This window comes from Petromyzon marinus, chromosome 49 (genome assembly GCF_048934315.1).
Source record: "Petromyzon marinus isolate PM22_M1 ecotype Great Lakes invasive population chromosome 49, UKy_Petmar_22M1.pri1.0, whole genome shotgun sequence".
Lineage (NCBI taxonomy): Eukaryota > Metazoa > Chordata > Hyperoartia > Petromyzontiformes > Petromyzontidae > Petromyzon > Petromyzon marinus.
In genome coordinates this window covers 1,410,695-1,482,783 of record NC_133715.1, presented here as the reverse complement: position 1 = coordinate 1,482,783, position 72,089 = coordinate 1,410,695, and the positions used below count along the sequence as shown (strand labels likewise).

The 72,089-nt window shown below is 45.7% G+C and overlaps 1 protein-coding gene across 2 annotated transcripts; it reads left to right on the top strand.

Annotated features, from left to right (window-relative positions):
• The first annotated feature begins 30,612 nt into the window (after positions 1–30,612).
• LOC116952965 (uncharacterized) lies at positions 30,613–65,944 on the top strand. Of its 2 annotated transcripts, none has more exons than XM_032972731.2 (4): positions 30,613–30,807; positions 58,203–58,339; positions 59,553–59,646; positions 64,113–65,944. In XM_032972731.2, the coding sequence occupies exons 2-4, from the start codon at positions 58,225–58,227 to the stop codon at positions 64,645–64,647; spliced, it is 744 nt and encodes a 247-aa protein (XP_032828622.2). In that variant the 5' UTR covers positions 30,613–30,807; positions 58,203–58,224; the 3' UTR covers positions 64,648–65,944. The 2 variants fall into 2 exon arrangements, with proteins under 2 accessions (XP_032828622.2, XP_032828621.2); XM_032972730.2 differs by having other exon boundaries at positions 30,613–31,115.
• Positions 65,945–72,089: the final 6,145 nt, after the last annotated feature.

Here is a 72,089-nt window from a genome sequence, read left to right as displayed (position 1 = left end):
ATTGTCGTCATGGTCGTCATTGTCATCATGGTCATCATGGTCATCATTGTCGTCATTGTCGTCATGGTCATCATGGTCGTCATGGTCATTGTCATCATGGTCATCATGGTCATCATTGTCGTCATTGTCATTATTGTCGTCATTGTCATCATTGTCATCATGGTCATCATGGTCATCATTGTCGTCATTGTCATTATTGTCGTCATTGTCATCATTGTCATCATGGTCATCATGGTCATCATTGTCATCATGGTCATCATTGTCATCATGGTCGTCATGGTCATCATTGTCATCATTGTCATCATTGTCATCATGGTCATCATGGTCATCATTGTCGTCATTGTCATCATGTTCGTCATGGTCATCATTGTCATCATTGTCATCATGGTCATCATGGTCATCATTGTCATCATGGTTATCATGGTCATCATTGTCGTCATGGTCGTCATTGTCATCATGGTCATCATTGTCGTCATTGTCATCATTGTCATCATTGTCATCATGGTCATCATGGTCATCATTGTCGTCATGGTCATCATTGTCATCATTGTCATCATGGTCATCATTGTCGTCATTGTCATCATGGTCATCATTGTCATCATGGTCATCATTGTCGTCATTGTCATCATGGTCATCATGGTCATCATTGTCATCATGGTCATCATGGTCATCATTGTCATCATGGTCATCATGGTCATCATTGTCGTCATGGTCATTGTCATCATTGTCATCATTGTCATCATTGTCGTCATTGTCGTCATGGTCATCATTGTCATCATGGTCATCATGGTCATCATTGTCGTCATTGTCGTCATGGTCATTGTCATCATTGTCATCATTGTCATCATTGTCGTCACTGTCATCATTGTCATCATGGTCATCATGGTCATCATTGTCGTCATTGTCGTCATGGTCATCATGGTCGTCATGGTCATCGTCATCATGGTTATCATGGCCATCATTGTCGTCATGGTCGTCATTGTCATCATGGTCATCATGGTCATCATTGTCGTCATTGTCGTCATGGTCATCATGGTCGTCATGGTCATCATTGTCGTCATTGTCATCATTGTCGTCATTGTCATTATTGTCATTATTGTCATCATGGTCATCATTGTCATCATGGTCGTCATGGTCATCATGGTCATCATTGTCGTCATGGTCATCATGGTCATCATGGTCATCATGGTCATCATTGTCAATATTGTCATCATTGTCATCATTGTCATCATGGTCATCATTGTCATCATTATCATCATGGTCATCATTGTCATCATGGTCATCATTGTCATCATGGTCATCATTGTCATCATTGTTGTCATTGTCGTCATGGTCATCATTGTCATCATGGTCATCATGGTCATCATTGTCGTCATGGTCATCATGGTCATCATTGTCGTCATGGTCATCATGGTCATCATTGTCATCATGGTCATCATGGTCATCATTGTCATCATTGTCGTCATGGTCATCATGGTCATCATTGTCATTATTGTCATCATTGTCATCATGGTCATCATTGTCGTCATTGTCATCATAGTCATCATTGTCATCATGGTCATCATTGTCGTCATTGTCATCATGGTCATCATGGTCATCATTGTCATCATTGTCATCATGGTCATCATTGTCGTCATTGTCATCATTGTCATCATGGTCATCATGGTCATCATTGTCGTCATGGTCGTCATTGTCATCATGGTCATCATGGTCATCATTGTCCTCACTGTCGTCATGGTCATCATTGTCATTATTGTCATCATTGTCATCATGGTCGTCATTGTCGTCATTGTCATCATAGTCATCATTGTCATCATGGTCATCATTGCGTCATTGTCATCATGGTCATCATGGTCATCATTGTCATCATTGTCATCATGGTCATCATTGTCGTCATTGTCATCATTGTCATCATGGTCATCATGGTCATCATTGTCCTCACTGTCGTCATGGTCATCATTGTCATTATTGTCATCATTGTCATCATGGTCGTCATTGTCGTCATTGTCATCATAGTCATCATTGTCATCATGGTCATCATTGCGTCATTGTCATCATGGTCATCATGGTCATCATTGTCATCATGGTCATCATGGTCATCATTGTCCTCATTGTCGTCATGGTCATCATGGTCGTCATGGTCATTGTCATCATGGTCATCATGGTCATCATTGTCGTCATTGTCATTATTGTCGTCATTGTCATCATTGTCATCATGGTCATCATGGTCACCATTGTCATCATTGTCGTCATGGTCATCATGGTCATCATTGTCATCATTGTTATCATTGTCATCATGGTCATCATTGTCGTCATTGTCATCATAGTCATCATTGTCATCACGGTCATCATTGTCGTCATTGTCATCATGGTCATCATGGTCATCATTGTCATCATTGTCATCATGGTCATCATTGTCGTCATTGTCATCATTGTCATCATGGTCATCATGGTCATCATTGTCGTCATGGTCGTCATTGTCATCATGGTCATCATGGTCATCATTGTCGTCATTGTCTTCATGGTCATCATGGTCATCATTGTCATCATGGTCATCATTGTCGTCATTGTCATCATTGACATCATTGTCATCATTGTCGTCATGGTCATCATGGTCATCATTGTCGTCATTGTCATCATGGTCATCATTGTCGTCATGGTCATCATGGTCATCATGGTCATCATGGTCATCATTGTCATCATGGTCATCATTGTCATCATGGTCATCATTGTCATCATTGTCAATATTGTCATCATTGTCATCATTGTCATCATGGTCATCATTGTCATCATTGTCATCATGGTCATCATTGTCATCATGGTCACAATTGTCATCATGGTCATCATTGTCGTCATTGTCATCATTGACATCATGGTCATCATTGTCATCATGGTCATCATTGTCATCATGGTCATCATGGTCATCATTGTCATCATGGTCATCATGGTCATCATTGTCATCATTGTCATCAGGGTTATCATGGTCATCATGGTCATCATTGTCATCATTGTCATTATGGTCATCATTGTCATCATTGTCATCATGGTCATCATTGTCGTCATGGTCATCATTGTCATCATTGTCATCATGGTCATCATTGTCGTCATTGTCATCATGGTCATCATTGTCGTCATTGTCATCATAGTTATCATGGTCATCATTGTCATCATGGTCATCATGGTCATCATTGTCGTCATGGTCATTGTCATCATTGTCATCATTGTCATCATTGTCGTCATGGTCGTCATTGTCATCATGGTCGTCATGGTCATCGTCATCATGGTTATCATGGCCATCATTGTCGTCATGGTCGTCATGGTCATCATGTTCGTCATGGTCATCATGGTCATCATTGTCGTCATTGTCGTCATGGTCATCATGTTCGTCATGGTCATCATTGTCGTCATTGTCATCATTGTCGTCATTGTCATCATTGTCATCATTGTCATCATGGTCATCATGGTCATCATTGTCGTCATCGTCATTGTCATCATTGTCATCATTGTCATCATTGTCATCATTGTCGTCATGGTCGTCATTGTCATCATGGTCGTCATGGTCATCGTCATCATGGTTATCATGGCCATCATTGTCGTCATGGTCGCCATTGTCATCATGGTCATCATGGTCATCATTGTCGTCATTGTCGTCATGGTCATCATGGTCGTCATGGTCATCATTGTCGTCATTGTCATCATTGTCGTCATTGTCATCATTGTCATCATGGTCATTATTGTCATCATGGTCATCATTGTCATCATGGTCGTCATGGTCATCATTGTCGTCATGGTCGTCATTGTCATCATGGTCATCATGGTCATCATTGTCGTCATTGTCATCATTGTCATCATTGTCATCATTGTCATCATGGTCATCATTGTCGTCATGGTCATTGTCATCATTGTCATCATTGTCGTCATGGTCGTCATTGTCGTCATGGTCGTCATTGTCATCATGGTCGTCATGGTCATCGTCATCATGGTTATCATGGCCATCATTGTCGTCATGGTCGTCATTGCCATCATGGTCATCATGGTCATCATTGTCGTCATTGTCATTATTGTCGTCATTGTCATCATTGTCATCATGGTCATCATGGTCACCATTGTTATCATTGTCGTCATTGTCATCATGGTCGTCATGGTCATCATTGTCATCATTGTCATCATTGTCATCATGGTTATCATGGTCATCATGGTCATCATTGTCATCATTGTCATTATTGTCATCATTGTCATCATTGTCATCATGGTCATCATTGTCGTCATGGTCATCATTGTCATCATGGTCATCATTGTCGTCATTGTCATCATGGTCATCATTGTCGTCATTGTCATCATAGTCATCATGGTCATCATTGTCATCATGGTCATCATGGTCATCATTGTCGTCATGGTCATTGTCATCATTGTCATCATTGTCATCATTGTCGTCATGGTCGTCATTGTCATCATGGTCGTCATGGTCATCGTCATCATGGTTATCATGGCCATCATTGTCGTCATGGTCGTCATTGTCATCATGGTCATCATGGTCATCATTGTCGTCATTGTCGTCATGGTCATCATGTTCGTCATGGTCATCATTGTCGTCATTGTCATCATTGTCGTCATTGTCATCATTGTCATCATTGTCATCATGGTCATTATTGTCATCATGGTCATCATTGTCATCATGGTCGTCATGGTCATCATGGTCATCATTGTCGTCATGGTCATCATGGTCATCATGGTCATCATGGTCATCATTGTCAATATTGTCATCATTGTCATCATGGTCATCATTGTCATCATGGTCATCATTGTCGTCATTGTCATCATGGTCATCATTGTCGTCATTGTCATCATAGTCATCATGGTCATCATTGTCATCATGGTCATCATGGTCATCATTGTCGTCATCGTCATTGTCATCATTGTCATCATTGTCATCATTGTCATCATTGTCGTCATGGTCGTCATTGTCATCATGGTCGTCATGGTCATCGTCATCATGGTTATCATGGCCATCATTGTCGTCATGGTCGTCATTGTCATCATGGTCATCATAGTCATCATTGTCGTCATTGTCGTCATGGTCATCATGGTCGTCATGGTCATCATTGTCGTCATTGTCATCATTGTCGTCATTGTCATCATTGTCATCATGGTCATTATTGTCATCATGGTCATCATTGTCATCATGGTCGTCATGGTCATCATTGTCGTCATGGTCGTCATTGTCATCATGGTCATCATGGTCATCATTGTCGTCATTGTCATCATTGTCATCATTGTCATCATTGTCATCATGGTCATCATTGTCGTCATGGTCATTGTCATCATTGTCATCATTGTCGTCATGGTCGTCATTGTCGTCATGGTCGTCATTGTCATCATGGTCGTCATGGTCATCGTCATCATGGTTATCATGGCCATCATTGTCGTCATGGTCGTCATTGCCATCATGGTCATCATGGTCATCATTGTCGTCATTGTCGTCATGGTCATCATGTTCGTCATGGTCATCATTGTCGTCATTGTCATCATTGTCGTCATTGTCATCATTGTCATCATTGTCATCATGGTCATTATTGTCATCATGGTCATCATTGTCATCATGGTCGTCATGGTCATCATGGTCATCATTGTCGTCATGGTCATCATGGTCATCATGGTCATCATTGTCAATATTGTCATCATGGTCATCATTGTCATCATGGTCATCATGGTCATCATTGTCATCATTGTCATCATTGTCGTCATGGTCATCATGGTCATCATTGTCATTATTGTCATCATTGTCATCATGGTCGTCATTGTCGTCATTGTCATCATAGTCATCATTGTCATCATGGTCATCATTGCGTCATTGTCATCATGGTCATCATGGTCATCATTGTCATCATTGTCATCATGGTCATCATTGTCGTCATTGTCATCATTGTCATCATGGTCATCATGGTCATCATTGTCGTCATGGTCGTCATTGTCATCATGGTCATCATGGTCATCATTGTCCTCATTGTCGTCATGGTCATCATGGTCGTCATGGTCATTGTCATCATGGTCATCATGGTCATCATTGTCGTCATTGTCATTATTGTCGTCATTGTCATCATTGTCATCATGGTCATCATGGTCACCATTGTCATCATTGTCGTCATGGTCATCATGGTCATCATTGTCATCATTGTTATCATTGTCATCATGGTCATCATTGTCGTCATTGTCATCATAGTCATCATTGTCATCACGGTCATCATTGTCGTCATTGTCATCATGGTCATCATGGTCATCATTGTCATCATTGTCATCATGGTCATCATTGTCGTCATTGTCATCATTGTCATCATGGTCATCATGGTCATCATTGTCGTCATGGTCGTCATTGTCATCATGGTCATCATGGTCATCATTGTCGTCATTGTCGTCATGGTCATCATGGTCGTCATGGTCATTGTCATCATGGTCATCATGGTCATCATTGTCGTCATTGTCATTATTGTCGTCATTGTCATCATTGTCATCATGGTCATCATGGTCATCATTGTCGTCATTGTCATTATTGTCGTCATTGTCATCATTGTCATCATGGTCATCATGGTCACCATTGTTATCATTGTCGTCATTGTCATCATGGTCGTCATGGTCATCATTGTCATCATTGTCATCATGGTTATCATGGTCATCATTGTCGTCATGGTCGTCATTGTCATCATGGTCATCATGGTCATCATTGTCGTCATTGTCATCATTGTCATCATTGTCATCATGGTCATCATGGTCATCATTGTCGTCATGGTCATCATGGTCATCATTTTCATCATTGTCATCATTGTCATCATGGTCATCATTGTCGTCATTGTCATCATGGTCATCATTGTCATCATGGTCATCATTGTCGTCACTGTCATCATGGTCATCATGGTCATCATTGTCATCATGGTCATCATGGTCATCATGGTTATCATGGTCATCATTGTCATCATAGTCATCATGGTCATCATTGTCGTCATGGTCATCATGGTCATCATTGTCGTCATTGTCATCATGGTCATCATTGTCGTCATGGTCATCATGGTCATCATGGTCATCATGGTCATCATTGTCATCATGGTCATCATTGTCATCATGGTCATCATTGTCATCATTGTCAATATTGTCATCATTGTCATCATTGTCATCATGGTCATCATTGTCATCATTGTCATCATGGTCATCATTGTCATCATGGTCATCATTGTCATCATGGTCATCATTGTCGTCATTGTCATCATTGACATCATGGTCATCATTGTCATCATGGTCATCATTGTCATCATGGTCATCATTGTCATCATGGTCATCATGGTCATCATTGTCATCATTGTCATCAGGGTTATCATGGTCATCATGGTCATCATTGTCATCATTGTCATTATTGTCATCATTGTCATCATTGTCATCATGGTCATCATTGTCGTCATGGTCATCATTGTCATCATGGTCATCATTGTCGGCATTGTCATCATAGTCATCATGGTCATCATTGTCATCATGGTCATCATGGTCATCATTGTCGTCATGGTCATTGTCATCATTGTCATCATTGTCATCATTGTCGTCATGGTCGTCATTGTCATCATGGTCGTCATGGTCATCGTCATCATGGTTATCATGGCCATCATTGTCGTCATGGTCGTCATTGTCATCATGGTCATCATGGTCATCATTGTCGTCATTGTCGTCATGGTCATCATGTTCGTCATGGTCATCATTGTCGTCATTGTCATCATTGTCGTCATTGTCATCATTGTCATCATTGTCATCATGGTCATTATTGTCATCATGGTCATCATTGTCATCATGGTCGTCATGGTCATCATGGTCATCATTGTCGTCATGGTCATCATGGTCATCATGGTCATCATGGTCATCATTGTCAATATTGTCATCATTGTCATCATGGTCATCATTGTCATCATGGTCATCATTGTCGTCATTGTCATCATGGTCATCATTGTCGTCATTGTCATCATAGTCATCATGGTCATCATTGTCATCATGGTCATCATGGTCATCATTGTCGTCATCGTCATTGTCATCATTGTCATCATTGTCATCATTGTCATCATTGTCGTCATGGTCGTCATTGTCATCATGGTCGTTATGGTCATCGTCATCATGGTTATCATGGCCATCATTGTCGTCATGGTCGTCATTGTCATCATGGTCATCATGGTCATCATTGTCGTCATTGTCGTCATGGTCATCATGGTCGTCATGGTCATCATTGTCGTCATTGTCATCATTGTCGTCATTGTCATCATTGTCATCATGGTCATTATTGTCATCATGGTCATCATTGTCATCATGGTCGTCATGGTCATCATTGTCGTCATGGTCATCATGGTCATCATGGTCATCATGGTCATCATTGTCAATATTGTCATCATTGTCATCATTGTCATCATGGTCATCATTGTCATCATTATCATCATGGTCATCATTGTCATCATGGTCATCATTGTCATCATGGTCATCATTGTCATCATTGTTGTCATTGTCGTCATGGTCATCATTGTCGTCATGGTCATCATGGTCATCATTGTCGTCATGGTCATCATGGTCATCATTGTCGTCATGGTCATCATGGTCATCATTGTCATCATGGTCATCATGGTCATCATTGTCATCATTGTCGTCATGGTCATCATGGTCATCATTGTCATTATTGTCATCATTGTCATCATGGTCATCATTGTCGTCATTGTCATCATAGTCATCATTGTCATCATGGTCATCATTGTCATCATTGTCATCATGGTCATCATGGTCATCATTGTCATCATTGTCATCATGGTCATCATTGTCGTCATTGTCGTCATTGTCATCATTGTCATCATGGTCATCATGGTCATCATTGTCGTCATGGTCGTCATTGTCATCATGGTCATCATGGTCATCATTGTCCTCATTGTCGTCATGGTCATCATGGTCGTCATGGTCATTGTCATCATGGTCATCATGGTCATCATTGTCGTCATTGTCATTATTGTCGTCATTGTCATCATTGTCATCATGGTCATCATGGTCACCATTGTCATCATTGTCGTCATGGTCATCATGGTCATCATTGTCATCATTGTTATCATTGTCATCATGGTCATCATTGTCGTCATTGTCATCATAGTCATCATTGTCATCATGGTCATCATTGTCGTCATTGTCATCATGGTCATCATGGTCATCATTGTCATCATGGTCATCATTGTCGTCATTGTCATCATTGTCATCATGGTCATCATGGTCATCATTGTCGTCATGGTCGTCATTGTCATCATGGTCATCATGGTCATCATTGTCGTCATTGTCGTCATGGTCATCATGGTCGTCATGGTCATTGTCACCATGGTCATCATGGTCATCATTGTCGTCATTGTCATTATTGTCGTCATTGTCATCATTGTCATCATGGTCATCATGGTCATCATTGTCATTATTGTCGTCATTGTCATCATTGTCATCATGGTCATCATGGTCACCATTGTCATCATTGTCGTCATTGTCATCATGGTCGTCATGGTCATCATTGTCATCATTGTCATCATTGTCATCATGGTTATCATGGTCATCATTGTCGTCATGGTCGTCATTGTCATCATGGTCATCATGGTCATCATTGTCGTCATTGTCATCATTGTCATCATTGTCATCATTGTCATTATGGTCATCATGGTCATCATGGTCATCATTGTCGTCATGGTCATTGTCATCATTGTCATCATTGTCGTCATGGTCGTCATTGTCATCATGGTCGTCATGGTCATCGTCATCATGGTTATCATGGCCATCATTGTCGTCATGGTCGTTATTGTCATCATGGTCATCATGGTCATCATTGTCGTCATTGTCGTCATGGTCATCATGTTCGTCATGGTCATCATTGTCGTCATTGTCATCATTGTCGTCATTGTCATCATTGTCATCATTGTCATCATGGTCATTATTGTCATCATGGTCATCATTGTCATCATGGTCGTCATGGTCATCATGGTCATCATTGTCGTCATGGTCATCATGGTCATCATGGTCATCATGGTCATCATTGTCAATATTGTCATCATTGTCATCATTGTCATCATGGTCATCATTGTCATCATTGTCATCATGGTCATCATTGTCGTCATTGTCATCATGGTCATCATTGTCGTCATTGTCATTATTGTCGTCATTGTCATCATTGTCATCATGGTCATCATGGTCATCATTGTCGTCATTGTCATTATTGTCGTCATTGTCATCATTGTCATCATGGTCATCATGGTCACCATTGTCATCATTGTCGTCATTGTCATCATGGTCGTCATGGTCATCATTGTCATCATTGTCATCATGGTTATCATTGTCATCATTGTCGTCATGGTCGTCATTGTCATCATGGTCATCATGGTCATCATTGTCGTCATTGTCATCATTGTCATCATTGTCATCATTGTCATCATGGTCATCATGGTCATCATGGTCATCATTGTCGTCATGGTCATTGTCATCATTGTCATCATTGTCGTCATGGTCGTCATTGTCATCATGGTCGTCATGGTCATCGTCATCATGGTTATCATGGCCATCATTGTCGTCATGGTCGTCATTGTCATCATGGTCATCATGGTCATCATTGTCGTCATTGTCGTCATGGTCATCATGTTCGTCATGGTCATCATTGTCGTCATTGTCATCATTGTCGTCATTGTCATCATTGTCATCATTGTCATCATGGTCATTATTGTCATCATGGTCATCATTGTCATCATTGTCATCATGGTTATCATGGTCATCATTGTCGTCATGGTCGTCATTGTCATCATGGTCATCATGGTCATCATTGTCGTCATTGTCATCATTGTCATCATTGTCATCATTGTCATCATGGTCATCATTGTCGTCATGGTCATTGTCATCATTGTCATCATTGTCGTCATGGTCGTCATTGTCGTCATGGTCGTCATTGTCATCATGGTCGTCATGGTCATCGTCATCATGGTTATCATGGCCATCATTGTCGTCATGGTCGTCATTGCCATCATGGTCATCATGGTCATCATTGTCGTCATTGTCGTCATGGTCATCATGTTCGTCATGGTCATCATTGTCGTCATTGTCATCATTGTCGTCATTGTCATCATTGTCATCATTGTCATCATGGTCATTATTGTCATCATGGTCATCATTGTCATCATGGTCGTCATGGTCATCATGGTCATCATTGTCGTCATGGTCATCATGGTCATCATGGTCATCATTGTCAATATTGTCATCATGGTCATCATTGTCATCATGGTCATCATGGTCATCATTGTCATCATTGTCATCATTGTCGTCATGGTCATCATGGTCATCATTGTCATTATTGTCATCATTGTCATCATGGTCGTCATTGTCGTCATTGTCATCATAGTCATCATTGTCATCATGGTCATCATTGCGTCATTGTCATCATGGTCATCATGGTCATCATTGTCATCATGGTCATCATTGTCGTCATTGTCATCATTGTCATCATGGTCACCATTGTCATCATTGTCGTCATTGTCATCATGGTCGTCATGGTCATCATTGTCATCATTGTCATCATGGTTATCATGGTCATCATTGTCGTCATGGTCGTCATTGTCATCATGGTCATCATGGTCATCATTGTCATCATTGTCATCATTGTCATCATTGTCATCATTGTCATCATGGTCATCATGGTCATCATGGTCATCATTGTCGTCATGGTCATTGTCATCATTGTCATCATTGTCGTCATGGTCGTCATTGTCATCATGGTCGTCATGGTCATCGTCATCATGGTTATCATGGCCATCATTGTCGTCATGGTCGTCATTGTCATCATGGTCATCATGGTCATCATTGTCGTCATTGTCGTCATGGTCATCATGTTCGTCATGGTCATCATTGTCGTCATTGTCATCATTGTCGTCATTGTCATCATTGTCATCATTGTCATCATGGTCATTATTGTCATCATGGTCATCATTGTCATCATTGTCATCATGGTTATCATGGTCATCATTGTCGTCATGGTCGTCATTGTCATCATGGTCATCATGGTCATCATTGTCGTCATTGTCATCATTGTCATCATTGTCATCATTGTCATCATGGTCATCATTGTCGTCATGGTCATTGTCATCATTGTCATCATTGTCGTCATGGTCGTCATTGTCGTCATGGTCGTCATTGTCATCATGGTCGTCATGGTCATCGTCATCATGGTTATCATGGCCATCATTGTCGTCATGGTCGTCATTGCCATCATGGTCATCATGGTCATCATTGTCGTCATTGTCGTCATGGTCATCATCTTCGTCATGGTCATCATTGTCGTCATTGTCATCATTGTCGTCATTGTCATCATTGTCATCATTGTCATCATGGTCATTATTGTCATCATGGTCATCATTGTCATCATGGTCGTCATGGTCATCATGGTCATCATTGTCGTCATGGTCATCATGGTCATCATGGTCATCATTGTCAATATTGTCATCATGGTCATCATTGTCATCATGGTCATCATGGTCATCATTGTCATCATTGTCATCATTGTCGTCATGGTCATCATGGTCATCATTGTCATTATTGTCATCATTGTCATCATGGTCGTCATTGTCGTCATTGTCATCATAGTCATCATTGTCATCATGGTCATCATTGCGTCATTGTCATCATGGTCATCATGGTCATCATTGTCATCATTGTCATCATGGTCATCATTGTCGTCATTGTCATCATTGTCATCATGGTCATCATGGTCATCATTGTCGTCATGGTCGTCATTGTCATCATGGTCATCATGGTCATCATTGTCCTCATTGTCGTCATGGTCATCATGGTCGTCATGGTCATTGTCATCATGGTCATCATGGTCATCATTGTCGTCATTGTCATTATTGTCGTCATTGTCATCATTGTCATCATGGTCATCATGGTCACCATTGTCATCATTGTCGTCATGGTCATCATGGTCATCATTGTCATCATTGTTATCATTGTCATCATGGTCATCATTGTCGTCATTGTCATCATAGTCATCATTGTCATCACGGTCATCATTGTCGTCATTGTCATCATGGTCATCATGGTCATCATTGTCATCATTGTCATCATGGTCATCATTGTCGTCATTGTCATCATTGTCATCATGGTCATCATGGTCATCATTGTCGTCATGGTCGTCATTGTCATCATGGTCATCATGGTCATCATTGTCGTCATTGTCGTCATGGTCATCATGGTCGTCATGGTCATTGTCATCATGGTCATCATGGTCATCATTGTCGTCATTGTCATTATTGTCGTCATTGTCATCATTGTCATCATGGTCATCATGGTCATCATTGTCGTCATTGTCATTATTTTCGTCATTGTCATCATTGTCATCATGGTCATCATGGTCACCATTGTCATCATTGTCGTCATTGTCATCATGGTCGTCATGGTCATCATTGTCATCATTGTCATCATGGTTATCATGGTCATCATTGTCGTCATGGTCGTCATTGTCATCATGGTCATCATGGTCATCATTGTCGTCATTGTCATCATTGTCATCATTGTCATCATGGTCATCATGGTCATCATTGTCGTCATGGTCATCATGGTCATCATTGTCATCATTGTCATCATTGTCATCATGGTCATCATTGTCGTCATTGTCATCATGGTCATCATTGTCATCATGGTCATCATTGTCGTCATTGTCATCATTGTCATCATGGTCATCATTGTCATCATGGTCATCATGGTCATCATTGTCGTCATGGTTGTCATTGTCATTATGGTCATCATGGTCATCATTGTCATCATGGTCATCATTGTCATCATGGTCATCATTGTCGTCATTGTCATCATTGACATCATTGTCATCATTGTCATGATGGTCGTCATGGTCATCATGGTCATCATGGTCATCATTGTCGTCATTGTCATCATGGTCATCATTGTCGTCATGGTCATCATTGTCATCATGGTCATCATGGTCATCATTGTCATCATGGTCATCATTGTCATCATGGTCATCATTGTCATCATTGTCAATATTGTCATCATTGTCATCATTGCCATCATGGTCATCATTGTCATCATGGTCATCATTGTCATCATGGTCATCATTGTCGTCATTGTCATCATTGACATCATGGTCATCATTGTCATCATGGTCATCATTGTCATCATGGTCATCATGGTCATCATTGTCATCATGGTCATCATGGTCATCATTGTCATCATTGTCATCAGGGTTATCATGGTCATCATGGTCATCATTGTCATCATTGTCATTATGGTCATCATTGTCATCATGGTCATCATTGTCGTCATGGTCATCATTGTCATCATTGTCATCATAGTCATCATTGTCGTCATTGTCATCATGGTCATCATGGTCATCATGGTCATCATGGTTATCATGGTCATCATGGTCATCATTGTCATCATGGTCGTCATGGTCATCATTGTCATCATGGTCATCATGGTCATCATGGTCATCATTGTCATCATGGTCATCATGGTCATCATTGTCATCATGGTCATCATCGTCATCATGGTCATCATTGTCATCATGGCAATCATGGTCGTCATTGTCATCATTGTCGTCATGGTCATCATTGTCATCATGGTCATCATTGTCATCATTGTCATCATTGTCGTCATAGTCATCATGGTCATCATTGTCATCATTGTAATCTTGGTCATCATGGTCATGATTGTCATCATTGTCATCATGGTCATCATGATCATCATTGTCATCATTATCGTCATGGTCATCATTGTCATCATTGTCATCATGGTCATCATGGTCATCATTGTTGTCATGGTCATCATTGTCATCATTGTCATCATGGTCATCATTGTCATCATTGTCATCATAGTCATCATTGTCATCATGGTCATCATTGTCATCATGGTCATCATGGTCATCATTGTCATCATTGTCGTCATGGTCATCATTGTCGTCATGGTCGTCATTGTCATCATTGTCGTCATGGTCGTCATTGTCGTCATGGTCATCATTGTCATCTTGGTGATCATTGTGGTCATGGTCATCATGGTCATCATTGTCGTCATGGTCATCATTGTCATCATTGTCATCATTGTCGTCATGGTGATCATGGTCATCATTGTCGTCATTGTAATCTTGGTCATCATGGTCATGATTGTCATCATTGTCATCATTGTCATCATTGTCGTCATGGTCATCATGGTCATCATTGTCGTCATCGTCATCATGGTCATCATTGAAATCATTGTCGTCATTGTCATCATGGTCATCACGGTCATCATGGTCATCATTGTCGTCATTGTCATCATTGTCGTCATGGTCATCATTGTCATCATGGTCATCATGGTCATCATTGTCATCATGGTCATCATTGTCGTCATGGTCATCATTGTCATCATGGTCATCATGGTCATTATTGTCGTCATGGTCGTCATTGTCATCATGGTCATCATTGTCGTCATTGTCGTCATGGTCATCATGGTCGTCATGGTCATTATGGTCGTCATGGTCATCATTGTCGTCATTGTCATCATTGTCGTCATTGTCATCATTGTCATCATTGTCATCATGGTCATCATTGTCATCATTGTCATCATGGTCATCATTGTCATCATGGTCGTCATGGTCATCATGGTCATCTTTGTCGTCATGGTCATCATGGTCATCATGGTCATCATGGTCATCATTGTCAATAATGCCATCATTGTCATCATTGTCATCATGGTCATCATTGTCATCATTGTCATCATGGTCATCATTGTCATCATTGTCGTCATTGTCGTCATGGTCATCATTGTCGTCATGGTCATCATGGTCATCATTGTCGTCATGGTCATCATGGTCATCATTGTCATCATTGTCATCATGGTCTTCATTGTCGTCATTGTCATCATGGTCATCATTGTCATCATGGTCATCATTGTCGTCATTGTCATCATGGTTATCATGGTCATCATTGTCATCATAGTCATCATGGTCATCATTGTCGTCATGGTCATCATGGTCATCATTGTCATCATGGTCATCATTGTCGTCATTGTCATCATGGTCATCATGGTCATCATTGTCATCAAGGTCATCATTGTCGTCATTGTCATCATGGTCATCATTGTCATCATGCTCATCATTGTCATCATGGTCATCATGGTCATCATTGTCATCATGGTCATCATTGTCATCATGGTCATCATTGTCATCATGGTCATCATTGTCGTCATTGTCATCATTGACATCATTCTCATCATTGTCATCATGGTCGTCATGGTCATCATGGTCATCATATTCGTCATTGTCATCATGGTCATCATTGTCGTCATTGTCATGATTGTCATGATTGTCATCATGGTCATCATTGTCGTCATTGTCATCATGGTCATCATTGTCATCATGGTAATCATTGTCACCATTGTCGGCATGGTCATCATTGTCATCATTGTCATCATTGTCATCATGGTCATCATTGTCATCATGGTCATTATTGTCATCATTGTCATCATGGTCATCATCGTCATCATTGTCATCATTGTCATCATTGTCATCATTGTCGTCATGGTCATCATTGTCATCATGGTCATCATGGTCATCATTGTCGTCATGGTCATCATTGTCATCATTGTCATCATGGTCATCATTGTCATCATTGTCATCATGGTCATCATGGTCATCATGGTCATCATTGTCATCATGGTCATCATTGTCATCATTGTCGTCATGGTCATAATGGTCATCATTGTCATCATGGTCATCATGGTCATCATTGTCATCATTGTCATCATGGTTATCATGGTCATCATGGTCATCATTGTCATCATTGTCATTATGGTCATCATTGTCATCATGGCCATCATTGTCGTCATTGTCATCATGGTCATCATGGTCATCATTGTCATCATGGTCATCATGGTCATCATGGTCATCATTGTCGTCATGGTCATTATTGTCATCATGGCCATCATTGTCATCATGGTCATCATTGTCATCATGGTCATCATGGTTATCATGGTCATCATTGTCGTCATTGTCATCATTGTCATCATTGTCATCATTGTCGTCATGGTCATCATTGTCGTCATTGTCATCATGGTCATCATTGTCATCATGGTCATCATGGTCATCATGGTCATCATTGTCGTCATGGTAATCTTGGTCATCATGGTCATGATTGTCACCATTGTCATCATTGACATCATTGTCATCATTGTAATCATGGTCGTCATGGTCATCATGGTCATTATGGTCATCATTGTCGTCATTGTAATATTGGTCATCATGGTCATGATTGTCATGATTGTCATGATTGTCATCATTGTCGTCATGGTCATCATGGTCATCATTGTGGTCATTGTCATCATGGTCATCATGGTCATCATTGTCATCATTGTCATCATATTCATCATTGTCATCATGGTCATCATTGTCGTCATTGTCATCATGGTCATCATGGTCATCATTGTCATCATGGTCATCATTGTCGTCATTGTCATCATTGTCATCATTGTCATCATGCTCATCATTGTCATCATTGTCATCATGGTCATCATGGTCATCATGGTCATCATTGTCGTCATTGTCATCATTATCATCATTGTCATCATTGTCGTTATGGACATCATTGTCGTCATTGTAATCTTGGTCATCATGGTCATGATTGTCATGATTGTCATCATTGTCATCATGCTCATCATTGTCATCATTGTCATCATGGTCATCATGGTCATCATGGTCATCATGGTCATCATGGTCATCATTGTCGTCATGGTGATCATGGTCATCATTGTCGTCATTGTAATCTTGGTCATCATGGTCATGATTGTCATGATTGTCATCATTGTCATCATTGTCGTCATGGTCATCATGGTCATCATTGTCGTCATGGTCATCATGGTCATCATTGTCATCATTGTCATCATGGTCATCACGGTCATCATGGTCATCATTGTCGTCATTGTCATCATTGTCGTCATGGTCATCATTGTCATCATGGTCATCATGGTCATCATTGTCATCATGGTCATCATTGTCGTCATGGTCATCATTGTCATCATGGTCATCATGGTCATTACTGTCGTCATGGTCGTCATTGTCATCATGGTCATCATGGTCATCATTGTCGTCATTGTCGTCATGGTCATCATGGTCGTCATGGTCATTATGGTCGTCATGGTCATCATTGTCGTCATTGTCATCATTGTCGTCATTGTCATCATGGTCATCATTGTCATCATTGTCATCATGGTCATCATTGTCATCATGGTCGTCATGGTCATCATGGTCATCATTGTCGTCATGGTCATCATGGTCATCATGGTCAATAATGCCATCATTGTCATCATTGTCATCATGGTCATCATTGTCATCATTGTCATCATGGTCATCATTGTCATCATTATCGTCATTGTCGTCATGGTCATCATTGTCGTCATGGTCATCATGGTCATCATGGTCATCATTGTCGTCATGGTCATCATGGTCATCATCGTCATCATTGTCATCATGGTCATCATTGTCGTCATTGTCATCATGGTCATCATTGTCATCATGGTCAACATTGTCGTCATTGTCATCATGGTCATCATGGTCATCATTGTCATCATAGTCATCATGGTCATCATTGTCGTCATGGTCATCATGGTCATCATTGTCATCATGGTCATCATTGTCGTCATTGTCATCATGGTCATCATGGTCATCATTGTCATCATGGTCATCATTGTCATCATGGTCATCATTGTCGTCATTGTCATCATGGTCATCATGGTCATCATTGTCATCAAGGTCATCATTGTCGTCATTGTCATCATGGTCATCATTGTCATCATGCTCATCATTGTCATCATGGTCATCATGGTCATCATGGTCATCATTGTCGTCATTGTCATCATTGTCATCATTGTCGTCATGGTCATCATTGTCGTCATTGTCGTCATGGTCATCATTGTCATCATGGTCATCATGGTCATCATGGTCATCATGGTCATCATTGTCATCATGGTCATCATTGTCATCATGGTCATCATTGTCGTCATTGTCATCATTGACATCATTCTCATCATTGTCATCATGGTCGTCATGATCATCATGGTCATCATATTCGTCATTGTCATCATGGTCATCATTGTCGTCATTGTCATCATTGTCATTATGGTCATCATTGTCATCATGGTCATCATTGTCGTCATTGTCATCATGGTCATCATGGTCATCATTGTCATCATGGTCATCATGGTCATCATTGTCGTCATGGTCATTATTGTCATCATGGTCATCATTGTCATCATTGTCATCATGGTCATCATGGTCATCATGGTCATCATTGTCGTCATTGTCATCATTGTCATCATTGTCGTCATGGTCATCATTGTCGTCATTGTCGTCATGGTCATCATTGTCATCATGGTCATCATGGTCATCATGGTCATCATTGTCGTCATTGTAATCTTGGTCATCATGGTCATGATTGTCATCATTGTCATCATTGACATCATTGTCATCATTGTCATCATGGTCGTCATGGTCATCATGGTCATTATGGTCATCATTGTCGTCATTGTAATATTGGTCATCACGGTCATGATTGTTATGATTGTCATGATTGTCATCATTGTCGTCATGGTCATCATGGTCATCATTGTCGTCATTGTCATCATGGTCATCATGGTCATCATTGTCATCATGGTCATCATTGTCATCATGGTCATCATTGTCATCATGGTCATCATGGTCATCATTGTCGTCATGGTCGTCATTGTCATTATGGTCATCATGGTCATCATTGTCATCATGGTCATCATTGTCATCATGGTCATCATTGTCGTCATTGTCATCATTGACATCATTGTCATCATTGTCATGATGGTCGTCATGGTCATCATGGTCATCATGGTCATCATTGTCGTCATTGTCATCATGGTCATCATTGTCGTCATGGTCATCATTGTCATCATGGTCATCATGGTCATCATTGTCATCATGGTCATCATTGTCATCATGGTCATCATTGTCATCATTGTCAATATTGTCATCATTGTCATCATTGCCATCATGGTCATCATTGTCATCATTGTCATCATGGTCATCATTGTCATCATGGTCATCATTGTCTTCATGGTCATCATTGTCGTCATTGTCATCATTGACATCATGGTCATCATTGTCATCATGGTCATCATTGTCATCATGGTCATCATGGTCATCATTGTCATCATGGTCATCATGGTCATCATTGTCATCATTGTCATCAGGGTTATCATGGTCATCATGGTCATCATTGTCATCATTGTCATTATGGTCATCATTGTCATCATTGTCATCATGGTCATCATTGTCGTCATGGTCATCATTGTCATCATTGTCATCATGGTCATCATTGTCGTCATTGTCATCATGGTCATCATGGTCATCATGGTCATCATGGTCATCATGGTCATCATGGTCATCATTGTCATCATGGTCGTCATGGTCATCATTGTCATCATGGTCATCATGGTCATCATGGTCATCATTGTCATCATGGTCATCATGGTCATCATTGTCATCATGGTCATCATCGTCATCATGGTCATCATTGTCATCATTGTCATCATGGTCATCATTGTCATCATGGCAATCATGGTCGTCATTGTCATCATTGTCGTCATGGTCATCATTGTCATCATGGTCATCATTGTCATCATTGTCGTCATAGTCATCATGGTCATCATTGTCATCATTGTAATCTTGGTCATCATGGTCATGATTGTCATCATTGTCATCATGGTCATCATGATCATCATTGTCATCATTATCGTCATGGTCATCATTGTCATCATTGTCATCATGGTCATCATGGTCATCATTGTTGTCATGGTCATCATTGTCATCATTGTCATCATGGTCATCATTGTCATCATTGTCATCATAGTCATCATTGTCATCATGGTCATCATTGTCATCATGGTCATCATGGTCATCATTGTCATCATTGTCGTCATGGTCATCATTGTCGTCATGGTCGTCATTGTCATCATTGTCGTCATGGTCGTCATTGTCGTCATGGTCATCATTGTCATCTTGGTGATCATTATGGTCATGGTCATCATGGTCATCATTGTCGTCATGGTCATCATTGTCATCATTGTCATCATTGTCGTCATGGTGATCATGGTCATCATTGTCGTCATTGTAATCTTGGTCATCATGGTCATGATTGTCATCATTGTCATCATTGTCATCATTGTCGTCATGGTCATCATAGTCATCATTGTCGTCATCGTCATCATGGTCATCATTGAAATCATTGTCGTCATTGTCATCATGGTCATCACGGTCATCATGGTCATCATTGTCGTCATTGTCATCATTGTCGTCATGGTCATCATTGTCATCATGGTCATCATGGTCATCATTGTCATCATGGTCATCATTGTCGTCATGGTCATCATTGTCATCATGGTCATCATGGTCATTATTGTCGTCATGGTCGTCATTGTCATCATGGTCATCATTGTCGTCATTGTCGTCATGGTCATCATGGTCGTCATGGTCATTATGGTCGTCATGGTCATCATTGTCGTCATTGTCATCATTGTCGTCATTGTCATCATTGTCATCATTGTCATCATGGTCATCATTGTCATCATTGTCATCATGGTCATCATTGTCATCATGGTCGTCATGGTCATCATGGTCATCATTGTCGTCATGGTCATCATGGTCATCATGGTCATCATGGTCATCATTGTCAATAATGCCATCATTGTCATCATTGTCATCATGGTCATCATTGTCATCATTGTCATCATGGTCATCATTGTCATCATTGTCGTCATTGTCGTCATGGTCATCATTGTCGTCATGGTCATCATGGTCATCATGGTCATCATTGTCGTCATGGTCATCATGGTCATCATTGTCATCATTGTCATCATGGTCTTCATTGTCGTCATTGTCATCATGGTCATCATTGTCATCATGGTCATCATTGTCGTCATTGTCATCATGGTTATCATGGTCATCATTGTCATCATAGTCATCATGGTCATCATTGTCGTCATGGTCATCATGGTCATCACTGTCATCATGGTCATCATTGTCGTCATTGTCATCATGGTCATCATGGTCATCATTGTCATCATGGTCATCATTGTCGTCATTGTCATCATGGTCATCATTGTCATCATGCTCATCATTGTCATCATGGTCATCATGGTCATCATTGTCATCATGGTCATCATTGTCATCATGGTCATCATTGTCATCATGGTCATCATTGTCGTCATTGTCATCATTGACATCATTCTCATCATTGTCATCATGGTCGTCATGGTCATCATGGTCATCATATTCGTCATTGTCATCATGGTCATCATTGTCGTCATTGTCATGATTGTCATGATTGTCATGATTGTCATCATGGTCATCATTGTCGTCATTGTCATCATGGTCATCATTGTCATCATGGTAATCATTGTCACCATTGTCGGCATGGTCATCATTGTCATCATTGTCATCATTGTCATCATGGTCATCATTGTCATCATGGTCATCATTGTCATCATTGTCATCATTGTCATAATTGTCGTCATGGTCATCATTGTCATCATGGTCATCATGGTCATCATTGTCGTCATGGTCATCATTGTCATCATTGTCATCATGGTCATCATTGTCATCATTGTCATCATGGTCATCATGGTCATCATGGTCATCATTGTCATCATGGTCATCATTGTCATCATTGTCGTCATGGTCATAATGGTCATCATTGTCATCATGGTCATCATGGTCATCATTGTCATCATTGTCATCATGGTTATCATGGTCATCATGGTCATCATTGTCATCATTGTCATTATGGTCATCATTGTCATCATGGCCATCATTGTCGTCATTGTCATCATGGTCATCATGGTCATCATTGTCATCATGGTCATCATGGTCATCATGGTCATCATTGTCGTCATGGTCATTATTCTCATCATGGCCATCATTGTCATCATGGTCATCATTGTCATCATGGTCATCATGGTTATCATGGTCATCATTGTCGTCATTGTCATCATTGTCATCATTGTCATCATTGTCGTCATGGTCATCATTGTCGTCATTGTCATCATGGTCATCATTGTCATCATGGTCATCATGGTCATCATGGTCATCATGGTCATCATTGTCGTCATGGTAATCTTGGTCATCATGGTCATGATTGTCACCATTGTCATCATTGACATCATTGTCATCATTGTAATCATGGTCGTCATGGTCATCATGGTCATTATGGCCATCATTGTCGTCATTGTAATATTGGTCATCATGGTCATGATTGTCATGATTGTCATGATTGTCATCATTGTCGTCATGGTCATCATGGTCATCATTGTGGTCATTGTCATCATGGTCATCATGGTCATCATTGTCATCATATTCATCATTGTCATCATGGTCATCATTGTCGTCATTGTCATCATGGTCATCATGGTCATCATTGTCATCATGGTCATCATTGTCGTCATTGTCATCATTGTCATCATGCTCATCATTGTCATCATTGTCATCATGGTCATCATGGTCATCATGGTCATCATTGTCGTCATTGTCATCATTATCATCATTGTCATCATTGTCGTTATGGACATCATTGTCGTCATTGTCGTCATGGTCATCATTGTCATCATGGTCATCATGGTCATCATGGTCATCATTGTCGTCATGGTGATCATGGTCATCATTGTCATCATTGTAATCTTGGTCATCATGGTCATGATTGTCATGATTGTCATCATTGTCATCATTGTCGTCATGGTCATCATGGTCATCATTGTCGTCATGGTCATCATGGTCATCATTGTCATCATTGTCATCATTGTCATCATGGTCATCACGGTGATCATGGTCATCATTGTCGTCATTGTCATCATTGTCGTCATGGTCATCATTGTCATCATGGTCATCATGGTCATCATTGTCATCATGGTCATCATTGTCGTCATGGTCATCATTGTCATCATGGTCATCATGGTCATTACTGTCGTCATGGTCGTCATTGTCATCATGGTCATCATGGTCATCATTGTCGTCATTGTCATCATGGTCATCATGGTCGTCATGGTCATTATGGTCGTCATGGTCATCATTGTCGTCATTGTCATCATTGTCGTCATTGTCATCATGGTCATCATTGTCATCATTGTCATCATGGTCATCATTGTCATCATGGTCGTCATGGTCATCATGGTCATCATTGTCGTCATGGTCATCATGGTCATCATGGTCATCATGGTCATCATTGTCAATAATGCCATCATTGTCATCATTGTCATCATGGTCATCATTGTCATCATTGTCATCATGGTCATCATTGTCATCATTATCGTCATTGTCGTCATGGTCATCATTGTCGTCATGGTCATCATGGTCATCATGGTCATCATTGTCGTCATGGTCATCATGGTCATCATCGTCATCATTGTCATCATGGTCATCATTGTCGTCATTGTCATCATGGTCATCATTGTCATCATGGTCAACATTGTCGTCATTGTCATCATGGTCATCATGGTCATCATTGTCATCATAGTCATCATGGTCATCATTGTCGTCATGGTCATCATGGTCATCATTGTCATCATGGTCATCATTGTCGTCATTGTCATCATGGTCATCATGGTCATCATTGTCATCATGGTCATCATTGTCATCATGGTCATCATTGTCGTCATTGTCATCATGGTCATCATGGTCATCATTGTCATCAAGGTCATCATTGTCGTCATTGTCATCATGGTCATCATTGTCATCATGCTCATCATTGTCATCATGGTCATCATTGTCGTCATTGTCATCATTGTCATCATGGTCATCATGGTCATCATGGTCATCATTGTCGTCATGGTGATCATGGTCATCATTGTCGTCATTGTAATCTTGGTCATCATGGTCATGATTGTCATGATTGTCATCATTGTCATCATTGTCGTCATGGTCATCATGGTCATCATTGTCGTCATGGTCATCATGGTCATCATTGTCATCATTGTCATCATTGTCATCATGGTCATCACGGTCATCATGGTCATCATTGTCGTCATTGTCATCATTGTCGTCATGGTCATCATTGTCATCATGGTCATCATGGTCATCATTGTCATCATGGTCATCATTGTCGTCATGGTCATCATTGTCATCATGGTCATCATGGTCATTACTGTCGTCATGGTCGTCATTGTCATCATGGTCATCATGGTCATCATTGTCGTCATTGTCATCATGGTCATCATGGTCGTCATGGTCATTATGGTCGTCATGGTCATCATTGTCGTCATTGTCATCATTGTCGTCATTGTCATCATGGTCATCATTGTCATCATTGTCATCATGGTCATCATTGTCATCATGGTCGTCATGGTCATCATGGTCATCATTGTCGTCATGGTCATCATGGTCATCATGGTCATCATGGTCAATAATGCCATCATTGTCATCATTGTCATCATGGTCATCATTGTCATCATTGTCATCATGGTCATCATTGTCATCATTATCGTCATTGTCGTCATGGTCATGATTGTCGTCATGGTCATCATGGTCATCATGGTCATCATTGTCGTCATGGTCATCATGGTCATCATCGTCATCATTGTCATCATGGTCATCATTGTCGTCATTGTCATCATGGTCATCATTGTCATCATGGTCAACATTGTCGTCATTGTCATCATGGTCATCATGGTCATCATTGTCATCATAGTCATCATGGTCATCATTGTCGTCATGGTCATCATGGTCATCATTGTCATCATGGTCATCATTGTCGTCATTGTCATCATGGTCATCATGGTCATCATTGTCATCATGGTCATCATTGTCATCATGGTCATCATTGTCGTCATTGTCATCATGGTCATCATTGTCATCAAGGTCATCATTGTCGTCATTGTCATCATGGTCATCATTGTCATCATGCTCATCATTGTCATCATGGTCATCATGGTCATCATGGTCATCATTGTCGTCATTGTCATCATTGTCATCATTGTCGTCATGGTCATCATTGTCGTCATTGTCGTCATGGTCATCATTGTCATCATGGTCATCATGGTCATCATGGTCATCATGGTCATCATTGTCATCATGGTCATCATTGTCATCATGGTCATCATTGTCGTCATTGTCATCATTGACATCATTCTCATCATTGTCATCATGGTCGTCATGATCATCATGGTCATCATATTCGTCATTGTCATCATGGTCATTATTGTTGTCATTGTCATCATGGTCATCATTGTCGTCATTGTCATGATTGTCATGATTGTCATCATTGTCATCATTGTCTTCATGGTCATCATGGTCATCATGGTCATCATTGTCATCATGGTCATCATTGTCGTCATTGTCATCATGGTCATCATTGTCATCATGGTAATCATTGTCACCATTGTCGTCATGGTCATCATTGTCATCATTGTCATCATGGTCATCATGGTCATCATTGTCATCATTGTCATCATTGTCATCATTGTCGTCATGGTCATCATTGTCATCATGGTCATCATGGTCTTCATTGTCGTCATGGTCATCATTGTCATCATTGTCATCATGGTCATCATGGTCATCATGGTCATCATTGTCATCATGGTCATCATTGTCATCATTGTCGTCATGGTCATAATGGTCATCATTGTCATCATGGTCATCATCGTCATCATTGTCATCATTGTCATCATGGTTATCATGGTCATCATGGTCATCATTGTCATCATTGTCATTATGGTCATCATTGTCATCATGGTCATCATTGTCGTCATTGTCATCATGGTCATCATGGTCATCATTGTCATCATGGTCATCATGGTCATCATGGTCATCATTGTCGTCATGGTCATTATTGTCATCATGGTCATCATTGTCATCATTGTCATCATGGTCATCATGGTCATCATGGTCATCATTGTCGTCATTGTCATCATTGTCATCATTGTCATCATTGTCGTCATGGTCATCATTGTCGTCATTGTCGTCATGGTCATCATTGTCATCATGGTCATCATGGTCATCATTGTCGTCATTGTAATCTTGGTCATCATGGTCATGATTGTCATCATTGTCATCATTGACATCATTGTCATCATTGTCATCATGGTCGTCATGGTCATCATGGTCATTATGGTCATCATTGTCGTCATTGTAATATTGGTCATCACGGTCATGATTGTCATGATTGTCATGATTGTCATCATTGTCGTCATGGTCATCATGGTCATCATTGTCGTCATTGTCATCATGGTCATCATGGTCATCATTGTCATCATTGTCATCATATTCATCATTGTCATCATGGTCATCATTGTCGTCATTGTCATCATGGTCATCATGGTCATCATTGTCATCATGGTCATCATTGTCGTCATTGTCATCATTGTCATCATTGCCGTCATGCTCATCATTGTCATCATGGTCATCATGGTCATCATGGTCATCATTGTCGTCATTGTCATCATTGTCATCATTGTCATCATTGTCGTTATGGTCATCATTGTCGTCATTGTCGTCATGGTCATCATTGTCATCATGGTCATCATGGTCATCATTGTCGTCATGGTCATCATTGTCATCATTGTCATCATGGTCATCATGGTCATCATTGTCATCATGGTCATCATTGTCATCATGGACATCATGGCCATCATTGTCATCATTGTCGTCATGGTCATCATTGTCGTCATGGTCGTCATTGTCATCATTGTCGTCATGGTCGTCATTGTCGTCATGGTCATCATTGTCATCTTGGTGATCATTGTGGTCATGGTCATCATGGTCATCATTGTCGCCATGGTCATCATTGTCGTCATGGTGATCATGGTCATCATTGTCGTCATTGTAATCTTGGTCATCATGGTCATGATTGTCATGATTGTCATCGTTGTCATCATTGTCGTCATGGTCATCATGGTCATCATTGTCGTCATGGTCATCATGGTCATCATTGTCATCATTGTCGTCATTGTCATCATGGTCATCACGGTCATCATGGTCAGAATTGTCGTCATTGTCATCATTGTCATCATGGTCATCATGGTCGTCATGGTCATCATTGTCATCATGGTCATCATGGTCATTATTGTCGTCATGGTCGTCATTGTCATCATGGTCATCATGGTCATCATTGTCGTCATTGTCGTCATGGTCATCATGGTCGTCATGGTCATTATGGTCGTCATGGTCATCATTGTCGTCATTGTCATCATTGTCGTCATTGTCATCATTGTCATCATTGTCATCATGGTCATCATTGTCATCATTGTCATCATGGTCATCATTGTCATCATGGTCGTCATGGTCATCATGGTCATCATTGTCGTCATGGTCATCATGGTCATCATGGTCATCATTGTCAATAATGCCATCATTGTCATCATTGTCATCATTGTCATCATTGTCATCATGGTCATCATTGTCATCATTGTCGTCATTGTCGTCATGGTCATCATTGTCGTCATGGTCATCATGGTCATCATTGTCGTCATGGTCATCATGGTCATCATTGTCATCATTGTCATCATGGTCATCATTGTCGTCATTGTCATCATGGTCATCATGGTCATCATTGTCATCATTGTCATCATGGTCATCATTGTCATCATGGTCATCTTTGTCGTCATTGTCATCATGGTCATCATGGTCATCATTGTCATCAAGGTCATCATGGTCATCATTGTCATCATGGTCATCTTTGTCATCATTGTCATCATGGTCATCATGGTCATCATGGGGTCATCATTGTCGTCATTGTCATCATTGTCATCATTGTCGTCATTGTCGTCATGGTCATCATTGTCATCATGGTCATTATGGTCATCATGGTCATCATGGTCATCATTGTCATCATGGTCATCATGGTCATCATTGTCATCATGGTCATCATTGTCATCATGGTCATCATTGTCGTCATTGTCATCATTGACATCATTCTCATCATTGTCATCATGGTCGTCATGGTCATCATGGTCATCATGGTCGTCATGGTCATCATGGTCATCATTGTCATCATGGTCATCATTGTCGTCATTGTCATCATGGTTATCATTGTCATCATGGTCATTATTGTCATCATTGTCATCATGGTCATCATGGTCATCATGGTCATCATTGTCATCATTGTCATCATTGTCGTCATGGTCATCATTGTCATCATGGTCATCATGGTCATCATTGTCGTCATGGTCATCATTGTCATCATTGTCATCATGGTCATCATTGTCATCATTGTCATCATGGTCATCGTGGTCATCATGGTCATCATTGTCATCATGGTCATCATGGTCATCATTGTCATCATGGTCATCATGGTCGTCATTGTCGTCATTGTCGTCATGGTCATCATTGTCATCATGGTCATCATTGTCATCATTGTCATCATGGTCATCGTGGTCATCACTGTCATCATTGTCATCATGGTCATCATGGTCATCATTGTCGTCATTGTCATCATGGCCGTCATGGTCATCATTGTCATCATGGTCATCATTGTCGTCATGGTCGTCATGGTCATCATTGTCATCATGGTCATCATTGTCATCATGGTCATCATTGTCATCATGGCCGTCATGGTCATCATTGTCGTCATTGTCATCATGGTCGTCATGGTCATCATGGTCATGATGTTCATCATGGTCATCATGGTCATCATTGTCGTCATTGTCATCATTGTCATCATTGTCGTCATGGTCATCATTGTCGTCATTGTCATCATTGTCATCATTGTCGTCATGGTCATCATTGTCATCATGGTCATCATGGTCATCATTGTCATCATGGTCGTCATGGTACTTACGGAACCTTAACCACGCGAGCCAGCCTGATCCTCACCAGCGTGTGGTGAGGGATGGGGTGAGTGGTGAGGGGCGGGGTGAGTGGTGAGGGGCGGGGTGAGTGGTGAGGGGCGGGGTGAGTGGTGAGGAGCGGGGTTAGTTATGAGGGGCGGGGTTAGTGGTGAAGGGCGAGGTTAGTGGTGAGGGGCGGGGTTAGTGGTGAGGGGCGGGGTTAGTTATGAGGGGCGGGGTTAGTGGTGAGGGGCGGGGATAGTGGTGAGGGGCGGGGTTAGTGGTGAGGGGCGGGGTTAGTGTTGAGGGGCGGGGTTAGTGGTGAGGGGCGGGGTTAGTGTTGAGGGGCGGGGTTAGTGGTGAGGGGCGGGGTTAGTTATGAGGGGCGGGGTTAGTGGTGAGGGGCGGGGTTAGTGTTGAGGGGCGGGGTGAGTGGTGAGGGGCGGGGTTAGTGGTGAGGGGCGGAGTTAGTGGTGAGGGGCGAGGTTAGTTGTGAGGGGCAGGGTTAGTGGTGAGGGGCGGAGTTAGTGGTGAGGGGCGGGGTTAGTGGTGAGGGGCGGGGTTAGTGGTGAGGGGCGGGGATAGTGGTGAGGGGCGGGGATAGTGGTGAGGGGCGGGGATAGTGGTGAGGGGCGGGGATAGTGGTGAGGGGCGGGGATAGTGGTGAGGGGCGGGGATAGTGGTGAGGGGCGGGGTTAGTGGTGAGGGGCGGGGTGAGTGGTTAGGGGCGTGGTGAGGGGCGTGGGGAGGGGCGGGGTTAGTGGTGAGTGGCTAAGGGGTTAGTGGTGAGGGGCGTGGTGAGGGGCGGGGTTCCCTGCCCGTGTTGTGCTGCAGCTGCTGATGCGACGCTGCAGGGTACAGTGCAGTATTTATAAACTCTCTCTCTCGGGGACTATTACACGGCGAGGCGTCCCGGCCACAGTAACGAGGAGTGGGGACCACCGCGGAGAAAGGGCGGCGTGCTCAGCCCGGTGCCAGGTGAGGGTGGATGTGACGAGAGGCTGAGAGCGCGCGAACTTGACTCACCGCAGGGCATCACAGTCGCACAGCGCCTCTCCATAGCTCAGTGGAGGAGTCGTTGGCACGTTGAACTTCTTGCGCGCCGTACGTAGCCAGCCGTGCTCATCCGAGGCATAGTTTAGCCACCATTTGTCTGCGCGCCTTCAACGGAGGGCGAGGAACAGGAAAACCACTCAGGCTCCTAACTCCACGGCGTGGCGAGCAACCTCCACATTGGCATCGAGGAATGGAAGGGCGCTGATGCCTTCAGCCGTGCTGAGGGATCGGTCAGTCAGACACCGCCTCGTCACACACACACTCACACACTCACCTACACTCACCTACACTCACACACACTCACACACACTCACACACACACACTCACCTACACTCACCTACACTCACACACTCACCTACACTCACACACACTCACCTACACTCACCTACACTCACCTACACTCACACACACTCACACACACTCACCTACACTCACCTACACTCACCTACACTCACACACACTCACCTACACTCACACACACTCACACACTCACCTACACTCACACACACTCACACACTCACCTACACTCACACACACTCACCTACACTCACACACACTCACCTACACTCACACACTCACCTACACTCACACACTCACCTACACTCACACACACTCACACACTCACCTACACTCACACACACTCACACACTCACCTACACTCACACACACTCACCCACACTCACACACACTCACCTACACTCACACACACTCACCTACACACACACACTCACCTACACTCACACACACTCACCTACACTCACACACTCACCTACACTCACACACACTCACCCACACTCACACACTCACCTACACTCACACACTCACCTACACTCACACACACTCACCTACACTCACACACACTCACACACTCACCTACACTCACACACACTCACCTACACTCACACACACTCACCTACACTCACACACTCACCTACACTCACACACACTCACCTACACTCACACACACTCACCTACACTCACACACTCACCTACACTCACACACACTCACCCACACTCACACACTCACCTACACTCACACACTCACCTACACTCACACACACTCACCTACACTCACACACACTCACCTACACTCACACACACTCACACACTCACCTACACTCACACACACTCACCTACACTCACACACACTCACCTACACTCACACACTCACCTACACTCACACACACTCACACACTCACTCACCTACACACACTCACCTACACTCACACACACTCACCTACACACACACACTCACCTACACTCACACACACTCACCTACACTCACACACTCACCTACACTCACACACACTCACCCACACTCACCTACACTCACACACTCACCTACACTCACACACTCACCCACACTCACACACACTCACCTACACTCACCCACACTCACCTACACTCACACACACTCACACACACTCACCCACACTCACACACACTCACCTACACTCACACACACTCACCTACACTCACCTACACTCACACACTCACCCACACTCACACACACTCACCCACACTCACCTCCACTCACACACACTCACCTACACTCACACACACTCACCTACACTCACACACACTCACCTACACTCACACACACTCACCCACACTCACACACACTCACCTACACTCACACACACTCTCACACACTCACCTACACTCACACACACTCACCCACACTCACCTCCACTCACACACACTCACCTACACTCACACACACTCACCTACACTCACACATACTCATCTACATTCACACACACTAACCTACACTCACACACACTCACCTACACTCACACACACTCACACACACTCAACCACTCACCTACACTCACACACACTCACCCACACTCACCTACACTCACACACACTCACCCACACTCACCTATACTCACACACACTCAACCACTCACCTATACTCCAACACACTCAACCACTCACCTACACTCACACACACTCACCCACACTCGCACACACTCACCCACACTCACACACACTCACCCACACTCACCTACACTCACACACACTCACCCACACTCACCTACACTCACACTCAACCACTCACTCAATCACTCACCCAGACACTTAACCACTCAAACACATACCCACACAGTCAACCACACTCTCACCCACACACTCATCCATACACTCACACACCCACTCACACACCCATCCACACACTCACCCACACACTCTGCGTTCAACCACCACCACCACACTGCAGTTCACAGCGACAAACCCGCACACTCACACACACTCACACACTCGCCCACACACACACACTCACACACACTCGACCACACACACACTCACACACACTCGACCACACTCTCACACTCGACCACACACTCACACACTCACACACACTCGACCACACACTCACACACTCACACACACACTCACACACACTCGACCACACTCTCACACACTCTTACACTCGACCACACACACACACACTCACACACACTCACACTCGACCACACACACACTCACACACACTCTCACACACTCGCCCACACACTCACACACACACACTCGACCACACTCACACACTCGCCCACACACTCGACCACACACTCTCACACTCGCCCACACACTCGACCACACACTCGACCACACACTCACACACACTCGACCACACACTCGACCACACACTCACACACTCGACCACACACTCGCCCACACACTCGCCCACTCGACCACACACTCGCCCACACACTCGACCACACACTCACACACACTCTTACACTCGCCCACACACTCGACCAGACACTCACACACACTCGCCCACACACTCACACACACTCGCCCACACACTCACACACACTCGACCACACACTCACACACACTCGACCACTCTCAACCAGCCATTCACCACCACACTCCACTATTCTCATTCTGCGGCTTCCCTTCCACTGCTCCACTTTGGAATTCATTGCCTGCGCCGGTCGTCTCTTAAACGAACCTTTGATAATAATTATTATTATAAAATAAACTGTTATAGTGTCTTTTAAAAGCTGAGAGAGCACTCGGGGTCGAGGCGCTGAGCCTTCACTCGAGTGCGTGAAGGGAGGGTAGGCAGTGTGTACGTGTGTGTACGTGTGTGTGTACGTGTACCACACTCAACTATTCTCATTCTGTGGCTTCCCTTCCACTGCTCCACTTTGGAATTCATTGCCTGCGCCGGCAAAACAACCCCCTAACGCCTCGCGGTGCTGGACGGGCAACTCTGTCGTGGACAGTGCTGTGGGGGGAAGTCCAATTTAGATTGGCTCCTCCCCTCATGGCATCTGTGTCCACCACAGGGGCTAAACGGGGGCTCTGGACGGGTGCGAGGGGCTGATATCCCCTCTACCTTCAAAAAATTACCACTGAACCGCGAATTAAGTATGTAACTAATAAGCTTGTGCCGGAGGCCCCGGGGGGCCAGGCGTCTATGACGTCTCCTGTCCAAACCCCAATTGGCGGAGCCAGGAGATTGAATATCTACCCTCGGGGCTCCTCCAGAAACAACGAAAAACCACTACGGGTGGCCACGTGGAATGTTCGAACGCTCACTGCGGAGGAGAGGCTGCCACTCCTCTGTCGGGAGCTGGACCGGTACCGCCTGGATCTATGTGGCTTTCAGGAGGTCCGGTGGACCGGTTCTGGCTCCTGCCACCATGAGGGGTGGACAGTCCTCTACTCGGGGCAGCAGACTGCCAAACAACAGGGTGTGGGTCTTCTTTTGAACAAAAGAATGAAGGGGGCGTGGGAGCGTGGCGGTGAGGTGTGGGAAGCTGTAAGCCCCAGGCTACTTTGGGCTCGCCTTCCCATCAACCGGAGGCGAGGAATGGTGGTCGTGGTTACTTATGCCTCCACCGAAGATGAACATCCATGGAGGGATGCAGGCAAAGCCGATGAGTCAGATGCCTTCTATGACCTGTCACAGGTGCTGGCTAAAGTGGCCCCTCGGGATAGAGTCATCATGTTGGGTGACTTCAATGCCCGAGTTGGTCATGATGCTGGCACCTGGTCTGGAGTGATTGGAGGCCATGGGCCAGATCAGCTCAATAACAACAGTAGGAGGCTGCTAGATTTTTGTGCAGCCCATGGGCTTGTAATTACCAACACGCTGTTCCGGCATCAGCGCATCCACACAACATCATGGATGCATGCCGGGTCTAAGCAAGAACATCTGCTGGACTACATTTTGACGGACCAGCGGATGCGAGCCCATGTCCTTGACACCAGGACCTACCGGGAAGCTGATCTGCCCTCTGACCATCGACTAGTCATCTGTAAGATGCGCCTGCCATTCTTCCACTCCGGTGGTGGGTGTACACCCAGGACCCCATTCCAACCTAAAGTGGCCTGGTCTCAGTTATCTGATGAAAGTTGCAAGCGAGAATTTCATCATCGCTTGCGGATGGGATTGGCATCGTCCCCGACTCCTCCTGATGTCGAGGGTAAATGGGCGAGGTTTTGGACTGTGACTCATGCAGCTGCAATGGCTGCTTTGGGTACGCGATCCAGACCTCCCCAGAGACCCTGGCTGACAGAGGAGGTGTTCAGGATGGTTGAGAAAAAGCGACAGGCCCACTGTCATCGGCTACAGAATCCCACGTCAGAGAATGAGGAGGCTTACCGCAGCCTTCGCTCGGAGGTTCGGAGAGCCGTGAGGCGCTGCAAGGATGGGTGGTGGTCGCGGGTTGTTGAGGAGATGGAGTCTGCCTCAGTGGCCCGTGATCACAAATCTCTATTCAACTCCATCAAAAAAGTAACCTGCAGCGCCACACCTATTACCATCATTAAGGAACAGGTTTGCAGATTTGCTGAGCATTTCTGTGAGGTCCTGAGGGAGGGAAAATCCCTCAGCCAGGAAAACATCGTGGCACAAAGTGAGGATGACCCTGCTGAGGCTGCGGTGCCTCAAATATTGGAAGAAGTCACCCCCTGTGAGTGGCTGGCTGAGGTGCCATCTGTTGAGGAAGTACTGAAGGCGATCCGGAGTCTGAGACCAGGAAAGGCAGCGGGCAGAGATGATCTCCCAAGCGAAATGCTGAGGGAGGGTGGCGTTTGTGCACAGACTGCCCTATGTGATATCATAACAACAGTCTGGACCACTGGACGGGTTCCGCAGGATTGGAAGGATGCCCTGGTGGCCCCCCTTTTTAAGAAGGGGGACCGCACAGACTGTAACAACTACAGGGGCATCTCACTCCTCAGTGTGCCGGGAAAGGTCCTGGCAAGGATTATTCAACATCGCCTTGCCAGGCACGCTGAGGAGAGGCTTGCGGAGCCCCAATGCGGTTTCAGGAAAGGGCGGTCTTGCACAGATGCCATATTTTCTGTCCGTCTGCTACAGCAGAGGTGTAGGGAATTCCAACAAGACCTACATCTCTGCTTTATTGACCTGGTCAAGGCCTATGATACCATCAGTAGGCCTGGGCTCTGGGTTGTTCTTCATGCTTTTGGAGTACCTGACCCTCTGCTCACGATCATTAAGGATCTTCATGATGGTGAGCGGGCCCGGGTAAAACTACGTGGCCGGGAGTCAGAGCCATTCCCTGTACACCTTGGTGTGCGACAGGGATGTCCTCTGGCTCCCACATTATTTAACATCTATTTTGACCACGTAGTTCGTGAAGCCTTCAATAGCTGTACCGGGGGAATCTCCATTTGGTACAGATATAATGGGAGGCTGATCGATGCCCGGTTGTGGTCAAGGGATGGCTCCCGATTGCTCAACCATGGTATGTATGCCGATGATTTGGTAATAGCTGCTCATTCAGAGGAGGAGTTGGAGACGATGCTGCTGAGACTGGAGCGTGCCACTAAGAGATGAGGCCTTACCATCAGCCCCACCAAAACTAAGCACCTGCCTGGGTATTGTGTACCATCGGACACTCCACTCCCACAACTCCCAATCGGTGATGGGGCAGTTGTGGAGAGAGTGGAGAGTTTCCCATACCTGGGCAGTGTGCTTATGACTGGCTCCAGTTTAACAGCAGAGGTCTCACTCCGAATCAGTCGAGCGGCAATATCTTTTCATCGGTTGCGTAACGCTGTGTGGAAGCTACCTGGTCTGTCGCTCCGCACTAAGCTTCAGGTCTTCTCGGCCACGGTCATTCCCTCCCTTCTCTACGCTTGCGAAACGTGGACCCCCCCTAATGGAACATCTTCGCCGGTTAGAAACATTTAGGCTAGCCTGCCTACGATCCATCCTGGGTTTAACCAGGCTGGATTGTGTGAGGAGCTCACAAATCTTTAAAAGATCTGGGCAAGGTCCCATCGGTGAGCTCCTCCGGCAGGCAAGGCTGCGTTGGCTGGGTCATGTAGCCCGCATGCCCAGCCACCGCATGCCGAAACAGCTTTTGTTCGGCCGGATCGAGGGGGTTAAACGGGCGCGTCATGGGCTAGAGAAGAGATGGAGTGATGTGGTACAGGAGGACGTGGAGCTGAGTGGACTTGCCGATGACTGGTACCAGCGGTGTCAAGATCGGCCTCTGTGGAGGAGGCTCGTGAAGGACGCTACTGGGCAGTTGGAGGCAGTCGCCCTCCAACAACAACGGAGGGCGGAGAAGCGACGCTCACGACAACGAGCGGAGCGCCGGGTGGCTAAAACACAGCAGGTTGGCACAGTAGGGGGCACAGGTGGTGCATCAGCCAGTCATCTCAGTCATCTCAGTCAGTCGACCCGTGGCACCAGGGTCTGCCCCGTGACCTCCTGCCCGCGGGCGTTCGACACTTCACGTGGCCTCAAGGTGCACATGGCCTGGCACAAGCGTCGTGGTGACGTCTCCGCCACTTAGTGGCGAATGGCGGTTGTTGTACAATGTGTATACGTTGTGTATACGTTGAACTTCGTTCGCACCGTACGTAGCCAGCCGTGATAATGGAAGGTCGCGTGGATTGCACCGAGACATGCGGACGAGGAGGAGGATGACTCCTCGCCCAAGAGGACACGCAGCCCCCACTCACAGTCACTGCAGGGACTTCAGAAATGCGAAGGGGCCTTCAGCGGGGTGCGTCAGGGCCAGATGGGGACGATAGCCGGATGGGCAAGGGTTATGTAAACTATTAAAATCTTTGTTTTTATTTTACCAACTAAGGCACCACTGAGCTATATGGGTCTTTTTTCAGAATGATAGCTCAACGAAGTGGCTTATCATCACGTGTTCATTTATAAGCAGCAGCCAAAGACTCTAAACGCGTGATGTTGATTCTAAATGTGGAGGGGAAAACCGGAGGATGCGGAGAAAAATCCACGCACACAGAGAGAGACACGCAAACTCCAAATATACAGTGAGGGAAAAAAAGTATTTGATCCCCTGCTGATTTTGTACATTTGCCAACTGACAAAGAAATGATCAGTCTATAATTTTAATGGTAGGTTTATTTGAACAGTGAGAGAGAATAACAACTACAAAATCCAGAAAAACGCATGTCAAAAATGTTATAAATTGATTTGCATTTTAATGAGGGAAACAAGCATTTGACCCCCTCTCAATCAGAAAGATTTCTGGCTCCCAGGTAGCTTTTATACAGGTAATGAGCTGAGATTAGGAGCACACTCTTAAAGGGAGTGCTCCTAATCTCAGCTTGTTACCTGTATAAAAGACACCTGTCCACAGAAGCAATAAATCAATCAGATTCTAAACTCTCCACCATGGCCAAGACCAAAGAGCCCTCCCAGGATGTCAGGGACAAGATTGTAGACCTACACAAGGCTGGAATGGGCTACAAGACCATTGACAAGCAGCTTGGTGAGGTGACAACAGTTGGTGCGATTATTCGCAAATGAAAGAAACACAAAATAACTGTCAATCTCCCTCGGCCTGGGGCTCCATGCAAGATCTCACCTCGTGAAGTTGCAATGATCATGAGAACGGTGAGGAATCAGCCCAGAACTACACGGGAGGATCTTGTCAATGATCTCAAGGCAGCTGGGACCATAGTCACCAAGAAAACAATTGGTAACACACTACACCGTGAAGGACTGAAATCCTGCAGCGCCCGCAAGGTCTCCCTGTTCAAGAAAGCACATATACATGCCCGTCTGAAGTTTGCCAATGAACATCTGAATGATTCAGAGGACAACTGGGTGAAAGTGTTGTGGTCAGATCAGACCAAAATGGAGCTGTTTGGCATCAACTCAACTCGCCGTGTTTGGAGGAGGAGGAATGCTGCCTATGACCCCAAGAACACCATCCCCACCGTCAAACATGGAGGTGGAAACATTATGCTTTGGGGGTGTTTTTCTGCAAAGGGGACTGGACAACTTCACCGCATCAAAGAGACGATGGACGGGGCCATGTACTGTCAAATCTTGGGTGAGAACCTCCTTCCCTCAGCCAGGGCATTGAAAATGGGTTGTGGATGGGTATTCCAGCATGACAATGACCCAAAACACACGACCAAGGCAACAAAGGAGTGGCTCAAGAAGAAGCACATTAAGGTCCTGGAGTGGCCTAGCCAGTCTCCAGACCTTAATCCCATAGAAAATCTGTGGAGGGAGCTGAAGGTTCGAGTTGCCAAATGTCAGCCTCGAAACCTTAATGACTTGGAGAAGATCTGCAAAGAGGAGTGGGACAAAATCCCTCCTGAGATGTGTGCAAACCTGGTGGCCAACTACACGAAACGTCTGACCTCTGTGATTGGCAACAAGGGTTTTGCCACCAAGTACTAAATCATGTTTTGCAAAGGGGTCAAATGCTTGTTTCCCTCATTAAAATGCAAATCAATTTATAACATTTTTGACATGCGTTTTTCTGGATTTTGTTGTTGTTATTCTGTCTCTCACTGTTCAAATAAACCTACCATTAAAATTATAGACTGAACATTTATTTGTCAGTGGGCAAACGTACAAAATCAGCAGGGGATCAAATACTTTTTCCCTCACTGTACAGCAGCAGGCGTCAGGGTCGGGATCGATGCCACGACCTGGGACTGTTTTTGCTGTTTTTTTACTGCCTTCCCGAAGCTTGGGAATTGATGATTTATTGAGAAAAGGGCTGCCACGGTGGTGAGATGTTAACTACCTCGCCTGGTATGCAGGAGGTCGGGGGTTCGATCCTGACCCTGACGCCTGCTGCTGTATATTTGGAGTTTGCGTGTCTCTCTATCCCCGTGGTCGCGTGGATTTTTTCTCCGGTCCTCCGGTTTTCCCCTCCACATTTAGCAATATGCATTAGAGATTAATTAGATTATTTGGTGCTATAAATGTCCAAACGATGGGCTACTTTGTTGAATTTTCATTTGTGGCCAGGTCGCTTCTGAGAAATAAGTTAATACCTCAGTGGCCTTGGCCTGGTAGCATGGGGATCGTTTCGTGGTATGTGATTGGGTGATTTTTTTACCTTTATGGTACTTTGCACGACTATCATGTTTTTGTAACGTTCTTACCCCATGACCCTACTGGACATCTATGAAAAATAACTTCATAGCTCATTGGATTTTTCCAGGATGATTCTGACCTCCCGCAAACCAGGCGAGGTAGTTTACATCCGGCCACAACGGCACCCCTGCAGCAGCCCGGGATTTGAACTAACCCCAATGGCCAGAGCTCTGAGAGATGGCGATGGCGTTGGGAGCCATTCAACCAGCAGTGGATAGATCATGGCCGATTGAGCGCGAGTTTGACGGCTTAATCATAGAGTGAATGTGGAAACTGACAATCATTCACATTTGATAAAAGTCATTAAATGGACCTATTGATAATGTAAGGACTAGGACCTACATCGTCCTTTCGTTATAACCAACCATCTGTTTAACACGTAGGCTTTCGCGACCAATATCATCCATAATAGAGGTTTTTGTGTTAGATTGTGTAAATATATAAATGTGTCGTGAAAACCCGCCACCACCCGGTACAGCCAACTAGTAAGGTTTGTCACGTAAACAGAACATGACAATTCGTCAGGAGTACAGCACTAACCGGTGTGATGGAGAGCCAAGCCACAACATTTACAAACTGAGTACGAAGTTTTGTCACTAATTGCAACTAGCTTCATCAGGCGACAACCATCTGTCAGTTCACCAGCCTGACTGCTGATGAGACACTGAATATTCAACCGGGCCCAAATATGCTATTGTGTGAACCAATGCTGCTGGAATTATGCACACCCAGAAGGCCGTGTGGCTGATGGGATGTGTAAAAAAATGTGTTTTTGTATGAAGGAGCCTTGTCTGCGTATTTATGTTGAAGGGCATAAAGAAGATGTTTCAAGTGGTCTTCTTGAGACAGTGTCTAAAATTAATTGGTTTCAAAGTGCCCATTTGAACCAATTTGCTGACCTTTGACTGACAATTGCTTTTCAAAGCTTCAGTCGCATTGGCCCAAATTGCGAGATACAGCATGTGGGGGGGAGGGGGGGAATCTCTCTCCTTCGAACACGACCGTGTTCGAATTCAGCTGGTTAAGAAATGTGACAACGGTACAACAAGAACAGGTCAACGCAGTTATCGACATGTGGTGGGTTTGGAGCCAACCGCACTCGATTTACGTTCACATGAAGGACATCGTTAGCTTTGAGAATAGCTTTGAGTTTATGTCACCACTCCTCTGTGTTGCCGGGGGGCGGGGGGAGTTGTGAATGTCTCGCAGCAGAGAGGCTGCCTCTCAATCCCTGGAACGGGAAGACTCCACATGCTACATTGCGGGCGATTGCCTGACCTACATTTGGGAAGTGTCTGATAAAGCTCGACCTCACTACATCAGAGTGTGTATGTAACGAGGATATATTAATGACGGCCGGCCAGGATAAACATTAAAATTCAGACGAGTGAGAGCAGGTTGGAGTTGTTTTTAGGAAATAGTATTTGAAAGTTAAATATCCCATTGTGTCTGAAGGATTTTGTTATTATCATCATCCAGTGATGGTCAATCCACTGTGGGATGAACGCTGCGTTGTAACACTCCACCTATAATTTACATGTGGTGGGCTGCTCTCATCGCTCCGTATCCACGGTTGACGTCCTCCCGGGCGCGTTCCCTCCTTTGGCTGCCATTCCACCGTTAGTCTCTACCATCGGCCACCATCCTCCTGCCACATCAAGCCGAAGCCCTGCTCACACTTCTTGACAGCTGGAACGATGTCTGGTATCCTCTGTGTGTGTTCTCCAATCCACGTGCTGCTCTTTCTGTCTCTCGGTGCAATTCCAAGGATGCGTACCGCCACACTTTGTGCACTTTTCAGATTTTGTTCCGCTTCGTCCAATTTCCGTGTTTGTTGCCCATGCGGAATGTAAGTCTCCAGCAGTTATTCTTGCGCCCTCTTATGAGTCCAGTCTGTCACGAATTCGCACAGATCACACGCAAGTAAGCGGTTTAGAACAATACCGTTTGAAGTCTCTTGCAAAACTGGCTCAGGCTCAGGAATGGATCCTGGACGTGAGCTGGTAACCCGTTCCAGGTCTTTGGGCCGGAGACCCCGAAACTGCGCTGGCTGCCATATCGCCACACGATGTTCACGCGCGGCGGGTACAGCAGACGGCGTCGATGCGGATCTGTTGAGACCTGCGCACGCTGATCGGCAAGATTGAGTGGAAGCTTATGTATGCAGACTTGTATATGAGTAAGCACAGTTTGTAAGCAATTGTATGTTTAATAGGTAGCCAGTGTAGCTCGTATCATATCGAAGTCGTGATGGAATCAAATTTCCGCTCCCGAACTATGAGACGAGCTGCGGCGTTGAGCACTGACCGGAGCGGTGCAACGGCGCTGGCAACGGTCGCCTGATGCTTGTGCGCTTGTTCACACGGCCGATGATAAATGCGTGGACGAGCATCCAGGTTGTCTCGACGGTCAGCGCATGACGGACGGCGTGCAGCTGACGAAGCCGATAGAAGCACAGTCCGGTCAATCGCCGGATGTATGTATGTTGTACTTCGATGGCACCGTACGTAGCCAACCACGTAAAACGGATGTGAGCGGCTAGTGTGAGGAATTCAGTTTTGCTCCAGTTCTACTTCAGACGGTATGACATCATCCTTCTGTTTATGTCGTCGATGCACGATATCAGGCGTGGAACATGAGAGAGACACGCACATTGGCTTTTTGAGTGAAAGCCAGGCAGTCCGCTCTGATTAAACTTAACTTCTTCAGGCTCGTTGCTGTGTTGCTTTTCGCTGTCGAGCTCAGATATCCCCAAAGTGCACCACCTTGCTGTCGCCCACCTCTTTAGTTTATTGTCTTGGTCCCTTTCGCCCCAGGCACTGCTTATTCTGATATTCTGAGTCAGGTCATGTTGAGTGAACTTGTTTACGCGTGGCCTCTCGGTTGCTCGCGCTCACCCTGGGCCCAATTGTTTGGGGAACGTAAAAACACCGATACAGACAAAGAAACCGAAACAGGCTGAGACGATGCGCAAAGCGGCGTGGAGCGATGCAAACCCCCGGGGCGGGAGTTTACATTGAGAGACAGGAATAGGAACAACATCAACAACAACAACGCATTGATCGGAGAAACAAACGCAAATTGCAGACATCGTAGAGGCTCTTCTTCAGGAGAGTAAGGGAGGCTTGGGCAGCACACAATGACGAGAGGGGACGGTGGCGAGTGGTCGAGACTTTTTTGCAGGAATGGCGTTACGATAGATGTGGAACGACACCGAGAGGGCGAGCACCGTGGAGGTGGAGTGATGAGATCAGCTCATGCTGCTCGAGCTGAATGGATGCGCATGACCGTGGGGGGCAGCGTCAGGAGCACTTCATTCAGCGGTGGATAGGGCAAGGCTAGTGGTGGTGGTGATTAGTTTAAGTTTATTTGTTACACGGATGATGTTCCGTTTAGCCGAATGCCCGGCTATTTTGCGAGGGAGATCCGCGGCGCATGTGCACAGCAGCAGCAGCAGCAGCATCAGAACAAAAGAGAAGAACATCAACATTGCAGAGAACGAGTTCGGGGCCCTTAAGAGATCTCGCACAGCGAACAAACGAGGCATTAAATGGCCGTAAACAAACACACACGCTAGTCAGAGGCAGTGCAAGTGTAATATGAAACGTTGGGCACAGATGCACGTAGGCTCTATATTTCAGTCTAATAGTGCAACAAGCCTAGTGCCGGTATGGCGTGTTTACAGAGTTGGTGTAGACCAGGGGTCTCCAATCCCTGGGCCGCGGTCCGGTACGTGGCCTGTTAGGAACCGGGCCGCACAGCAGCAGGAGGTGAGCGGTGAGTCCGCACGTGGTCCGCCCCCATTATTTTATTGTTTACCACTTGCGTCCGCGCCTCTTTCCAGCACTGCGCACTTGTCTCAGTCACAGTGTTGGTAAGCCCACAAGCGAACCCTTAGTAGCCACAATGAGTAAGCCCACAAGCTAACCCCTAGTAGCCACAATGAGTAAGCCCACAAGCGAACCCCTAGTAGCCACAATGAGTAAGCCCACAAGCGAACCCCTAGTAGCCACAATGAGTAAGCCCACAAGCTAACCCCTAGTAGCCACAATGAGTAAGCCCACAAGCTAACCCCTAGTAGCCACAATGAGTAAGCCCACAAGCTAACCCCTAGCCAGAATGGGTAAAAAACAAACGTCACTGGAGAGCTTCTTTGAAAAGGGGGAAAGACCCAATGATGAACCCCCCCTCCCCGGTCCGTGAAAAAATTGTCTTCCACGAAACTGGTCCCTGGTGCCAAAAAGGTTGGGGACCGCTGGTTTAGAGAACAGATGGGGTATAGATTGCGTGTGTTGCTGGTCATGTAAAAGGACTCCCCTCCTCCCTATGGCACTCAGTCACTGATCCCCCACCCCTGTTCCCTCAGTCCCTGATCCCGCAACAGCAATTCCCAAATCACAGCCTCCGATTCCACCCCCACCTCTCCCTCCCCCCTACTGTGGCCCCCACCCCTCTGGCAGGGTGTTATTTAAGGATTCCAAACAACGCAGAGAGAGAGAGAGGCCTCTCGTCAGGGTTTGGGTGTGACACCACAGCCACCGTGACTCGGCCAGTTAGCGCAGTGAGCCCACGCTGTCAAATTAAGCCGATTTAGAGCTACCCCACGTGTCCGTGAGCCACAGAACCCGGTGTCAGTTCCGCACGCCCTCCCGCCCTCCCTCCCAGCTCCGTGTTCCGTGGTGTTTTGTTTGGTCAACCCGAGTGGTCTGCCAGTTTGTACTGCCGCTGGAATTATCCGCGCCGGTTTGATTAAACGGGGGGCCTGGCTGGTTGGCTGGCGATGGAAATACATTGCCGTTTTGATGATGCTACCTTCCAGATATGTTGTAGGTGGTGGCAACAGGTTACTCTGGGGAAATGGACGATCCTCGTCGCCTGAGCTCTCACCTCGTTAAACGAAATAAATCAAATGTAAACACATTTTTTTGTAAGTCTATAAACATGCCTGTACGAATTTGCGATGTTGTGAGAACCCCTCCAACTCCCTTGCAAACGCGATGTTCCATCTCAAGGGATTTCCCCAGTGAAATAGTTAACAACAACAAATGAACAAATTTTGATTTAAAGCTTTCATTACTGCAGGGATTAATATTCTTGGTTCTTTCAGTAAAGTCACGTAGAAGGGAAACAATACAATAATAAAAATATAAAACAATAAAATTATCACGACGTTTCGACTGCAACACAAGCAATCATCATCATCAGGTGTGTGATGATGATTGCAACACAAGCAATCATCATCAGGTGTGTAGTTTTCACACCTGATAATGATTGCTTGTGTTGCAGTCGAAACGTCGTGAGAATTTTATTGTTTTATATTTTTATTATTTTATTGTTTCTCTTCTACGTGACTTTACCGAAAGAACCAAGAATATAAACAAATAAACACTTAATATTTATTTTTTCGTCAGCTGTGCACTTTTGATCTGGGATTTGGGAGGCTATCTGGAAAAATTCTGTTTGAGTCTTATTTCCCGCGAGGAGCGCTTCAACTCGAGCTTCCATGATGTTCCATGTTGGTGAATATCATCATGAAGACTCCACTTTAGCCAACTTGGTTTCCCTTCGATTCGAGTTCCAGGAAAAAATAGGACAACTCTGCACTAACCCGACGAGTTGATGGTCCCAGGGAAAACAGACATCCGTATCATGGGCAGGTTGTTGCGTTGCAGGAACATCTCGGGGGTTTGTTGGTTAAGACCCCTTGAGTTGAACATTCCCTTTATCGATTGCTACATGCATAGCAAACGGTCCTTGATAGATTGAAACGTAAATATAAAAGATAGATTGAAATTCCATTCCGACAAAGGCTCACGCATGAAAGACAATGCTGCCTTGTTTGTGAGCCTTGTCTCCAGTCGCTTATGAACATCACGCGCAAGACCGTCCTGGTTTACAGGGCGACTGCTATCACGCCGCAGTGCGCTAGACCCAGGTCTGGCTCACTATTTTCTGTGCACTCAATGTTTTTTTTCCTCTTTCACCGCGGTGGTGTATTTTATATTCGCAGCAATATTTAATGTGCCGGTAAAAGTCACTTTGATCATCTGTTTGATTACTGTTGTTGATGTACTCGGCATGTTGTGAAGAAAAGAGCTTCATACCTCATCAGATTTCTTCAGGATAAATAAATATTCTGATCCCCCATGTCAATGTCATGATATTAGACATCTCGACTGTTTGTTTGCATGTTGTACTGTACTGCGAGTCCTGGGTTAAGTTACCCTGGCTGGACCCTCCTGATAAAAAGTCATGAAACCCAATGAGGCTATCCCAGGTAAACAAGCACAATAACAACCTTCATAGGGCTGATGTTTGTGTCGAGCAACAGCTATAATTTTTACGTTGACGTGGTTGAGCCAGATAATTGCCTCGTGAGCAATATGTGCGCGTGGTGGAAGTAAAAGGAATGCTGACATCACTGCATTCAAACACGCCTCTCTATTTTTACCTTGAGCCAGTGGTGGAAATTCCCCGTTCCCATGGTGGGAGGCAAGAATCTCTGTAGGACGAGCACCGTTGACCTCCCACAATCGCGGTGCCGAAGATTCCGCAGAGGTGAGAGAGGAAGGCGTTGAGCCTGGACTTGGGCAGGGAGTGAACAGCACGGGCCGCTGGGGAGAGCGAGTTCCAGACTAACAAGGACGATAACACGATGACACTAAAAAGTGCAACACAAACTCATGCGTGACTGTCATTCTAACTTCATGAATGAAAAAAGCTAAACGTGTACATTTTAACCGTATAAAAACTATAATGCTACCAGCAGCTATATAACATCATGATTACTCTACAGCAGTGGTTCTTAATTTGGGGTTCACGCACCCCCTGGAGTTGCAAGATGCCCTTTCTGGGGTTGCGAGACATGACCAGATTTTTTTAGAAGGAAAATCATCAATAACAAAAAATAAGCACGTAAGTACAACTACTTTAAATCTTTCGTGACTGCAAGGAATTCATATTCTTGGGTATTTCGGTAAAGTCACGTAGATATGTTCAAGGAAAATAATGAAAAAAATAACAGAAAACTACGACGTTTCGATCGCCATGCGGCCGTCTTCAGGAAGTCTTCAGGAAGTCTTCAGGAAGATGACGACCGCTTGCGTGGCGATCGAAACGTCGTAGTTTTCTGTTATTTTTTTAATTATTTTCTTTGAACCTATCTACGTGCCTTTACCGAAAGACCCAAGAATACAACTACTTTGTTTCATCAAGCTCTCTGTATTTGTTAACATTGTACATTGTTTTCACGAATGAGACCCAAAGGGCTACAGGCTGAAGTAAAGGTTAAGAACCACTGTCCTACAGTGACTCCTACAGTTAGCACCACACTTAGATAAATAAAACAGATGCTAAAATACTTTACACAGATACACATATAACCCGTTTAAAATAAAACAGGTGTTTAGATGTTCAAACACCAACTATAAACCTCTTGCAAGGAATCAAGTCTGCATTAACCACACACAGTACTTGTGGTGAACATACAAACAAGGAATCAAGTCTGCATTAACCAAACACAGTACTTGTGGTAAAACATGCTCTGATAAATCTTGATTTGAAGCTTTTCGTGACTGCAGGAATCCATACTCTTTGGTTCTTGTGGTAAAGTCACGTAGGTAGAGAGTATGCTCTGATAATGTACAGTGAGGGAAAAAAGTATTTGATCCCCTGCTGATTTTGTACGTTTGCCCACTGACAAAGAAATTATCAGTCTATAATTTTAATGGTAGGTTTATTTGAACAGTGCGAGACAGAATAACAACTACAAAATCCAGAAAAACGCATGTCAAAAATGTTATAAATTGATTTGCATTTTAATGAGGGAAATAAGTATTTGACCCCCTCTCAATCAGAAATATTTCTGGCTCCCAGGTGTCTTTTATACAGGTAACGAGCTGAGATTAGGAGCACACTCTTAAAGGGAGTGCTCCTAATCTCAGCTTGTTACCTGTATAAAAGACACCTGTCCACAGAAGCAATCAATCAGATTCCAAACTCTCCACCATGGCCAAGACCAAAGAGCTCTCCAAGGATGTCAGGGACAAGATTGTAGACCTACACAAGCCTGGAATGGGCTACAAGACCATTGCCAAGCAGCTTGGTGAGAAGGTGACAACAGTTGGTGCGATTATTCGCAAATGGAAGAAACAAAAGAACTGTCAATCTCCCTCGGCCTGGGGCTCCATGCAAGATCTCACCTTGTGGAGTTACAATGATCATGAGAACGGTGAGAAATCAGCCCAGAACTACACGGGAGGATCTTGTCAATGATCTCAAGGCAGCTGGGACCATAGTCACCAAGAAAACAATTGGTAACACACTACGCCATGAAGGACTGAAATCCTGCAGCACCCGCAAGGTCCCCCTGCTCAAGAAAGCACATATACATGCCCGTCTGAAGTTTGTCAATGAACATCTGAATGATTCAGAGGACAACTGGGTGAAAGTGTTGTGGTCAGATGAGACCAAAATGGAGCTCTTTGGCATCAACTCAACTCGCCGTATTTGGAGGAGGAGGAATGCTGCCTATGACCCCAAGAACACCATCCCCACCGTCAAACATGGAGGTGGAAACATTATGCTTTGGGGGTGTTTTTCTGCTAAGGGGACAGGACAACTTCACCGCATCAAAGGGACGATGGACTGGGCCATGTACCGTCAAATCTTGGGTGAGAACCTCCTTCCCTCAGCCAGGGCATTGAAAATGGGTCGTGGATGGGTATTCCAGCATGACAATGACCCAAAACACACAGCCAAGGCAACAAAGGAGTGGCTCAAGAAGAAGCACATTAAGGTCCTGGAGTGGCCTAGCCAGTCTCGAGACCTTAATTCCATAGAAAATCTGTGAAGGGAGCTGAAGGTTCGAGTTGCCAAACGTCAGCCTCGAAACCTTAATGACTTGGAGAAGATCTGCAAGGAGGAGTGGGACAAAATCCCTCCTGAGATGTGTGCAAACCTGGTGGCCAACTACAAGAAACGTCTGACCTCTGTGATTGCCAACAAGGGTTTTGCCACCAAGTACTAAGTCATGTTTTGCAGAAGGGTCAAATACTTATTTCCCTCATTAAAATGCAAATCAATTTATAACATTTTTGACATGCGTTTTTCTGGATTTTTTTGTTGTTATTCTGTCTCTCACTGTTCAAAGAAACCTACCATTAAATTTATAGACTGATAATTTCTTTGTCAGTGGGCAAACGTACAAAATCAGCAGGGGTCATATACTTTTTTCCCTCACTGTATAGGCATTATCTTTGTATCTGATTGACCTACACCAGAGACGGCCTTCTTTGTGGCCTTGTCTCACCACCAGTGTCAGGACCAGAGAACGCCAAAAGGCGAACGGTACAAAAACAACGCAAGTATCAGAGCACTTATTGCTCCCACAGAAATAACTTATGACTCTTAAGTCTGACACTACTAAACGTTATCCTCACGCTCATTCCAAAGACGATGCGTTAGTAAGACTATAAAGCGACTAATAGCATAATGTGTCAACCAATACGGGTTACTCGTATTTGTGTACAGGGAAATTGAGTGTTCAGGTTCATGCGGCGTACAGCCGTTTCAATACGGGCAAAACAATGTATTGTCTATTTGTGTTTCTCCCTTGAGATGGGACTTTGTAGGATGAACATTGAGATTTATAAGGGCACGGGGTGACCAATAAGGTCTGAAATGGTCTGTAATAAGGTAGGGCACTGCTAAGGGGTTGACAGGTGTGTAGTAATCGTAATCGACTCCTCTTGTTGTGGTCCACTACTCAGGACATTGTAAAAGTGGTGGCCACCCCGACAGCCTGGCTTCTGAAGATGGGACCCCCCCCCCCTCTCCCAACAAGCCACACCCAGCGTGACGCAGCTGATCATGCCAATGAAGTAGTCGCTAAAACCCGCCCGTAACTTCCCGTCCAGCTGCACACTTAGGAACAGAGGTGAAATGCTTAGCCGATGCGTTGTCGAGCAATGGATTTCTGATGATTGGCAGGGTAATGGATTTCTTCAGAGACCAATTACGTGCGTGACAACTGCCACGACCTGTTAGGCAGCTCAAACCTATTTAAAGGCGCTGTAACATGATTGTGTGATGATAAATGTCAAAAAATAGAATCATTATTTAATGTCCTCATGCATACCACGACTCCAGTACTGTCAACATTAGTTTGAGAAATGTGCCTGGTTTCAAAGGAACATTCAGCCTCTACGTGAGGCAGATTTTCATTTTTATATCTACGACGTTTTCCCCGTTTTACTACAAATTTAGCAGGTCCTTTTGCTCGCCAGCAAGAACAAAGCTGGATCTCAGCCAAAGCAAAAAGCTAAAAAAACGGTACCGTCATGATACACCTCTCATCTGTGCTGTCACACTGTCTGAAGACACTGGAACCCCTTCTCAAGGCAGTGGCGCATCATCGAGTGCCGCTCAACGCTGAAGCTGCTGGACTCGACGTTTGGCAACGGGAACACGCGGGTACACTTTTGCCGGAAAACGCAAGCCGTACAAAAACCATCATCGACGGTTCACCACAGGGATCGGTACCGACTCCGATCCTCTTTTCACATCTTCACCAGTGACCTGCTGAAGACATCATCGCGTACATTTGTCTATGCGGACAACATAACAATGGTCACACGAGAAACAAGCCTCAAGTCCATCCGCGACACACGGACGGAAAGACCAATCCACCATCTTAATAACCAGGACATAAACGCCCGGTTGGAAGTAACTTTTTGTGGTAACCCTGTTAAAAAACGAGCGGTACTCTAAATACTCGGGCATAACATGAGACTCACATGCCTCACATCAAAAAGCAGATCGAAAAGGCATTTGCAAAGAACAGAAAGCAGAGGGAGCTCTGATTCAAACACTGGCCATCAAAACGCGGGCAGCCGCCACCAACACTCTATGTCCGCCCGTCCTCGCACTCGTATCCTCCAGTGCTGAGTAATGCGTGCCAGACTGGGCATCAAGAATTTGGACGTCCAGATTAACAGCATCCTTCAAGCAATAACGGGCACGAGTGAAATGCACTGCCACCGATTGGCTTCACCCGTTTTGACCGATATTAAGTCAGCGTAATATCCGCCGGGGATGCCGCGACATCAAACCAACTGGGAAAAATACGAGGCATAGACTTCCCGTTACACGAGGACCTGCTGCTCGAGCCTCGACGACCTCGTCTGAGATCCCCGTAAAATAAATCTGGGATTGCGCGAGAAAATTGCTTGAAGCAGGGTCAGCCGAAGGACCACTGGCAACAACTATGGAGTTCTACAAATGGATGCCAATTGAAACCTTCACACTGCTCCGCATGGCATTGATCTGCCAAGAAAACTGTGGTGCTCCCATCAACCGCTTCAGAACATCAACTGTGAAAATTTACAGATGACCCATTGCGTGACTGCGGCCACCCAAAACCAAAACAATGGACCGTATCACAAGCAGCTGCATTCTACGCCCACTCTTCGGTGGACTGGATAGTGCTGGTCGCATGGCTCGCAAACTTAAACCTGGATGTATAATCTACATGTACTTGCCATGCACTAAAAGTAGAAGAATAAAAAATTGTATCATGGCACAAGATGGAGAATCCACTCGGATCTCTCACTGAGAAGTGTATCAACCCTGTGTTGGAGAACAGCCCCGTGGATTTGGCTTTCATAGAGCAACTTCTAGATGAAGAACTTACATTTTTACAGCTGGAATTTTTGGCATATTTATTGCAGCTAAAAGGCACATTTATACGTGTTTTTCCCAGTACAGTCATTTGCGTCTGGGCTGAGACGGCCAACTCATTAACCTTGAGAACCACGTTTAAATCACAAGCAACTGAGTGCTGGAATTGAACTGAGGTTTTCAGCTGTGTTGGCTCAGGGCTGTCACCTCGGTGCCAGCTACTAGCCAAAAGTATTTTCACGCAATGGGGCAACGCAAATATCCACTGATGTCTACCGGGTGGTGGTAGTAGTGGAAATTCCACATTCCTTTGGCAATGCCCAGGTCGGCTCGGTGGAGCGTGACATGCGCCGCATTGCGTTGGCACGCGAATGCCTGCAGGCAATGCTGACACACCGCGTGGCATTTGCTGATTGAAGAAACAGGTGGTCCGGTTTAACTCATGGAGCACTGCTCTCGAAGGCACGCCTTGCACGTCACCAGTCCCGACGTGCTCCGTCCTCGCGAGCGATGCGTCTGTTTGATTTTGCTTGGATCACAATGCACCTCCCCCGCTGCAGTGCCACATTATGCAATCTGCGATGCTGTGGCTCTCCAGTAAACGTGGCACCTTGTTGGTCCAACGCTTGTAACCACATGGCAAGGGTTGGTCCACCGATTCCCAGCCATATGACACTGATGCGCCCGCATATGTTCACCGACTTTCCAATTCATCCCGAATGCACTTCCGATCTCATCAGCTCTCGCAGGCTAAGCAGGGCTGAGCCTGAAAAGTATTGTGACGGTAGGCCACCACCGTGCATAGAACAGGTCGTTGTCGTAGGTGATCTTACTGAGTTTCATACTCGCGACCGTGCATTGCAGAAAACTGCAATGCACGGTCGTCAGACAAACGCCTTGACCCATGTGACACGGAGAGGCCCTCATCCAGCAGCGCATTGACAAAGAGATTTTGCCACATTGCAACGTCTGGTTGGGCGGTGCTTGGGATCAGAACGCTGATTCTCAGGAGGAATTTTGCGACGTCCGATTCCCGGCTACGGTGAACATCGGTGGCCGTCGGGTGTTTTAACTGGCCCTCTTCACCAACCCACTTTGGCAACCCCATGGTTCGCAACCCCAGTGGCCAGCAACAATATCAGAATCTTTAATTATCATGGACGGGCCTGTAACCACGGCACTGTCCGTTGCGTAACCTCAACACAGAACCTTCCAGGCGCGGGTGGAGGAGGTGGCGGTGCGTGCACCTGCGATTCAAAAGGCACAGGTTGGTGGACCGCGCCGACGTGGGATACTCCCAAAACCCACTGAGCCGTGAGTTGGCAAGCACAGCAGGTGGGTTCAAGTACCCGTCCGTGCGGACGTTTCACTGTTTTCTGCTCGTACGAGGCGCATTTCCTCCAAATACTGCGATGGTTTTCTCCCCACCTCAAGTATCCGAGTTGCGGACTAACCGCCCGTAGTTGCTCCCCTCCCGCCGAGGGTCAGCCTCCCTCAGGTTCTACGGGACCGCAAGTAGTCCGATTAGTTTTAAGAGAAAACAAAGCCACACGATGTTTTTCACTCCAAGGCTATGCGCGTCTGGCAAGAAACACGTTTTATAGCCTGACTTGTTTTACCTAATGCATGTTGTTCTTGTTGTTGCTTAATCCAGGCTGTGGCCCTCCCTCACAGGAGCCCCAGAGAGTTGGCCCTCATTAAATGTAGAGTTGACCGTTAAGTTAAATGGAGAGTTGACCCTCGAGTTAAATGTAGAGTTGACCCTTGAGTTAAATGTAGAGTTGACCCTTGAGTTAAATGGAGAGTTGACCCTCGAGTTACATTGAGAGTTAACCCTAGTTACATTGAGACATGAACCTACTTGTCCTGTGGATTGAACCCACCCCCCGTCCTTAGGAGTGTGGACATTCCCCCACTCTGCAGGGCTATAACCGGGAGATGAGCATCGATACCTCAATGCTCATCGATACCTCAATGCTCATTTGAGCCGAGATGCACTTAGGGGTTAGCCCTGCAACATTTACAGGAACCGGTTCGCGTTTACTCTCCAACGTGGTTCCTGAGATCTTTGGATCGCCTTCTCTTCTAAGGACTCCAAGGACGAGGCTCTGTTCCTGCAGGGGTGATTGCGAGTTTGCCACTGTATCGCTCGCAAGCTTTGTAACTACACTTTGTGCCATTGCTTGGAAGGCAGTCAGAGTCGTCCGATTTAAGGTTTTAGTCGGTCTTTAAACTGGCCTTTTACCTCCATGTTCTGGCCGTTTACCCTGCGGGTTGTGTTTATTTCATGATTTTCATGTTGGGAGCTACGGAAAAAAAGGCGTCACTTGATAAATGTATATTATTGTATGTATGTTGAACTTCTTTCGTACCGTACATAGCCAATCGTGCTAATGGGAGGTGCGGGGAGAGGACAACAAACTAAACACAAAAAGCAGTTCTAAAGAAATGTGTTTTCAATCTAGATGATGATTTAACAGTGCATAGTTCCAGTGGCTTCCTAATATCGGAAGGAAGAACGTTCCAGACGGCTGCAAAGCGCATCTGAAAGCGCGTGAAGCGGTGACCGTCTTTGTTCTGTGATGAGCCAAAGCCGCCGCCGCTGCGAGGATGACCGCCGGAGTTGGCGTGATGATGGTTTATGCTCCTTGACGAGATGAGCGAGGCATTGTGGTTCAGTTGTTGGTCAGCACTTTGCGTGCAATGAGCGCCACCTTACAATGTATTCGTTCGGCAGCCGTAAGCCAATGGGTCTCGGCGAGCACTGCACGGACGCGGTCGGATATTGTTACCACTACTTATTGCTTGGTGTTCGTTAGTGCGTGCGAGCCCACAGCGTGTTGTAGGCGTGCCCTGTCCTGTCGCTTTCTCGCTCTCTTGTTGCTCGCACGCGGCCTCCGTGAGCCTCGGGGTCACTGTTCCACTGCAGGGTCGCCAGAGTCCTCCTCCTGCGAAGAGAGTTATGAGCAACAGACGCGGCGCCCTGGCAACCGGGTGCACACCACCCCCCTCCCGTAACCCAGGGGCCTGGTGTCACGCATCCATTCGCCTCGGTCGTTATTATTATTTTCAAATGCGGTTGCTGAGCAAGTGGCGCCCACAGGCTCAGCACGTCAAAGGGCAAGCGACGAAGCGGCGCTTGTGTCGGAGTTGTGATAGGCAGGAAGAGTGCAGAGTGTACCTCTCGAATTGAGCAAGGTAAATTGTTGTTATTGTTATAAGAGTTTCGGGGGTGCGGGAAGAGACGATCGGAGGGAATATCAGAGTGGAGCGGTGCGGGTGAGTGAATTCTTCTTGAGAGGTCTTTGTAATACAAATATTTCGTTTTGTTTAGCAATGTAATCCAAGTGTAGATTTGAAGTTTTCGTGACTGCAGGGATCCATACTCTTTGGTTTTTTCTGTAAAGTCACGTAGATAGAAAATAAAAAGTGAAATTATTTATTTTATTTTATACCCACGTGACTTTACCGAAAGAACCAAAGAGTATAATCCAAGTGTTTTATACGTTGGTTGTATTAATTATCCTGTGTTTTTTATCGGTTTATTTATTAATATAGAATTATCCTTTAAGTTTTTTTTTTACACAAATACCTTTTGTTAATCGTAGTAGCTTCTAGCAAAGCTTCATACGGCCTCCTGAACTGCGGCCGTGATGAGATGCAGTTACGAGCGTCGCCGCGATTCTTATCCTAGGGCTCTCGCGAGCCCCTGCCAGCCCCACGAGTTGGCCGCGACAGCCAATCGCGGCAGTCGCGGCAGATCAGCACGCCGGTCAAATCGTCAAAAGCCCCCAAAGGGGAATGGACCCCTCTGAGCCCCAGGGCACCTTTTCACGAGGGTCCTGCGCCGGGGTGAGGATCTTTGGCCGATTCCATCGAATGGCTGTTTTTGCCACACGTGGGAGGGCTGCCCAGAGTAAACGAACGCGTACTCGGGGAGAACACGCGTGGCTACGCACCGATATATACTCGTGTGGGATGGATTGGGCAGATTAGACGTTTTACCACTTAAATGATAACGATGATGATGATGACATTCACAACGCCCCAGATTCTGCAGACAAGTCAACAACTCGGAGGCGCGGAGCCAAGCTCAGGGCTGCTCGAGAGCCTGACCCAGACAGATAGAGGAGACCTTTAGATGTTTCTTGATGTGCAATCAGGATAGAGTTCCACACCGAGGGGGTGAAAGCAGAGAACCGACGTGAGACTGTAACAGTATAGTGTAGTGAGTGTATAGTAGTGGTTGGTGTAGTGTATAGTGTAGTGTAAAGTCGTGTAGTAGTGTATAATAGTTTACTTTATAGTAGTGTATAGTAGTGTAGTATGTAGTAGTGTATAGTAGTGTAGTGTATAGTAGTTTATAGTGAAGTGTATAGTAGTGTAATGTATAGTGTAGTGTATGGAAATTTAGTGTATACCGACGTGAGGCTGTAACAGTATAATGTAGTGAGTGTATAGTAGTGTTTGGTGTAGTGTATAGTGTAGTGTAAAGTCGTGTAGTAATGTATAGTAGTGTAGTTTATAGTAGTGTAGTATGTAGTAGTGTATAGTAGTGTAGTATATAGTAGTGTATAGTGAAGTGTATAGTAGTGTAATGTATAGTGTAGTGTATGGAAATTTAGTGTATACCGACGTGAGGCTGTAACAGTTGCGAGACCTTTGGTTTTTGAAGCAGATTTTGAGTGACGCTGCTGCGTAGGATTCTACTGTGAGTGTTCGATGCGGGGCGAGAGTGGTGAGCATACCTGTCAACCCATATGGTTTATCCATATACTCGCAAGGAAATTGAGTTTTCAGGTTCATAGGGCGTACAGCCGTTTCAATACGGGCAGTGTTTATTGTCTATTTGTTTGTGTTTCTCCTTTGTGATGGGACTTTGTAGGATGAACGTTGAGATCTATAAGGGCACAGGGTGACCAATAAGGTCTGAATTGGTCTGTAATAAGGTAGGGCACTGATAAGGGGTTGACAGGTATGAGTGAGGCAAGGTATTGTGATGGTGAACCGGTGGTGAAGGCGTGATGACAAAGGCAGGCGCAGCTTCATTATTTGTCCTGCTGGCGGAAAGGAGCCAATGAAGAGTACGGAGGAGCGGTGGCTGGGTCGAGTCGTAGACGGCGGACCCCTAAGACGACACGAGCAAGGTTCTGGAACGGTTGCAATTTAAAGGCCGTTAAAGGCAGCAGGACAACGCACCGGCGCCTCGAACCACGCCAGTGGTGAGCGACGTCTCTACCGGTTCGCCAACCCCCACGCGCGCTGACTGGCGTGGTGAAGCGAGGTCAAGCAAGCCCCACGGCCGCCACGGGGCTATAATAGCGTTGCACCCTTCGCCGCTTACGCCGTTCCAGTTGACTAAAAATAAGATCGCCCGCGATGCGTCGGGCATACGTACATATTTTGCGTCTGTGTTTGCCTGTCCATTCTTGTGTAAGCGTACCTGCTTTGTATGCGCGCGTGTTACGATGCTCTCTGGCCACGCCACGCCCTCACGTGATATGCCGACCGCCGCAGGTGCTCGCGAAATAGCATTTGCGCTCACGCGTTATCGCCATATATATTAAAGGCAAATTTGTGAATGTGTGTGTCTGTTCAGAATGTTTAGCGTACTTCCCGACATGCAACTGGAAATTTGCCATGTGGGTACTTTCCAGACTGTACACCATGCAAAAATTATAAAGATACACTTTTTTTGTGGGGGGGGGGGGGAAGAGCTCAATAATGCATTTATTGTTTGCACAGCAAGTGAGCTGTGACGTCACATCTGTCATGTGACCCGCGCATGTGGAAGCGTAACGGAGTGTGCCTGCTGATCGCGGGTAAAGTGAAATACAAATGTGTTGCAGGTCTAAGGCGTTCTTCGCGCAGCATTGCTTTATTATTTCAGTCGTTTACTGCCGTACGCACCCTGAAAGTTGTGTGTCTGCAGCAAGTGCGTGTATGTGTACCTATATGGTTAGCGCGCTGCGCTACGAACCCGGCGACTCGAGTTCGATTCCCGCTCACGGCCACCACCAGTGACGATTATTTGAACCGGTCCTGGGCCTCCCCTAGGTCGACTCAGCCTCAAACGTGTAACTGGTGCGGTGTGTAAACATCACTCACCGATGAGACAAAGGCGGCCCGGCGCGGTGCTGGCCACCCACCCCCTCGTGTGCCATGCCGGCCTTCAAAGGTGCTCGTTAACAGCACTTGCCGCAACAGTCTGTTAAGGCTACATGGGGGATCTTTGTCTTTGTGTGTGTGTGCGCGCAGCTCCCTCGGAGTGGGGACAGCTATGCCAGGAAACGCGCTTCCCAACGCCAGCTACTCGCACCAGGACGAATCTCTGGAGTACGAGTACTACTACGAATACGATGAGATTTCCTTCGAAGACCTCACGGTGAACAAATGTACGGCACGCGAGCACCACCCGCACTCGTCCCATCCCTTCCACCCGCTCGCCGCAAAGCGCACGCACCCACACGGCACGGGGCTTGCTCGTTGACGAGCCATATCCGACCCATGGTCAACATTTTCATTCGGCAAGATATTTGGCAAAGGAGCGGCGATGCACTCCATCACCTGCAGTATTGGCGAAGCTGCCGCTCCCGGGCGACAGCGCTTCCGCCGTCGTGCCAAGACGTTGAATCCGTTTTACGTCCGTGTGGGATCTTCAGTTCTGCAAGACCGGTTGTGTTGTGTTTTTCTTTGGCTTTGCTCGGCTGCTCTACTTTTTGGTTTTTTCGCGATTGCTTTTGTCGTGTCGGTGACCCGCGCCGCCCTCGCCGACAAGACTCTCACCCCGGTCTCTCGAGCTCTCGCCTCGAGTCAAAGGAAATCGACTTGGACACTGGCCCCTCTCGGCCCGTCAAAGCAGGCGCCCCGGCACAGCCGAGCGCGGCCTGGCACGGTGCACGAGGCAGCGGTGCCTCCACGGTGTCTTGCGGGCTGGACCGGGTGCTCACTTGAGGGCGAGTTGATCTAGGAGAACTTGACCAAGTAGCCTGGAGTGCGCCGTTCTCCAAAGCTCAGCGGGGTTGAGCCTAAATCGCGTTTGGATGGGTGACTGCCGTGCTGCTGCTGGGCTACGTGGCGGGGGCGGCGGAGGGCAGTGCATAAAAATACATTTGTTGCTTTCTACTTCTAGCACTGTGCTCCTCCCCTTGCCTTTACCGGCCTGCACTGACCATGGTGAAATATGGTCAAATAACCCCCACGATCCGCACTGTGTGGGGAGACCCTCATCTAGCAGTGGATTGACAAAACAGCTTTTTTTATTTATTTAAAGCTTTCGTGACTGCAGGGATACATATTCTTGGTTCTTTCGGTAAAGTCACGTAGAAGGGAAGCAATAAAATGTTTTATATTTTTATTATTTTATTGTTTCCCTTCTACGTGACTTTACCGAAAGAACCAAGAATATATATAGCTTTCTTTTTATTACATTGTCGTGTCGCCATCCAGCAGTGGTTTGTACATGGCTGATGATGAACTTGAAATATATACCTGCGGTCTCAATGGGGTCTCACATGTTTATAAATAACGACGATGATGATGACGATCATGAAATACAAACTTAATTCCTCTTTAATGGCTGACCCTGTGACGCTTCATATTGTCCAGATTCCATCGTCATCGGGTTTTGGTGTGGACTCACACTGCTCATCTGCCTCCTCTTCATCATCTCGTCGCTGCTCTTCCATCTCGGCACGCGCAGGTGTGTGCGTGTTTGTGTGGATGAGCTTGTGTGCAGTGAAGTATGGTTAGATAACCCCCATGATCAGCACACGGCGTGTGCAGGCCCGCATTGGGGTCCACGGTGCCGAGATGTTAACTACCTCGCCTGGTATGCAGGAGGTCGTGGGTTCGATCCCGACCCTGACGATGCCTGCTGCTGTATATTTGGAGTTTGCGTGTCTCTCTATCATCATCATCACGGTGGCTAGGAGATGTTAACTACCTCGCCTGGTATGCAGGAGGTCGTGGGTTCGATCCCGACCCTGACGATGCCTGCTGCTGTATATTTGGAGTTTGTGTGTCTCTCTATCATCATCATCACGGTGGCTAGGAGATGTTAACTACCTCGCCTGGTATACAGGGGGTCGTGGGTTCGATCCCGACCCTGACGACGCCTGCTGCTGTATATTTGGAGTTTGCGTGTCTCTCTCTCTCTCATCATCATCATCACGGTGGCTAGGAGATGTTAACTACCTCGCCTGGTATCCAGGAGGTCGTGGGTTCGATCCCGACCCTGACGACGCCTGCTGCTGCTGTATATTTGGAGTTTGCATGTCTCTCTATCCCCGTGGTCGCGTGGATTTCTCTCCGGGTCCTCGGGTTTTTCTCGCTCCACATTTGGAATCGAGGTGCGTTTAGAGTATTTGGCTGCGATAAATTTCCACACGATAAGCCGCTTCGTTGAGCTATCATTTATGGCCAGGTCGCTTCTGATCTTAAGTCTCTCCGTAAGACGACCACTGCCGGCTGCCCACAAAGTGGTCGCCGTTTTGCTGTCTCATGAAGGACGATGGATCCAGGTGGCAGTTGTCCAGGACTTGCAGGGCTCGTGACTCTGTAGCCCGCTTGCTCAGCCGCCACCGCCCCGCGTTACTGGGTACAAAGAAGGCCCCGAAGCAGCTCCTGTTGTTGTCGATAGCTGTGGTTCAAAGACAGAGTAGGGAGGTGAACTCGAGTGTTAAACAGCAGGTGTTGGAGGCAGGTGTTATGTCGGTGTTATTGTGCGGCCCAGATAGGTGAATATTTACAAAGCAACTGTCAAGAAGCTTCGGGCTTTGAGCACTGGTGGTGCAGACGGGGGCAGGAGCTGGGTGTCATTGCCACCAGAGCTGAAAAGACTCCCTTCCTCTGCCCCCCCCTGTCCCCATATGTAAAGACAAATATTACCCATATATATTCTATGGGTCCTTCGGTAAAGCCACGTAGATTGATGGTGATGGTCGGAAATACGAGCTCTATGGTGTAGAGTAGCGGTCCCCAACCTTTTTGGCACCAGGGACCAGTTTCGTGGAAGACAATTTTTTCACGGATGGGGGGGGGGTTCATCATTGGGTCTTTCCCCCTTTTCAAAGAAGCTCTCTAGAGACGTTTGCTTTTTTACCCATTCTGGCTAGGGGTTAGCTTGTGGGCTCACTCATTGTGGCTACTAGGGGTTCGCTTGTGGGCTTACTCATTGTGGCTACTAGGGGTTAGCTTGTGGGCTTACTCATTGTGGCCACTAGGGGTTAGAGCTTGTGGGCTTACCAAAACTGTGACTGAGACAAGTGCGCAGTGCGGGAAAGAGGCACGGACGGAAATGGTAAATAAATTAATGGGCGGACTAAAATAAGTGTCGGATTCTGAATTCTCATAAGGAGCGCGCAACCTAGATCCCTCGCATGCGCAGTTGACAGTAGGGTTCGCGCTCCTATGAGAATCTAATGCCGCCGCTGATCTTATAGGGGCTTAGCTCAGGCGGTAATGCGAGCGATGGGGAGCGGCTGTCAATACAGATGATGAAGCTTCATCTATCAATACAGATGATGAAGCTTCATCTATCAATACAGATGATGAAGCTTCATCTATCAATACAGATGATGAAGTTTCGCTCGCTCGCCCACCGCTCACCTCCTGCTGTGCGGCCCGGTTCCTAACAGGCCGCGGACCGGTACCGGTCCGTGGCCCAGGGGTTGGGGACCCCTAGTGTAGAGTTTTGATGGGAATTCTTCTGGGATGGATGGTGGTGGGAGTCAGGTTTTAGGTAGGCATCTGTATGGGTGGTTTTACTGTAGACAGTGTCCCATTGAGCCATCTGGTCTCTTTTCGATTTAAACATCCAAGAATGGTAACTTGCCATCCTTTTCCACGTCCATGGTGAATTTGATGGCTAGGTGTATGGAATTAATGTGGTTGAAGAATTGGCTCAACGCTGGTAGGCCATGTGGCCAGATGACGAACGTGTCATCTACGTATCCTCTTCCACAAGGAAGGATGTAGGGTGGATGCCTGGATGGCATCTGTCTCAAATTTCTCCATGAAAACATTGGCTACAACTGGAGATAAGGGAGAACCCATTGGGCTACCTTCAACTTGTTTGTAGAATGTTCCATTCCAAGTGAAGTAAGTGTTGGTGAGGCAGTGTCTAACCAGGGCAGGTACATCAGCATTCAGTCCTTGTTGGACCAAATCTTCAATGACCATCACCACCTAGCCAGTGAACTGGAGCACGTACACCAAGCCCTCAAGATGAATGGATATTCAGACTACACAATCCATAAAGCTATCACCCCAACCGTTGGGAAAGAACCATCTGAGGACCCAATCAAAACCATCACCTTTACATACATAGCAGGGGTTACCAAAAATATTTCCAAAATCATGAACACAAGATCAAGGTTTGATTTACTACCCCCAACCCTAGCTGCGGGGATAAACTGTACTCCTGTGTAAATGTATTTCATAACCCAAGTTTTCTCTCTAATTGTTTCTAGCATGTTTCTGCATCGCTCAGATTCCCTCACACTGTACGGCATTGTTCCCTTACGGTCTGTTGGCTGCGTCACTTAACTCACAAGATTTACCAGGGCAGGGGGGAGGTGGGCGGGGAGTGACGAGTTAATTGGCGGTGATTAAGGAGCGTCGCTGTTGTGTCAGACGGGGACATGAATTCGTTAAAAGTATTCTTGTCTGCATTGGTTTAACACGGAGTGGGCTTTCGCGACCAATATCATCCGCAGCCTTTTGCCCGTCCAAGGACGGGTGTATTGCAGTAAATCTGAAACTTGCAAGCGAAAAGCACAGACCTTTGACGTGATATTCATTGCATCTATTCGTGTGCAATTTGTAATGGCGCGGTGACACAGACCTATGTCATTTAAAGGTTATAATCCCTTGTTCATTATGACGTCATTTTTACTTCTATGTCACAACAACAGCGTTACGGAGATCACGTGACGTGCAGGTTCTGTAGTGAGGGTTGTAAGTTGACGCTGAGGAGGGGGGAGGAGGCGCCTCGCCCCCCATGTGGAGTGACGTCACCCGCCAATTATTATTAATGGCGGGGGGGAGGTGCCCATTTGGAGGACGTCACCTGATTATTAATGAGGGATGCTGTTCGATGTGAAGTGACGTTACCTGCTCATGATTATTAATGAGGGGAGGGGTCCATGTGGAGGACGTAACCTGTTCATGATTCTTAACTTACAGCTTTGGTGACTGCAGGAATTCATATTCTTTGGGTCTTTCGGTAAAGTCACGGAGATAGGTTCAAAGAAAATAACAAAAAACGACGACGTTTCGATCGCAACACAAGCGTTGCGATCGAAACGTCGTCGTTTTTTTATTTTCTTTGAACCTGTTCATGATTATTAATGAGGGGGGCTGGTCGACGTGGAGTGACGTCACTTGCTCATGATTATTAATGAGGAGGGGTGGGGCGGTGTCCACTTTGAGGACGTCACCTCATGAATATTAATTAGGGGGGCTGGTCAATGTGGAGTGACGTCACGAGCGTTCAGGACAGACATTCCTGGGTGATTATAGTCGGCATAATACAGGTTTTATTGGGTTAGATCGCGTAATTGTATACATGTGCCGTTAAACCCGCCACCACCAGACACAACCAGTTAGTAAGGTTTGTCACATTAACAGAACATGCAAATCCGTTACTAGTACAGCACACCGGGCGGTGGCGGGTCTAACGACGCATTTATATTTACACGATCTAACCCAAAAAACAACGTGTATTATGGATTGTTTACATTCTTCGTATTAAAATAACAGCATTCATGGGGTTCTTGTGGCCTGATTGTAGATCTCCGAATTCTTTGCAGGTGGCCTGTTTCCCCACACCCCCCCAACCCCCTTCAGCTTTCATGACAGGATATGGTACGCAACTTTTATTAGGAAGCCCTAGGAGCTATGCACTTTTAAATCTAAATTGAAAACTAATTTCTTAATAAAAAAAAAACAGTGCAGAAGGAAGGAGGCGATGGCGAGGCGTGGTGTCGGCAGCGTTGACCAGAAATAAAAATGGTCATAAACATGCAGAGTATATTTGGCTGCGATAAATGTGCACGTGGTAAGCCGCTTCGTTGAGCTTTCATTTGTGGCCTGGTCGCTTCTGAAAAAGAGCTACATAGCTCGGTGGGCCTTACCGACTCTAACGCGCGTTTGCGTGCGCGTCAGTGGGAGCAGGCAGAACAGCTGGTGGAGGCGGTCGAGCAGCGTGAAGAGCCTGCACATGGAGGTGAGCACGCTGAGCGACCAGGCCGAGGGCAGCTCCGGCACCGACGCCGACAACCTCATTACCTACGCGACGTGCGGCAACAACGGCGGCGGCGGTGGCGGCGGCAACACCGGGGGGGGCCCCTCGGAGCTCCGGAACCCTCTCGCTGTGGTCACTTACGGCACGACATCGCCTCCACCGCCGCCGTCTCGGGCGGCCTGCACGGGACCCGTGGTTCGCATCGACATGCCAGACGACAGAGGCGACGCAACAGCGACGCCAGTCCTCATGAACCAGCAGCCGCCTTCATCATCTTCATCATCTTCATCACCCCAGCAACAGCAGCAGCAGCAGCAGGCGTTTCTCTTCGCGCCGTGCCCTAATGGTGGAGACGCACGCTTATCTCAGCCGGCGGCGGACACAAAGGGCTGCGCCAATCTCACGCCTCCGGGCCATAGATCCTCTCTGTCAGTCACGTTCAGTGGAGACCTGTAAAGACCTGTAGAGACTTCCCCCTGGGGGTTTCCAAGCGATTCGCCCGCGGGTAGCATGACTGTAATTGATAACCCCCTCCACCCCCTTTGTGTGGGGATACACTCAAAACATTCTCTTAGCGGCCCCTGCACCAGTGGGCGAGGCTGTCGAGCATGCAGGCGGTGCAACTGCACTGAGGCCCCAGGCGCCAGAGGGGGCCCCAGGCGCCGGAGGGGGGGCCCTCTTACGCCAGGCTCCGAAGAGGGGAGAAGACAAGGAGGGAGAAGCGCATTTCATTCCTTGCAACAAGGCCCATGCGGACCATGCTACTCTATAGCCGTGCTCTGGATGTGTAAGCACGGTTGCCCAGGGCACGGTTGTCTGGAGAAGGGCGCTGCCCCGTGAAACGGACTTGGCTTGGTCGCAGAAGCCTGCCGGCCGGCCCTCTGCTCGATGCGGACAGATTCAGTTTGCATTTGATGGACGTTTCAATGCAGATTGACTTAATTTTTTACATTTAGAAGTGAGGTTTTGGATTGCGTGTAAGAGTAACTGGTTGGTTTACTTCAGACCATCGGTAGTAACATGACAAGCGTAACTTATGAAGCGTAGGCTTTTCATTGAGGTGCATGTGTTGTGGGTGAACGAAAATGAATGAAAGGATGGGCAGCATGTGTGATGAGATGAGTTTTGATGACGTCCGATGAGGTTGGAAGAGGTGCGACGAGGTGTCATGAGGTTAGATGAGGTGAGGGCTGGCTGAACATAACGAGGTAACTGGTATTTGCCAAACATGGAAATATTAACATTACCTGCAAATTACTCGATCGAGATGCACAAAGCAACATGGCCCCCTACTGCTAAAACTTGGCCGGACCGTCCAGAAAAAAAAAATAAACAGTTTATTGAGACTCGGTGAGGCTTTCTCGGGTAAACGGGCGCAATGATACATAATGCAGCCGTGCAGTGGAGTGTGAACAGTGGGTGGAGAGGCAGTGCCCATTGTGCTCCGTGTACCGTGATGCTAGTTTATAGGCCTCTGCCATCCCATGCAGGATGAAGGCCTCCCCAGGGTCGGTAACGGTGGGTGGCTTTCATCACGCATTGGAACCCCAGCCAGCCACACTCCTCGTACCCTGAGCTGAAAAGTCTGGCTAGCCGCGAATACAGTGCAAAGCTTTGTAATGCATTCTCGAGCAACCTTCTAAACCTAACTTTAAAAACACTAATAAAATACATAAAACATATTTTTGATACATTTACTATACCCTGAAGACTATGAAATAAAATATAAAAATAAAGCATCGTGTTGCGTTCACAGTGTTGCGTGGTGTGGTTCCGTACTCACCGCTCAAGAGTTGGTGCCCTCCGTTGAAGTAAAGAGCCAACGGTGAACACGAAAACGTGGGAAATCAAAGTGAGACAATCGCGGCGTGAAGGAGAGTCGGGGCTTAGAGACACGACTATAGGGAGCCATTCGCAGCTTCAAAACATGCGGCCACATTCTGCTTGGGCGGTGACACGGCTCAGCGCTAGCAGGTTCCCCGCGTGTTGCAGAGGTTAAAAGTAAACTTGAAAACTAAACCATCTTATTTTACCAGGTAAGACCCACTGAGCTGCTGTGCAGGAGCTCTTTTTCACAAGCGACCACGTGGCTATCACGAATGATAGTTCAACGAAGTGGCTTATCATCATCACGTGGAAATGTATCGCAACCAAATACTCTAAACGCGCGTTTCTAAATGTGGAGGGAAAAACCGGAGGACCTGGAGAAAAATCCACATGACCACGGTGAGAGACACGCAAACTCCACATATACAGGCGTCCGTATTGGGATCGAACCCACGACCTCCTGCATACCAGGCGAGGTAATTAACATCTCACCACCATGTTACGATTCGAATCCAGCAGGCTGCTCTGCTTATTCCGATGGATGTATGATAACTGTAATAACACGCGCCGATTGTTTCACAGCAGACGTTTAAGATCCCGTAACATTTGAAGATGGGGGGGGGGGGGGGGGCACTGAGTCCAACTTTGAATCAGTCCAAATTTGCCAAACATGAAAAATGCCCCGCACGTCACTCGACACTCAACAGCAATCGTCGCCTTATCCTGAAAAGAGAACATAGAACCCTCCTGAAAAGAGAATCTTGAGACTCGGCGAGGCTTTCCTGGGTAAAAAAAAAAAATCAGAATAATAAATATTTAGAACTGGTATCATTGCAGTGTTAAGACTTCTTCAGGAGGGTCCCGCATTGGGATGTTTTGACCGGTTCACGGATGAGTTATTTTTGAACGCGCGAGACAATGAGAACGTACGGAGAAACCCCCCACTGCATTCAACGGGGACGACCGCTCAGCAATGATTGTATCGAGAACGCTGGGCGTGTGACGGTGTGTCGCTGCGACGAAACCATATTCACTCACGATTACGTGCACTTCCATCGTGTGTCAAAAAGCATACCGGTCAACCCGTACGGTTGTCTACCCTGTACAGTGTTTTGGTACAGGGAAATTGAGTTTTCAGGTCCATACGGCGTACAGGCGTTTCAATACGGGCAAAGTAAATGTATATTTTTTTTGTGTTTATCCCTTGTGAATGGACTTTGTGAGATTAAAGTTGAGATTTATAAGGGCACGGGGTGACCAATAATATCTGAATTGGTGTGTAATAAAGTAGGCACTGATAAGGGGTTGACAGGTATGAAATAGACCTACGTGTTAAAGTATTTAGCAGTGAGGTAATGCCTACGTGCAAATACTACGTTGATTGACGAGACCCCTTTGCGCAGCGAAGAAAACAACACAGGGCAATTCTCAATAAACTGTAAAAAAAACCTAACGAGCCGGTGAACACGAGAAGAAAACATGATGTGAATCTCCCTGGCATGGAGTGTACGGGTCACGCAGATTGTACGGCTGCGCACGGACTTGCTTGTTCCATCCTGACGGGTTGACACCCACGCCCGCCTCCACACACTTAAGCACGTTGAACTTCTTTCGCACCGTACGTAGCCAACCGTGCTAATCGGAGGTGCGAGGAAAGTGACAATCAACTCAACATAAAACCACAAGAAACTAAAACGAAACGCCAGGAGCTGTGAGCGAAGCCCAGGAAACTAAATAAAACCCCAAGATGAGACAGAACTCTGAGGGTTGGTCCACCTTGGACCGAAAATAATTCCTTTTTGTAGCCCACAAAGACAAATATCCCTCATATAGCCTTGACAGACTGTTGTGACAAGTGCTGTTAGCGAGCACCTATGAAGGCAGCCAATAGTATATTAATGTTTCAGGGCCATCCATAAGTGACGTCACACTATTTTGGCCGATTTTTTACCCCCCCTCGTCACAAAAAGTCAGACCCCCATCAAATATGACGTCACAAAGCTCTGCCCCCCCCCCCCCCAAACCATATTTACATTTTGAAAATAAAACATTCTTCAAATAACTTTAAACTATTGTCATTGTAGTGCGTATTTAACGTGGCGCTGCACTCTGCTGTTGTAGGAGAAAACACGTATTAAAAAGGAGGCGTTGTAAAATGCTCCTTCATGGAATAAATAAAAGGTGGCCTTAGTAAATTTAAATAATCAAATGGTTAATAATGAAAATTAATCAAAATTTGTGTTGTTATAACAATGCTATTTAATTAAGTAGAACGTGTTTATATTTATTTAAAGTTGCGCATTTTGATGTGACGTCACATTCTAAACCCCCCCTCCCCCCTTCGTCACACTACGTGACGTAATTCATGGACGGCCCCTAAACTAAACCAACTTTGTATTTAGCAGGTAAGGCCCACTGAGCTATGTAGCTCTTCTTCAGAGGCGACCTGGCTATCACAAACGATGGCTCAACCAAGTGGCTTGTCACGTGGACATTTGTCGCAGCCAAAGACTCTAAACGCATGATGTTGATTCTAAATGTGGAGGGAAAAATCGGGAACACCCAGAGAAAAATCCACGCGACCACGGCGAGAGAGACACGCAAACTCCACGTGCACAGCATGGCCTGTATACTAGGCGAGGTAGTCAACATCGCGCCACCGTAGCGCCCTAGTCCGGTCCTCAAGAGGCCGAGAGGGCTCAGTAGTTTGTCCGGCACCGTGGCCACCAACAATGAGCTCCAGACGGTGATCAGCCAGGGGACTCACCGCTGACAACAGGTGCCCTCCATGTGCTCCCCGGGATGTCTCTGAGGTCTGGAGGGTGTCTCTCGGACTCTCCCGGCGGCCTGTGCCCCAGTGGCGTCTCCTCCAAAGGTCGGGCTGTAAAAGTTCCGCCTCGACGCGGGGCTCGCTGCTTCTCCCAACGGCGGGGCGCGCCCTTCGGCTGACGGGGAATACGGCGAGCAGTGGTCAAGGCGAAACCCCGATGGGTCGACTCCATCAGAAATGTCACCGTTGCATCTGCGGCCCGGTCTCCTCGCGATCGAGAGCTCAGTTCGAGGGAGGAGATGGCTGTCGTGTCACTCTTTGGTACACATCACTCCGTCTTGAAGCGCAAACTCCCGCAGTAAATTGCGCAACTTCGACCCTTGAAGGAATGACGCTCACCCAACAGCCCATGTGACACGACGCACACGGCTGGTGTCGATGTCGCTTGTTGGCTGCCCAGGAGAGCCGGACATCGTTCCTCAGCAGCAGCAGCAGTCACAAAGGTAAAGCTGTTCAGCGGTTAACAGTCGAGACAAACTGCAGTCTCCAGAACATGTGAAGATGGATGTGTCACGCAAGCCCTTTTAGACCCATGCGCTTAGCCATCAACGATGCCATTGCATCCCCGATGGAGCTTGGAGAGCTGAATGGAGTTCAAAAGAACTCACAAACGAACACCTTGTCAAAGACTCAAAGCAGAATATCCCTGGGTTTGATCTTCCACGAAGTTCATGGTCCACCTTAAACCGCATCCACTGCACACACCATGGCAGTAGATGCGGATACCTGATGCACAAATGGAAAATTAAAACTCTTTAATCGTGGTGCGACTGTGGCCATCCAGAACAGACCCTACAACGCGTAACAATGCAATGCCCCAGATCCACAAATACGAAAGAGGCCTCAGAGCCATGCACTCTGCTGTGTCTGTCTTGACCAACTGAATGTCAAAGTTGTTGCTCTGCATCTACATCAACCGTAGGAGAGAAGCAGAGGAAGGGGACTCTGCTCCAGCAGTGGCTCATGAGAATCACTCTGTGCAGCGTGTCAGCTGGACGCCACCACGGCCACGTCGCATACTCTGCGAGATTCAGCTTTGCAGTCTTGGAAGCAAGAGAGGGCATTTCCATTTGGGGAGCCCCTTTTTAACTCGCATCTTTGGTCCGCCACAGGTCCGTTAATTGACACCTCAATCACAGGACCAAATACCTTCACATTCGCGGCCTCCCTGCCATCGGTAGCCCCACCACATACTCATAGCACAAAGTTTGAAAGTGGATGACATCCTTCCTCGCACCTTCAAATTCTTATCGGTCGATTCCATATGACTTGTACTGTCCGTCAATACAATCCGTGCTTAACGATAGGTTTGCAAGAAATGTGACACATGCTTCGCGTCGTTAGTCATGCTGCGCAGCCGCTCTGTAACACACAAGCAGGAATCAATTATTATTCTGCCCAAACGCATCAGGCCACAGAGAGTCGTCGCACGTCGGTAACGTGAACTAATGTTTGTAATCGCGAACGAAGAAAATGGAGTGCAGATTGGATAGACTAAGAAGAGCTTAATCTGAACGGAATATCCATTCCACAAGATGAAGAGATTCATGCGCTCCCTTTTTATTCCATGAAGGAGCATTTTGCTTCTCCATGGGAGAATGGAGAAGCATACATTTTGAACATTTTTTGAATGATTGTTATTAAACATTTTGATTCCAATGATTCTACCAGGGCTTTTCATTCTGTGGAAGGAATATGTGATTGTTATAATTGTACTCTCCATTTTGCTTCGTTCTAATACAAAGTTTAAAATATTTTTTATAGTTATAATTACTTTCAATATTTTATAATTATAAGATAATTTCAATATAATATTCTGAGCATCTGCAGTTTTATTTAGACGAATATTTTCAATTTTTATTTAAAGCTTTCGTGACTGCAGTAATTCATATTCTTAGCTCTTTCGGTAAAGTCACGTTGAAGGGAAACAATAAAATAATAAAATATATATAAAACAATAAAAAATCTCACGACGTTTCGACCATAACACAAATGGTCGTCATCAGGTGTGTCGGTTCCGCATTAATTTATTTTAAAACGGCGTGTATATTTATTTATTTATCTAAAAAACGTCAACGCCACGCGCAGCGATTTGGCAGGTTATTTAGAAGGACTAGTCCATCTATGTTCTGAAAAGAGGAGGGGGGAGACGAAAAAAATAATGTATGCTGTCTGAAAGCCACCGTAAGCGTGAACAATCAATTAAGACCTGATATGGTTTATCAAATCTTTCCAATGATTGCTAAGCCAGAATCCATCTCCTCGGTTGAAATTGTCTCTGTGCTTGTATATGTGGATAGCCTCATGGTAGCCAGATGGCTTACAAAGAACCTCTGTCTAGGAAAAGTCAATGTCATGTGAGCCTACTGAATTATAACAGTGATCTGCCACGGCCGAGGTGTTGGTCCTGAGAATTTTTATTGTTTTGTCGTGAGAATTTTTATTGTTGTACATATATTTTATTATTTTATTGTTTCCCTTCAACGTGATTTTACCGAAAGAGCTAAGAATATGAATATTTTCAAGTGAATTTTATGCTAAATTTCATCTTTCCAACGCCTCCTTTTTAAAACGTGTTTTCTCTTACAACATCAGGGTGCAGCGCCACATTAAATACGCGCTACAATGGCAATAGTTTAAAGTTATTTTAAGCATATTTTATTTTAAAAATGGAAATATGGTGTTGGGGGGGGCAGAGCTTTGTGACGTCATAATTGAGGGGGGGTCTGACTTTTTGTGACGCCGTGTGATGAGGGGGGGGGGGGTAAAAAAATCGGTCAAAGTCGTGTGACGTCATTTATGGATGGCCCTGAAACATATTAATATACTATTGGCTGCCGGTTTCCAAACGAATACATTATAAGATCGCATCCATTGCACACGGAGTGTTTGTCACAAATGAACCACAATACCTTGCGGATCTCGTTAAGGAGCATGAACCATCATCACTCTGGTCATCATCGCAGGGGCTTTCAACGAACCGTCGAACAATCGCGTTCTTTCAGATGCACGCCTGCGGCCGTCTGGAACGCTCTTCAGATATTAGGAAGCCACTGGAGCTATGCACTTTTAAATCATCGTCTAGATTCAAAACTAATTTCTGTAGAATTGTCTTTTGTGTTTAGTTTGTTGTCTTTCCCCCGCATCTTCGATTAGCATAGTTGGCTATGTACGGTGAGAAAATAGTTCAACATACATACAGCATTTGTGCAACAAGCAAACTTTGGACCGGTTTCAACAC

Excerpts from the sequence above, each read along its gene's own strand:
- LOC116952965 (XM_032972730.2), top strand. The coding sequence starts at position 31,090 with ATGCCTTCAGCCGTGCTGAGGGATCG. Across the intron at positions 58,340-59,552 it reads AGACCTCACGGTGAACAAAT|ATTCCATCGTCATCGGGTTT; the intron begins GTACGGCACGCG and ends CATATTGTCCAG. Across the intron at positions 59,647-64,112 it reads TTCCATCTCGGCACGCGCAG|TGGGAGCAGGCAGAACAGCT; the intron begins GTGTGTGCGTGT and ends CGTGCGCGTCAG.